This window comes from Anguilla rostrata, chromosome 8 (assembly GCF_018555375.3).
Source record: "Anguilla rostrata isolate EN2019 chromosome 8, ASM1855537v3, whole genome shotgun sequence".
Classification (NCBI taxonomy): Eukaryota; Metazoa; Chordata; class Actinopteri; order Anguilliformes; family Anguillidae; genus Anguilla; species Anguilla rostrata.
In genome coordinates, this window is record NC_057940.1 from 51,611,606 (window position 1) to 51,672,553 (window position 60,948).

Below are 60,948 nucleotides of genomic sequence, written 5' to 3' on the forward strand. Positions count from 1 at the left end.
TGGAGGTGGTGACTGAACTTAGCAACGTTTTCTTAGGCTGCTCTTGTGAACGCAAATGCACGTTCAAGTCTAAACCTTTGATATAAAGCCACGGAAGATGTTAGTGAAGTGATTAATCTTGAAACACAGCCTTAAAACAACTTATTTGAATAATGACACTACTTAGACTGACAACATTTTCCTTGACTGTAATGGAACATTAAGAGGCTAGTGGGCATATTGTACCTCTGGTAATGTCCCAAAACATTGCACTTGTATCTTATTAAGGTCTTAACCGAGCTGACCAGATTTTACCAGAAAGAAAAAGAGCAGTGCTTAATTATTCAGCTTCTAATTAGGATGGAATTTTCTCTCTTCCACACACAAACTGCACGCTGAGGGTGGGCTGCAGCACACATCACTCAAAGATTTATTGCTGGGATGCCCCTCTGCTGAATTTTGAGGGTGTGTCAGTCAGCACCTGGTCAAACCTGGGTGTAGAGTTTCAGTGTGTCAATCAGCCCCTTCTGTAAAGGGCTTTATATCGAGTTACAGGATGAGAGCATGAGTCTCTTAATGTGAATGAGGACACAGGGGCGCAGTGGCTGTGGGTCCAAATGGGTCACTGTGTTGGAGAAGCTGTTCATCAGTAGCGTTTGTCAGAATGACCCATTTTGTGTGAACAGAGTGTTGCAGGGATTGTGAAAGCAAAGGAGTGAGTCAGCGTGACCTTCAAGAACAGGGAGTGTTCAGGTCAGTTAACGGGAACAGACGCCCGTACTGTTAAAGTGTCGACACGCACATGGCGTCAGTGGGCCATAGTACGTACCCTGTCCCCTTTGGCTGGAAGGCCACAATGTTATGAGGTTTCCCGGGGCTAAGAAAGGGGAAGAGAGGGGCAGAGAGAGCAAAAGAGAGAGAGAGGGGGGGAGATGAGGAAGGAGGGAAACAGCTAGATAGCTGTAATTAACGCAGATACACAGAAGCACTGCAAGCAGGTACACATAGTCTACGGAAAACATCACCCAGTTATACATTCCATCACTCCACACTAGGAAAGCTAATAAAGGGCTGGGGGAGGACAGGAGAGAAGGATGGCAAAAGAGAGAAAGGAGAGGAAAAGGAGAGTATAGATCAGAGACAGACAACAAAGAATTAATATAAACAGATATAGCACAACCTTTAGTTTATTTGACACATATCTGCAGCGCAAAGCAGATTGGTGAAGCCTTGCATTCTGGGTAATGATATTATTGCTTTAATTGACATGGGATTATAAAATTAAACATAAAGGGACTGTGCTATGATTTCATCCATTAGGTTAAAACCAAGGTCCATCCATCACAAAAAAATGTGAAAAAATAAAAATAGTACAACAACAATTACATTCTTAAAAAGATCCCCACTAAAGATATTTCATGAGTACCCACTGAAGGGATTTCATGATTTCTTTTTCATGATGTACATGTTTGGTAGAATTGGGAAAACGTGTTTTTCGCAGCAGAGGCTTTTGCAGTTTGCAGAGTTTGTGAGATGGCGTAAGGGGGAGAACCGCAGAGAAAACACCTTAGTGGAGAGTCGGCACCAGCCCACTTCAGCACTGTGAACCTCCCGGGGTCTTTACTGTCAGAGCAGAGGGCTGGACCAATAAAACTCCGCTTACAAGAGACACTGATGAGTGTGAGTCTGTGTGTTGAGTAAGGGAGTTACATCTCATATATCTGCATAACTATAATGACTCTTCAACTTAAGAGTGGCGCTGTCTGAAGAGAGAGAGAGTGAGAGAGAGTGTAAAGAAATGATTCAGAAGGTCAGAAGGGTATGTATAACAGGACAGCATATTGCCTAAAATGTGTAACACAGCATGAATCAAAGTTGACATGGTGTGTGGCATATTATTATTACTGCACCTTGCTGCATGTACAGTCTATATGATTCTGTAACATTTGGAACTGCATGGTTAAGCGTCTACCTACATTAGCAAGCTACTTTTCCCTTATACCACCATACGGTCCCATAGGTCCTCAGGCCATGGGCTGTTGGCCATCCCCATATCTAGACTAAAGAAAAAGGAGATCAAGGTTTTGCCACAGTAGCTCCCAAACTGTGGAACTGCCTCCCTTTAGACTTAAGATCTGTGATCGCTGTGGACACCTTTACACAGTAAAGGTTTCTGTACCGACTGGCTTTCGGTTAAAGTCGATGCTTGGTCTCTGTGGCCCTGTCTGTTTTTATTTTATGCTTCAGTAAAGCACTTTGTGAACTTGCTCTTGAAAGGAGCTATATAAATAAGCTTTTACTCACTCACTGTGAGAAAACTGTGCGGAACAATATTTAACTGTGACAATGAACGGCATATTACTGTCAGGGGTGTGCAGAGAGGTGTCCTGTGTTGTTTATATAATTACTTAAAATGTGCTCCTGCCAAACCTGCTGAATAATTTAAAGCAAAGAGTGCAGCAATAAGTGCACGTTGAACTGGAGGATCAGTGACAATGACTACTCATGACCAATGGTGAATGTTCAATTGTTTAATTAGGTACAGTGGATACAACTGCTTATTTGGTGATAGAAGGTACAACCTGCACATCCTAATCACATCAAGCGCTGCTGTTGTTGTTGGAGACTGATTTTTCGATTATTCTGAAATCAGATATCTTTGTGCCACATAAAAGCAGTTGGGGACTTGACCATTATTATTGCTGTCGTTCTGAATTATCATCTTAAACGTGGCACTAATAGGAAATTAATTCAAAATATCTTACTTCCCAGACCAATGCTCTGTACCAAGCAAACAGCAATCCAATCTCCCACATCAACGAAAAAACAATATAAAGAACAATTGCTAATCAAAGAAAGACATCATGCGAAAGGAAAACAAAAAAACAGACAAGCGAAGAAAAGAAGATTGAACTGACGGGAAGACTTTTGGAGATTAATATCAAAGTGGCAAACCAGAAATCATCCCATCAATATCAACTATTAATTCAAATATATGTATTAAATATAGTATATAAACTTAACTAACAATGCTGCCATCACAATGGCAATTGCACCGTCATAAATTGTTGTCATAAGCAGGTTTGTGTTAAAGCACAGTTAGAAGACAGTGACAAATAATGAAGAAAAAATATGAAGCTAATAATTCATTCTTTCGTTTTAATCATAGAACAATTAGAACATTAAAATGTGTTCTACACCCATATTTATTTATTAATGTATTTATTTGTTTATTTATTAAATGCTTGTGTTTAAAAAAAGGGGGGAGACATACATTTAGCATAAACTTAATCTTAAGCAGATTCCGATCCTTCAAATGTATCAACTGTTTATTTAATTTTTAAAAAATACATATTTTAAGTGTTGTCAATATGGTTCCTGATTTCCAAATTCTGCGAAACTGACAATCTTCTACACAGCCTGCATCATGCCAGAGCGGAATGGCTGGAAAGAAAACTACAGTACCCGGCACGCACAAAATATAAACACGCCTGGCTAGTCGTTCGTTTGTGGCAAGGGAAAAAGAGCGGCCATGTTGAATTGCCAAGAGGAGACACAATAGAAAAAGACGTGCATTTGAAAAGAATTAAATAAATAAAACAATTTAATTTATGGTTAGTTATAAGCTACAACTGAAAAGAAAAATAATTTACCAGGACAAGAGGTAAAGACTGCTTTATCATATAGTTAAACGAAACCATGCAAATCTGTTGTTGAACTTACAAGATGTCCATTGCTAATTAGCTAATGAGCTTGCTAACGTTAACGTTAGCAAGGTAGCAGAGATGGCTAGCTAACGATTACTGACTAGCGTGCCAGCGGCGTATTTATTTATTTTTTATCTGCTCTGGGTAGTTGCACTTAAAAATAGGTAATTGTGACGTTTCTCGCTATGTGCTTGCCTAAGTTAGTAGGCTAACATAAGGTCGTTTTTGTAGCTAAGTAGCGTGTGACGTTAGCTACTGTGCATGATAAAATGTACGTTAGCTAACAGTACATGATAAAATTCATGTTAGCAGGCTAGTGCGAATTATTACGGTTGTGCTTCTTCTCAAATCTGGTGACCCCGTAAGGTCTGCATCTAGCGAACAGTTTGGTAAACTAGCTGCAGCTAACGTCAGCCGTTTAAAATTGTGGCCTTGCTCATTTTAACAGCTACACCCGAAAGCTATTTTGAAGCTAAGTTACCAGGCGCTAACTGCGTGTTGACAGTATTTCATTCTTCACCTTGCAAAATGGACAGCTACTTTGTTAAATATGTTAGCAACACACAAAAGCAAATGGCATGCTATTAGCTAGCTTCGATATGTTCCCCGTAGTAAGGCAACTTTGCTTAACACGACCAACTGAACTAACGTTAGCTAGCTAGCCTGCTTTTGCCAAGTTACTTGGCGAGCTCGGCTTATCAGGTGTTAACGTTAGCAAACGTTAGTATTCGTAACAGGCAAGCTAACAGTTAGCCAACTTATTTGTTTTCAGCGGAAACATTTCCCTTGCTTGACAGGTAAACTGGGTCGCTGTCATTACTAATAGTCGCAACCTTTCCTACGACATTTAGGTTAGTGACCAAGTAAGGTTACATAATAAGCGAAATCAAGCACTTAGTCTACGGTCTTGAGTTAATAATACTTACGCAGCCAAAGCTAAATTGGACTCTTATGGGGAGGGTTGTGATTGCCGAGATCACCACGTGGGCATGGCACAGTTGGGGGGTGTTTGCGAATTTAAAGTGAATGCTGTAAATAAAGCGAAAGCAAGGAGTGTACGAGTTTGAATGTTAAACCACTGCATTATACGCTAGCCTATGAGCACAATTTAGCATCACCACCTTAACCCCAGTTTCAGTATACCACCAGTTAACCACCCCCTTTGCAAAGAGAATCAGGTTAGGTGCTATTGACTTAATCATATTTATAGGCCCTAAAGATGATAACAGTATCAACGTATGATCTTGATCTCTACATTTCCACAACAGTAGAGATTATTAACGTTATTTATATGGTGTTCTAAAGGGATATATGGATAAAACATTAACATCAAAGGATGGAGAGTCCTTATCTTGAGGAGGTCTTGAACAGACTTGAACAGTCTCTCCCCACTGTTGCCTCTTAATATTGAACTGCACCTCTGGATTGGAACTCTTTTAATTTTATTCATTGGCCAGATTTAACATACTGACCCGGAGAATCATTAGATGATATAGATGATGCATTTAGATGATCAAAATCAGTTTTATTCCCATGCGGTGTTTGAACATGTTTCCCTCCTGCTGTCCTGACAGGTTTTTGCAGATTGGAGTTTTGGGCCCATAGAAGTGACCACACGTCGCAGTTCGCTCTCCCACAGGCTCAGAGAGTAGGGGAGACCACCGGATAGGCAGAGATCAAGGAAACAGGAGCAGAAGACACTGTCAAACAAAGACCAGAAGGGCCACATAGACCAGTTTGCTTTCAGACCACCAGTGGTTTATGCCGTACATTTTATTTCAGCGGAAACTTTGAAACAGATGCACAGGTCTAATCTGAAACGGCTGAATATTGGAAGACAGAGATACATTTAATAATTGAACCTGTTGGGGTCAGAAAGCCACTTTACAATAAAGTGACTTTAAAAGAGAAGGGAAAAAAGTGCTCTATTGGTAAAACAAGTATAAAAAGTTTGAGTTTTTGAGTTGAAAAAATATTTCCAGAAACTGTTTCTTCAGTTCATATTGCCTTAGCAGTTCTAATCTAGGACTTACTTTACCACTGTACACGCTCAGATATAATTTTCTATATTGTGTGCGAGTATATAATATATTTATTTATATAAATTGTAATTTCTCTTCTTTTGGAAGAGCTGTTGTGATATTTTTTCACATGTACAGTGCTTCTTTATTTTTAAGAGGTTTGTGCTGTACGGACCAGTTTGTATATATAAGAGTATTATGAAGTTCTAACATAAAAAGAAAAAAATTCAAGAGTACGTTTACATTACAAAAAAGCAATACAATCATAGAAATAAAATTTGTGGGGAAAACCTGTCAAGGGAAATCGAATCTAGCTCTTAGTAGTTAAGAGGTCAGGGAAAAGACTTCTGAGAAATGGCTACCGCAAGAACGGAGAACCTCGCCTCTGTGGTCGTGGGGCTGAACGGGCAAATGAGGGGGCAGCCCAAACCAGCTTCCCCTCAGCCGGGACCCTTCGCACTCGGCTCACAGCCGGGGAAGGCCCCAGGTGCTCCTCCAAAAGATGGTATTGGCGCACAGGATGGCGGTGGCATCAGGTAAGGCCTGTGTGAATAGCTGTTCTCTTTGTGTCCCCGCCCCACCTCCATTACAAACACGTTAGCGGGTTTTCATTAGTGTTGAGGAGTGATCTGTCTCTAGGTGGCCTGCAAGCTCAAACAGATCAGACTGCTTTGCGGTGTTGATCAATGCAAATCAGTCATTGAAAACAAATGGCTGCCCTTCTGTGAATTTGTTCACCAACCTCAGTAACCTATCAATCCTCAATGTGTGTAACATCTTTATTTTGCTCTTCAGCCGGAGTTGTGCGCAGTTTCGTCTGTTTTAAAAAAAGAAAAAGTCCTCTTATGTTTTTTTTCCTGTCTTATTCCGCTTGAAGGTTTGGCGATGACTGGAAGAAGAACCTGCAGCTGCCTCCTAAAGACACTCGAATGAGAACTTCAGTGAGTTTCCACACGTGCAAAGTTACCGATTTGTATTCACATTATCACAGCTCTTAGAGATTCCAAGCTGAGCGTGCTCGCTTTTTTTGTCTGCCAGTGTTTGACTATGCCGCTGTGCTTCAGTCTTTTGCCGAAACAGTCTCCTCTCCTCTGATTAGAATTATGTTTTGCTGTCGGAAATATTTGGTAATTTAGCAAAATTGAGAGTTTATGTCTCTGTGACATACAATTGTGTAAAAGTAATTTTTGGCATGTAGATGTAATGCAAGCGCTGTGTCTTGATTTGTGTTTGAACTTTCTAAAATCTTCCATTATTTCATACCCAAAAACATTTTTTTTTTTTTTTTTTTTTGCGAAAGAGCTTTGTAATTCCAAGCTATGTTCTCTTTTACATTTAGCATTTGGGTGCTAATACTCCCCCCTCCATCTTCTCTCCCCCTCTCTTGTTCCGTCTGTCCCCCCCCCCAGGATGTGACCGCTACGAAGGGTAACGAGTTTGAGGACTACTGCCTGAAGCGGGAGCTCCTGATGGGCATCTTCGAAATGGGCTGGGAGAAGCCCTCCCCCATCCAGGTACCTGCCGCTCGTCCGCGCCCCGGCTCTCGCCGTCGGCGTCCTCGCCCGTCGGCGGCGGCAACGGCCGCTGCGGCTTTTTGCGGATTTTCCCCCCCCGGTGTCTCCGTCCCGTCTAACGGCCTCGCTCTCGGTCCCTCCCCTTACAGGAGGAGAGCATCCCCATCGCGCTGTCCGGCAGGGACATTTTGGCCCGGGCCAAGAACGGCACGGGGAAGAGCGGCGCCTATCTCATCCCCTTACTGGAGAGGATAGACCTGAAGAAGGACTTCATACAGGGTGAGACGCGCGTTCCCGTTTGCGCGGTGACACTGAAGCTCCATTCAGTCATACGTACGCGATGACGCTGAAATTCCGTTTAGTCATACGTGCACATTGACACCGCCGGTGACACAAAAACATCCCCGTGAGCTTAGAACGAATTGGAAAAACAAGCGTTGCCTGCCGGTGACGATGGTTTCCTATAAATAAATCAGCAGTTGCCCCTTCTGAATTGAAAGAAAATATCTGCGGCGTTGGCGGAAGTGGTCAGTGGTTAAAGCGGTAACCCCAGGTGTGAGTTACAGCTAGCACAGGAGATTGAGGCGAACAGAACTGACCTCATTCGGTACTTTACTGAAGCAGGTACTTGGAACCAGTGCATGGATCGTCTACATCAGGGATACTCAAATCTGGTCTTCAAGGCCGTTAGTATTAGTACTGCTGTTTTTTTTCTTTCTTTCTTCTATCTAATAATTGATTGATCGATCAGTGCCACTGATTGGCCAGAGGTTTTAATGGTGCGGCGCGTGGTTCCCTCTCCCTCGGCCAGCGATGGTGATGGTGCCCACTCGGGAGCTGGCCCTGCAGGTCAGCCAGATCAGCATCCAGGTCAGCAAGCATCTGGGCGGGGTCAAGGTCATGGCCACCACCGGGGGCACCAACCTGAGAGACGACATCATGCGGCTGGACGAGACCGGTAACTGCCTCTAGGAGCAGGGGAGGCCTAAATCTATCTATCTGTCACTCATGGTTTATGGCCCTCTCCTGCCCCCCCACAATGAACACTTTTTTTCACTGAGCTTACAGTAACAAGTCTGCTGTTGTAGTAACTGGTTGTAATGACCCAGAGGGGAATATTTTTCATAGTTGTTTTTTTGGTGAATGTGAATGTTTTATGGTTGCTTTTTTTATTCTTCTGTGCTGTGTTGTAGTTGTCTCTGTGTGCTGCACCATCTTGGCCAGGGCTTCCTTTAAAAGGATTTAAAAGAAAAATATTTTTTGGATTCACCAGGATGAACAAAAGGCTGTTCATCCTGGTCATCATTTGGGCGTTGGTCGTCCGTACATATCAGTTTTAATATTGTTGGAATACAACTTATCTTCCAAATTTCATAATCAAAACTAATGAAACGTGTTTGTCTAAGAGTAAGTGTCTTCTCATGTTGTGGACAACCAGAGCTCTAGGAGTAATGTCAACACTTTTCTTGGTGTTGTCCGGAAAGAGTAGCCAGATTAAAAGGTCCTTTTGGCCCAGACTAGTACTACAGTGCCTGACTAGGGAAAAGAGCTGGGACCTGTATCACCAAGCGGGCTTACCAGGTTGTCTGGATAACTGCACCAAGTAAAACCCTCCCAGATCTGGAACATGGACTGAAGTAAAAACAGCTGTTCTGGATTTTACTCAGTGCAGTTATCTGGCTAACTGGGTAATCCTGCTTTGTCAAACAGGCCCTTGAAATCTAAAAAGGAGAGAGTTGATCTCGGAGCCTCACTGTATGTTACAGAAATAATGTTTTACACAACACTGGGTCTGAGAAGTGTCTCCTGTGCAGGGTTTACCAGTCTGTAGCTCTTCTGACTCTTGAGTACTTGGCTTGTTATTGTCCCATGAGGCTGGGTGCTAAATGTTGCCTACCTTGCCTCCAAATGTTTAGAGGCCACTCACTGATAAGAAATGAAAACTGGGACCAACCCCAGCCCGGGCTGCTTCTGTACTGCGGCCTGGAGTCCTTAATGAACTGCACTGTTAAACTGTGTTTCACGTAGCACAATGCAGAGTGTGATTCTGAGCACTGTGCTTGGTTCCCTCTGTTGGGCTGTGCTTTGACCCCCCCCTCCCCCTCCCCGCCCTCTGCTACCTCCCGCAGTGCATGTGGTGATCGCCACCCCAGGCAGAATCCTGGACCTGATAAAGAAGGGCGTGGCCAAAGTGGACAGGGTGCAGATAATGGTGATGGATGAGGTATGGAGATGCGGTTAGCCTGCTCTAATGCACGCACGCTTGCCAGCAAAACCACACTTTCGCAGAAACGGGTCAGGAAATCGGTCAGCTGGTAGGTCAAGCCAAAGCGCATATGGTTGTAGCACTTGCCTAAATTTGGTTACAAACTGTTGTGTGAGTTCAGATGTACCCATATCAGCAGTGCTGAATATAATACTCACAACATGGTGGTAATAGTGCAGTAATGGTGGTAAAACTGTAGTAATGGTGGTAATAGTGCAGTAATGGTGGTAATAGTGTAGTAATGGTGGTGAAACTGCCGTAATGGTGGTAATAGTGCAGTAATGGTGGTAAAACTGCAGTAATGGTGGTAATAGTGCAGTAATGGTGGTAAAACTGCAGTAATAGTGCAGTAATGGTGGTAATAGTGAAGTAATGGTGGTAAAAGTGTAGTAATGGCGATAAAACTGTAGTAATGGCGGTACGAGCGGCTCCTCTGATCTGTCCCTCCTCTCCGCCAGGCCGATAAGCTGCTGTCTCAGGACTTCGTGGTCCTGATCGAGGACATCATCAGCTTCCTGGCCAAGGGCCGGCAGATCCTGCTCTACTCGGCCACCTTCCCCATCAGCGTGCAGAAGTTCATGGTGAGGCGCTGCTCGTTTAGGGGCTTCCGCAGCACTGCTACCAAGGGGCGGTGTTATTTGACTGTTTAAATCCGCACGTTCGCCCCCAAAGTATCCATTTCGATTTCGCTAAGTCACCGGTGACGTATGCACGCAAGTTCATGTTATAAATGAACCCCCTCCTGCAGTTTCTATAGCCTAATGCGCAAATGAATAAAGCACTTTCTCATGGATGTGATTTGCCACAACTCGGCATTTATTAATCACAATAATAGGGAAATGATTGTTTATAGGAAATCCCTGTTTATTTCTTAACACACAAACTATTGAAACTGCTAAAACCTGTAGCCTTAAACAACATAAATTACTTACTCTGTTTAATTTTTTTTACTTCCTTCATCATCCAGTTTTATCAACATCTTCAGAACAGAAAGGAAACATAGCCTGCCATGGGAACATTATTTAGCCTAAATTGTTAGCTGACCAGATCTGTTGAACGAAGTGAAAAAAGAGACTAGCTGACCAGTAGCGTTAGGTGTCCATGGAGCATCACCGGAGGTTATTGGCAAGGAAAACCAGACGATCCAGTTGCTCTGGGTCCAGGGCAGAACGTTTTTTGTTGACAGAGGAAGTAACGTTAGCACAGGAAATGAAACTTAAAAAAAAAAAAGAATTTTTTGAACAGCCCTAGTCTGTTCAGAGGCTCTGAAATGCTCGTAGTTGCTTGATAAGAGTCCTCAGTCTGCTGCAGCCTTTATCTCGCACTACACTGTGTCGCTTCCTTTGTTAATTCTCCTCCTCATCCCCCCACCCAGGCAAAGCACCTCCAGAAGCCCTATGAGATTAACCTGATGGATGAGCTCACGCTGAAGGGCATCACCCAGTACTACGCCTACGTCACCGAGAGGCAGAAAGTGCACTGCCTGAACACGCTCTTCTCCAGGGTGAGAACCTGCACTGAGGCCCATTAGACACCTGCGCTGTGGGGCCCATTAGACACCTGCACTGTGGGGCCCATTAGACACCTGCACTGAGGCCCATTAGACACCTGCACTGAGGCCCATTAGACACCTGCACTGAGGCCCATTGGACACCTGCACTGTGGGGCCCATTACACACCTGCGCTCTGGGGCCCATTAGACACCTGCACTAAGGCCCATTAGACACCTGCACTGTGGGGCCCATTAGACACCTGCACTGAGGCCCATTACGCACCTGTACTGTGGGGCCCATTAGACACCTGCACTGAGGCCCATTAGACAGACTGAGGCCTATTAGACACCTGCACTGTGGGGCCCATTAGACACCTGCACTGAGGCCCATTAGACAGACTGAGGCCTATTAGACACCTGCACTGTGGGGCCCATTAGACAGCCGCACCGAGGCCCATTAGACACACTGAGGCCCATTAGACACCTACACTGAGCTCAGACATGTACTGTAAAATTGTTAGTGTTTAAAGGATTTTTTTGTGACCACTGCTCTCTCTCTCTCTCTCTCTCTTTTATAGCTGCAGATTAACCAGTCCATCATTTTCTGTAACTCCACCCAGAGGGTGGAGCTCCTGGCCAAGAAGATCACTCAGCTGGGCTACTCCTGCTTCTACATCCATGCCAAGATGATGCAGGTGAGACCAGTGTAGAGGGCTTGCAGGACTACCAATCGTCCTGAGTGCCTTCCTTCAGCATTATTAACGCCTGTGTCTGTTAAAAAAATGAAATAATCAAATGCTGGTCACCCAGCTAATAGCCTTTATGTGCTTCCATTGAAATACTGTGAGCAATAATGGGGACAAAAGAGCAACTGGTTATCACTTTTAAAATCTTAAATATTTTATATAATTGAAAATGATAATGTACTCAGGGTGTTCAAATACATTTCCAGTGGATTGCACAAAGAGGTCTAATGATCTGATAACCAGTGAGCTTGTTAATCAATTTGAAGATTCATATACAGAAAATGAGTCGTCGTATTTTCTGTATGATGATAATATCTCTGACTCCCTCTGGTGGTGGCATGGGTGTGGCAGAAACACCCAGCCTAGTCTGTACCCCTCTATCTCCTGTCCTGTACCCCTCTGTCTCTCCTGTCCTGTACCCCTCTGTCTCTCTTGTCCTGTACCCCTCTGTCTCTCCTGTCCTGTACACTTCTGTCTCTCCTGTCCTGTACCCCTCTGTATCTCCTGTCCTGTACCCCTCTGTCTCTCCTGTCCTGTACCCCTCTCTCTCTCCTGTCCTGTACCCCTCTGTCTCTCCTGTCCTGTACCCCTCTGTCTCTCCTGTCCTGTACCCCTCTGTCTCTCCTGTCCTGTACCCCTCTGTCTCTCCTGTCCTGTACCCCTCTGTATCCTGTCCTGTACCCCTCTATATCTCCTGCCCTATACTCCTCTGTGTCTCCTGTCCTGTATCTCCTGTCCTGTACCCCTCTGTCTCTCCTGTCCTATACCCCTCTGTCTCTCCTGTCCTGTACCCCTCTGTCTCTCCTGTCCTGTACCCCTCTGTCTCTCCTGTCCTGTACCCCTCTGTCTCTCCTGTCCTGTACCCCTCTGTCTCTCCTGTCCTGTACCCCTCTGTCTCTCCTGTCCTGTACCCCTCTGTCTCTCTTGTCCTGTACCCCTCTGTCTCTCCTGTCCTGTACCCCTCTGTCTCTCCTGTCCTGTACCCCTCTGTCTCTTTTGTCCTGACTCTGAGCCGGTCTGTGCTTTATCCCCACAGGAGTACAGGAACCGCGTGTTCCATGACTTCAGGAACGGACTCTGTAGGAACCTCGTAAGCACAGGTAGGCCTCCGTCTTCTGGATCAGCTAAACTGCTTTCAGAATTGTTGAATATGTGCGGTTACGTTTCTTTAATTAGAGCTTTACCACTTTTTTGTACAATTTAGTGTCATTAATCCTGATAAATGTTTTACATTGCAGAGCCACTATAAAGGATCTTTGATTGCATGCGCATAATGCAGGCTGATGGCTTGGTGTGTACATGGCTCATTGTGTGGAGCTGGGAGAGAAGCAGGCCTGCTGGTATCTGCTGCGCAGTTAAGTTGTGTGTCCTGTCCCCACACAGATCTGTTCACCAGGGGCATCGACATCCAGGCTGTGAATGTGGTCATCAACTTTGACTTCCCCAAGAATGCAGAGACCTACCTGCACCGCATCGGGAGATCAGGTGAGGGAGGGAGAGTGTGTGTGTGTCTCTGTGTGTATGTGTCTATGTCTGTGTGTGTGTGTGTGTACATGTATGTGTGTGCGTGTGTCTGTGTGTGTGCGCGTGTGTGCACATCTCTCTTCCGAATGTGCTGTTCATGCGTCTCTTCCAGGCCTGCTTTAGCCCTCGTAGGTGCTAAGCTGGCAGGCTGGGTTCCGCTCCTTGTCTGATGCTCTTTCTCCCCCCTCTCAGGGAGGTATGGTCACCTGGGCCTGGCCATCAACCTCATCACCTCTGAGGACCGATTCAACCTGAAGGCCACCGAGGACCAGCTGGTCACCGACATCAAGCCCATCCCCGGCAGCATCGACAAGAGCCTGTACGTGGCCGAGTTCCACACCGCCGACCCCGAGGCGGAGGCCGCGGGGGCGGAGCCTGAGGCTGCGGAGGCGGAGCCTGAGGCCGCGGCGGCGGAGCCTGAGCCTGAGGCCGCGCTGCTTCAGGAGTCCTGACCGGTGAGATGCACAGGCCTGACACCAGCTTTGACCTTTGACCCCCACCCCCCACCCCCATCCCCACCCCCATCCCCACCCCCCCGTGCACGGGAACCCGAGTCTGCACAGCCGGCATGACAAACGCACAGGAGCTGAAATCACTTCAAGCGCAGAGCGTACGCTGCAAATTGACTTCCTTTTACTTTTGTGGAGTGACAGAGACTACGAAACGTCTCCGCTGGAAAGAAATGGGACATTTCGTTTGGACGGACCCGAGAAAGGACGAGATTACCTGCGAGGAACGTGGCGACCGAACCGATCTGGGGAGTGACGGGCGGACTGACAGCCCGAACATGGAGACCATCTTGCCGGCGGGAGCCATTTTGTGATAGGTGTTCCTAACCCCAGCCGTTTGTTTTCCAGGGAAACAGGACGACGCCAGCTTTTTGCACACAGTCCTGCGCTTGCACTCGGACGTCAGGCTCTCTGAGTTGAATCATTTAGTTTTCACTGTGTTTCCTCCTCCAGTCCCTTTCTAATCCGATATTATGTTTGGCTATGGTAAAGTTTCCCCGGTGAATCGGTAGAGCAGTCCCCAGCAGAAGTGTTTTTGCACATACACCCCCCCCGCCGCGCTTGTGTTGTTCTTGCAGCCGATTTCAGCCGTCGGCCATGTTGCCGACCCCACCAGCCGACTCACCTTCTAGACTGTTTCTCATGAAGGGAAAACACGCATGCTTCCACGAGACCAGTTCATGTCACTCTTCCTTTGTGACAGGACCAGAATCAGCATGACGTGTACGTGTGCGAACTCACTACCTTTCAAAATTCCACAGTCCCTCTCCAGTCACACCACTGAGCCCTGAAGCCAGTCCGTTGGCAGACCTGTTGAGCGGAGAGGAGCTTCAGAAGGCTTCAGAAGCCTCCTCCGTCGTCACGGGGACCGGCAGACTGTGCCTATCCTAATTCCCCAAGGCCGCTCTCGCGTTGCGTTGCGTTTGGAGAAGCACGCTAACGCAGCCGCGGGCCAGATGTAACGCAGCCTCGGATTGGCCGGTGTGGTGCGAAGGCAATGCACTGCGCGGTGCTGTGTGAACCTTCTGTTGTCGTGAAAAGTGTGTCCTGCGTGGGCTTTTTTTTGGGAGGGTGGGGGGGGTGGGGGGGGGGGGTTTGGGGCCAGCTCGCTGCTTTGGCGCGCTGCAGCTAAAGGGCACGCGGGCTCAGAGGCGATGTCCCGCCCCACACTGCGGGCCTCAAGGTCATCGTTTGACCTTGAGCCTTTGACCCAAGGCCCCGTCCTCCCGCACCAGCTGTTTCCCAGGCCTGGCCAGTCACGTGACCATCGCGCTACTTCTATCTTTCAGTCTCGCTGGCTGACTCGCAAGTGCCTTAATTACTCCCCAAACGCACATTTTCTCTCACACACACACACACACGCGCACACGCACACAGACGACCAGGGCAGTGATTACGCAAGACCAACGCTAGGCTGCAGCCTTGTTTTAGCCCTCTCTCCATACTACAGTCACTCCTCTCAGTCCCGGGGCATTTTCATCTGGTCTTCCGCGTGTTTTTGGGCGGCAGCTCTCTGTGTTGACTGCGCACGCCCCCGAGCTCTTGGGTAGTTCATTTTAATGTCTGTTGAGCGGTGTGCCGGTCTCCTGCATGGCCGTTTGGTGTGGAATAGAACTTGTTTCTGTCGGAGAGGTGGCATACCTGAGCACCAGCTGTGAACTGTTTTGTTGAAATATTGCAATACTGGGGCCGCTTGGCCCTTTGAGCTCAACATTTCAGGTATTTTCCGGTATTATGCAGTAGACCCAGAGGCGTTTGGCCCTGTTAAAGAGGTCTTGGAATACTTCACTACAGTGTTTTGATATGAAGTCTGTGGACAAGTACACTGTGGAATAAAGTTAGTTAAGTGGGTCTTGCACAGGTCATTGACGCACAGCAGCACACGCCGTGGAATGTATGCAGAGCAGTACACTGGTACAGGGGCAGCGTGAAGGGGAAGTGAGGCACGTGAGTGCGGGACACTGGTGATACAGGACACAAAATGGCCGCAGTTTCACACGCGTGGAGGCACTTAATATGACAGCGCAAGCACATTTCAGCTAAAGCTGGGGGGGGGGGGTTTACTCGTGTTAATTTGCCATACTTTTCACATGTATGTAATAAGAGAGGGTGGGGTCACAAGAACAGCAGGGCAACTTGGATCCACTGACATCCCCCCCTCCCCCCCATTTTCTCTTACTTGCAAAACATAGAAGTTGGATTCCTTTCCAGCATACTTTTTTGGAGTTAGTCTTGTCCTGTGCAAATAGATCTTCCTGCTTTGTCAAACTGGAATGTTATTTCTGTAAGGAATTTGCTGTAATTGTTCTTCAACTGGGCAGAACTGCAAGGCCAAGACATTTAACCATGTGACCATCTGAAGCCCAAAAGTCAAATGGAAGTCGGTTCCACAGATTGTGGGACTTCAGTCTTTCATATTGTAGCTTATTGTGGCCCTTCTGAGCTTCAGTGCTGACAGTATAGGGCCTGGATGTGGGCATGTACAGTATATTTGTGTATTTTTTGTTTTGTTGGAGAAACCAAAACATTTATCATCCTTTTTTTTTTTTTTTTACTGTTCATCTTACTTTCAGTTCTTTCCTTTCTTGTTAAAAGAGATGGGGAGAATTGCAATGTAGTTGTAACTTGAGGAAAAAAGGAGGTTTTTTTTTTTTTTTAAGAAAAATCGTAGCATATCTTCAAAACTGGCAGCTGTGATTTCCCTCTATCAAAGAAATGCATCGCAAATGATTTAAAAAATTTTTAAAAAAGACAAACCGTCAAACTAAGATGTTGCTTTTCTTAAAGGACACTTTTTGTTGAATCTTGTATGTGAAGCTGGCAGGTTGGGAGACGGGTTCAAATTGGGTGTGGTGCAGATTAATCAGGGTTCTTTTTGGTTCTTGCAGGCTGCAGTGTAAAGAAGGCTTCAGTCACATATTTAATACAGATATGCAGAGAAGACAGCAAGCACCTGGCCACTGGCAGCCAGTGCATATGTAGGTCACCAAGTCATTTAAAACCTTTTTCCAACTGACTTGTACTGTAGCCAGTTGAAAAACACCTTTTTATTTTTTGCCAATAGTCTGTTGTTCAATTCCCTGTGCAGTCAATATTAGTTTTAAGTGTTCTTTTTATAGTACAAATGTTGAAATTCAAAGGCCACAAACTGCGTGTCAGTTTTGATCAAGTCTGCCTGCTGTATCTAGAACCATGTTTTTTTTTATGCTTTGGACCAATCCATTGCATTGACATGTGCCCTTTTTTGCTGGTGGGACTAGAGGTGGGTTTCGTTGTGGACTGCTTTAATTATGTGCGCCATGAAAAGGCCTGTCCATCAACATCAACGTAATGACTACCCTGGCCCACCACTGCCTAGCGTTCATCCTTCATGGCTGACACAAAATGGTGCATTTCTCATACTTCTGTGGCTTCTTTTTCCCGTTTTGGGTGAAACCCCAAGATCATATCATTTCACTTGGAATTAAGATTGCTGCACAGGGAATATCTGTGGATTGTTTTTTTTTTTATATTTAAAAAAAATAAATAAAAATGACCAAAAAAGTGTACTGAGTAGGGAGGCCCAGGTGGTGGCGGGAGTGGGTTTAGGTAGATCAGAAACTCTACTGTAAATTGTGTACATATTCAGTTTCATTTTGCTTCTGAATACCTAAGTATTTGGTGGGGGGGAGGGAGGTTGAAGATTTTATGTTATTCAGTGCTAATTTCAGGATTGAGATCGAAGCAAAAACAACCAAAATAGCCTGCTGGCCTGTGTGACATCATCAGTGGCTGTGCATCGGAGGCATTCAGTCATTCTGATTGGTAACTTTGAGTTGAGTGAGTTGAGTGAGTTGAGTGAGTGAGAGTGCATGTCAGCCTGCGTGCATGCACCTTTTCTGCTGAGTGAATTGTCAACATGAATAGTTGCACAAGTAAATGTGAGTGGTGTGTTTGGGGGCTTGCAATGCTTGGGACTTTTGGCTTGCTCTAAAATGAATTTGGGGGGGGAAAACAAACCTTAAAATGCTAGAGGTTCAAAGGGATGGGGGCAGGGCCAGAGGCAAGAAATTCTAAAGCATTGAGATGAATTTAAGGTGAAATATGGTAACTAGAAGTTCACGGTGTTTGTGTCCAGGATGTGCAAAATAAAAATGAATCAAGTGCATGGTGAAAAGTTTTTAACACCAGCAGAAAATCTGTGAACTGATTCAGAACACAAAACCTTATTATGAATATAAACACGTGGTTCAATCGCTCTGCTAATTGTCATTTATTTTAGTGTTTTTTAATTTTATTTTTTATTTTTATCATTTTCCCCTTCTCATTTTAAGCCTCCAGTTTTCAGTGTTTGTAGGAAGTATGTATGTGTATGTCCACATGGCCAATTAAAAAAAAAATTAAATTAGAAACAAAGCTAAAGCTTGAGGGTCTTCAAGTTAAAGGTCACGTTTTTAATCCCTAAAAAGAATGTTCAAATCTAATCTAAGAGTAGCAGAGTCAGTTAGTAAATTCTGGATAACTTGATAAAAGGCCAAGACAAGTTATTTTAATGAAACGTAAGTGTGAGGGCCCAGTGCAAATACACAATGAGTTTTGTGTGCCAGTTTTAAAAAAATTATTTCCTTAGCTTAAAACATTCATTTCGTTTTCCATGTACAAACCATGGGTGGTTGTTTTTTGGGGTTTTTTTTTTTTTCTTTCTCAAATCCCTGCAGCTCTTTGAGACTGACAGATGTAAACTCCTTATACCATGCTTGTGACACCCATCAAGAATGTTTAATTTTGAAACGTGATTTTGCTTGCAATTCCAGAGGGCTCTCTCTGATACCTCTCTAAACCTGGCCTAAACTGTATTTTAAACAAATGCTGAAATGAGATCCATTGGATTAACAAGTTTAATAAAAACATTTTTTAAAAGACACATGACCTCTGGCTCCCCTGAAGTTCTTTTCAACTTGAGTAAATTGTCATCACGTTAACATTAACAGCATTTGCCACATTTGTCTGGTGAAATAAGGGTTAAATTGAAAGTAATATTTGACTAGAGCACCCAGGTTTTACACACAAGGTGGACAGTGTGCGCAGAACTTTTTTTATCGATCACCTTTATAAACAAGCCTTTCCTGTTTTAAGGATTTGCTGTAGAAATGTCAAATGGATATAAATGCAGACCACACAAATATGTCTTGGGATAAGTCTGTTCCAAACTGCTGCTGAAATTTAAAACCTCCATAACTAGCTATTACTCCTGTTTCTCATGTTCCCTCATTAAAACTGTCACAATTTAGTGTAGCAGTATTTTTAGCAGACTTCCTGAATGGTTGCATTACACATGTTTCAACTGTGCAACAGGCATATAGGCTAGCTCATGCAGTAATATATGTATTGCAAGTGTAAAACTGCCAGAATGTATTCAATTCTGATTTTATCAATTTATCGGTGGAATGCAACAACTTGCATCTATTCCAACTGAAAACGAAATTTCTTTTTTCCAAACTTGATGCAGTTGAAATGCCTGACTTTTAGGCATGGTTTTCTTGTAGTATTTTTCTCCTAAAATTCTATTGCAGGGTATTTTGTGTTTTTCTAAACTGTAAATTTCGACATTTAAAATTACCTCTCTGAGAGAACTAATGTATGCTCGCTTCATCAAACGTGTTGATTATGGCACCTGCACACTAAAAATCAATCTGTTGTTACATCTGGAAGACAACAATTAATAGTACAGTAACAAAAAAACGGTATAGCGCCTGGTAACTTGTTTTAATAATCATTTGTAAATTTGGTCTACACAGCGATGATGTATCCCGTGAGGTTTGCAAACAAAGAGAATACGACTTCACGCCAATTTCTTTGGATCTCACGTGCTGACCTTCACTGGTCCTACAGCGCAACCAAGTAAACGTGACGTCATGATCCCTTTTCCAATCAGAAGCCTTTGTGCACCATCAGTCCGCCCTTAAGTGGTGACCGCCTCCAATTAAAATTATGCATGCCAGTGTCCCTTTCATAGGGCGAATCATTTTTGATTTTATTGACGAGGGTGGAGTTTTGGCACAATTCTCACCCAGTGAAGGCAGGACTAAATATATTTACAACCAATTCGATCAGAGGTGTGTCCACATTGAATGCAACCATTCAAATATGCTTGGTCAAACAAACCAATAGTTCGCACGAAGATTGACGTACTATAGACCAACTATCCTTACCAGGAAACGAAACTGGCCCAATCAACTGCTACTTTCAGCTAAGTAGGCGGGACATAGTGGAGTAGGGTCTAGGTTGTCTTGTTAGCTCGGGCTGCCGGGTATTACACCGCTGTCCTCTGACTGGGAGATAAAAACGTGAGTTGATTCAACACGAGGTTTAAATGAAAATTGGTAATAGACAGTAACATTACTTTCGTGCTTAGGGCACTACCCATTTGGAAGGTGGGTGGTTTCTAATAGTTATTTATCGAAGCACGGTGCATGTGATATTTCACGAGCCAATTTTGTAGCTCGCGAAGCACTGCTGCATGCTAGCATTAGCCATATAGCATTCCAAGCAGCATTGCCGTAACGTGCTGTCACACACCAGTAACGTTAACTGGGTTCAACCCTGTCTTGTGTGCTAGTTTAGCTGACAACCGCAATTATTCGTTATTAGCTAGGTAACGAATTATTATATTTATTATATTTAAGTTGTATTGGTTATCTACCGTTGGTGGGGTTGCTAATGTTAGCGTTTACTGATTCGCTTGCTGTTCGCAAGCTAGGTACCATTCATTCATATGTCACAAGCTCGTACTAGCTTGCCAAGAGATGAGACGATTTCTTAATCATTATTGGATATGGAAGCTTGCTAGGCAAATAAATTACAGGCCCTAGTTGTTACGTTGCCCATATTCGACTCGACTTGCGTCTTAGATAGAGGTGCGTTAACGTTAGGTAGTTAGCTTGTATTGATCCAACCATGGTAGGCCAAGGCTCACGTACTGTACATGTTGGGTTTTCAGGGTTGGGCATATCTTCATGCTCTATAGTCTCCTGACAAGTCAAAGTTAGTTATGATAGCTAGATAGAAAATTTGGCGAGTTGGCTTAGTTTGGTGACCTCTAATTTACTGTTGCTGTGACTGGCCAAGTAGCCACATGCAATGTTGACACAACTAAACAGTGTTTTCATACAGTTTTCAAATTCAGTGCCAACAACATTATGCAGCTTTAAACTAGCGTGCTCGTTAGCTACTGTGGCTAATTTGCTTGCTCGCAGGGTACCAGCGAGTTAACTTGTACTCTCGGTTCATATGTCACGATATAAATCTGTCGTTAGCTCTAGCAGGCTTGCCTACTGTAATCTGTGTTGCAGGCAGGCCACTCCTCATGTACCATGTTATGTTACGTACATTTTAGTACTTACGTTCGAAAGTTGCCTAGCAAGCTAGGTATTCTGGTTTGAAAATATTTCGGATATTTTTTCGCAAATCGAATGAGGAGATGGGTAGAAGAGAAGCCTTTTTGAGAAAGTAAGCTTACCAGCAGTGTCAGTACCATCATTAACGGACCTAGGAAAACGAATACGGCATAGGCATAGCTGTGTTCACATCAACTTGTGTCATGTGTTGAGGTCAGGGGTCATTACGTAAAATGAGTAGTAGCGACCCCCCTTCCCCTTGTTTAATTGGAGATAACTGTGTTGCGGTTTTGTGTCTTACTGACTGGATTGCCTCTAATAATCATCTTTTTGAGAAACTGTATCAAAGGTGCTTAATTTCACAAGCTCAGACTTAGCTGCTGAGTAGTATAATATATTTTTCTGCTGTGTTTAACTCTATGTTAACTGTTTTGTACCCTTTCCCATTTAACGATTGTTTGTTTCCCTTTCCCTCTCTATCTCTTCCATCTCCCATTCTCTTTGTGTTCTATGTTCCATCCCTGTGTCTCCACCCGTATCAAGACAGTGCTCTCCCAATATTACCATCAGTACCCATCATCTCACAACGGCCCTCCTCTTTTTCTTCCCCCCTCCCTCTGTCTCTCTTTCTCTCTCTCTCTCATTCTCACAGCATGGGCAGTGTATTGGCTGCCAGCTCTCCCAACCCCCCTCCTGCTGTGGGTGGCAGTACCCCAGGAGGGCCCGGGTTGGTATCCGTACCTCCTGGGTTCACTATGCCCCCAGTCTCTCCCATCTCCCCTTCCTCCCCCTCCGGCAGTCCTCCAGGCCAGCAGGGGGAGACAGAGAGCTCACTACCTAATCCTGGCACTTTTGAAGAGTGCCACCGGAAGTGCAAAGGTGAATGAGTACTTTGTGTGTGTTTAAAATGTTGTTTACTTTTTTGTAACTGTTACAGCTGGTTAATCAAGATGTAATGAGCATCAAGTAAATGGCAAAAACAAAAAACTAATTTTGGTTTTTATGCCTAACTAATAATAATGCTAAGACTGGTGGCTAGTTACAAATCTCTGTGAGATAGCTGGTTAGCTGCCATAATTGCATATTGTGGGCATATTTCTGCAGGTGTGGCTGTGAATTTTGAATGATGGCTAGCTTGGAATGTTAATGATAAAACGGTGATGCCTTCTGGTATTCCCATGATGCATTGTTGTAGCAGTCTGTGTACTGGCCTTGTAACTCAGAGATTGCTGGTTCAGTTCTCATTGGGGCACTGCCATTGTACCTTCAACCTGAATCGTTTCAAATAAATGGATGATGTGTACAATAATGTAAGCTGTGTGTGTTGCTCTGGATAAGAGCGTCTGATAAATACCAAACATAGAAGTGACAAGGTCAGTAGTTTTCAAGGTCACAGCATGAAGGTCACCCTAACCACATGAGGATGGTAGAGCAGTCCTCATATGAAGAACGAGGCAAGACAGGGTAAAGCCTGCGTATTATTTTTTAACTTTTATTTTGTATTTGCAATCTCGGCAAGGGTTTCTTCATACGATCACTCTCTTTCAGCTCGGGTAATTTAATTTCTTGGTGAATGTTTTTGGGTGTTGTTTTATTTTGTCGTAATTACTGGACGGAGGGATGTCGGCAGTCAGTAATGGTTTTCTTTCATATTTGACAGAATGCCAGAGTTTTGTTTTTGTGGTCGGTGGTGCATGTGCCTGTGGGGGGAATAATCACCAGCAGACATTTCTTGTTGCCGCTTTATTCTGGCCTAAAACAATTTTAAAGATTGAGTCATTTCAAATAGTCCACAGCCTGGAGACCCAAAGTCCCAAAATAAACCTCCCTGTTACTGGCAAGGCCCAAGAGTATCCCCAGCTTGTGGCCGTTTTGTCCATGTGTGAAGTGCAGTTTAGGGGTTTGCCGTTTCCTTTTTGGTCGTAAGAGTGACCGTAAAAGCCCCTCCTTAAATCGGCGTGCGCACGGTGCTGGATCCCTCCGTCCAGCGGTTGCACATTGCTGAGGAGGGTTGTGGCAACGCCGCTCCTCTGCTCGGCACAAAATGGCTGCTGAAGCAAAGCAGGCCTACCTGAGTCAGGTAGCCCCATCTGACATTTCCTGGCAAAATCTCATGAACGAAGCAGTAACTGTTGTTTTACGTGCCCTTTTGCATGCCCAAGTTGTGAGGTCGGTTAATCTTTTGGTCTCTGCAATCTCTCAATGTTAGTCCAAATTCTCCAAATCACACAAGATACAGCGTGCTTCTGTTTCTATTTGATATTATATTTATTTTAAATTCATAACACAATAACACAATGTGCAATGAACCATAAGTTTTTTTCTGATTACAGAAATGTAGGTAGTTTCAGAATTTTATGTCACGTGTGTATATATATATTCCATTTCTGTTTACAATTAGCAATCACTCTTACTGGTTTTTTTTTTTCTCCCCAAGTAATCAGCACGTGTATTTGGCCAATCTTTAGCTTCTCTCCAAGGCCAGATTCACGTTCATGTTCCTTTCACCGTTTGGACAAGGCTGGTGCTTGACGTGTTATCTGACCCGTGCGTCGGTGTAAACAAGCAGATTTTTTTGGAGCGGAGACACCTTTGGGGTCTTTTTCTTGCACACTTGGTTACCGTGTGACGTTCTTCGCTTCTGGTCGCTGCAGTCAGTGGAGGCTGATGACAGCACTGCAATGCAGATGTGGGGGCGGCAGTGTAGTATAATGGCTAAGGAGTTGGTCTTGTAACCTAAAGGTCGCAGGTTCAATTTCCCAGTTGGACGCTGTCGTTGTTGTTTAATTGATAACCATAAATTTCCATCACATTAACTGATACCAGTGAACATCTTGTTGATGAGGGTGCTGCATAGGGTGTTAATTTAGTTCTCTCTGTCATCTCCCTCCTTTTTAAAGAGGTCTTCCCTGCGCAGATGGAAGGAGTGAGGCTGGTGGTAAACAAAGGCCTGAGCAATCACTTCCAGGTCAGTAAAGGTCACTGCACTTTTTTGGTCTAGGAGGTAAGGGGGGGGGCTTTCGTGGAGGGGGATAGTGCTTATTCAGCCTACAATCGTCATACACACAAACAGCCCAGCAGGTATTCAGTCGGTTGGCTGAGTGAGTGAGCTGTTCTTGCCTTCTCTGTCTCTATAATTTATTTTTAGTGTAATGAATTGACCGTGATGTTCAAATAAAGGAGCATCAAAAGTAAAAAAAAATGTCTCCGTCTCTACCCTTCAGGTTAATCACACCGTCACCCTCAGCACTCTGGGAGATTCCAGCTACAGGTTTGGGGCCACCTACGTGGGCTCCAAACAGACCGGACCTTCTGAGGTACGCGACCCCGCCCGAACGCCGCGCGCGTTTCGCGTCGCCGGGTCATTCTCAGAAGAGGAGGCCGAGAACGCGTACGGCGGCCCTGCTTAGGCAGGTGTTCGTTAGGTCCGTTGGCGTTAGTGGTCGGGCCTCCTGGTAACCGTCGACAACTGGTAAACTGTGTGGGTCAACGTGAGACTTATGCCCAGGCTGAAGTTCTGGGTATTTGGGTGTTTACTGTGAGTTTTTTTTTTTTAATTATTATAAATGTGCTTTTCTCACTAGTCTTTCCCGGTCATGGTTGGAGACATGGACAACTGTGGCAGCCTGAATGCCCAGGTCATTCACCAGCTCACCAGCAGGGTGCGCTCCAAGCTGGCTTTTCAGGTACAAAAAAAAAAAGAGTATTTTGTGTTTTGTTTCTGTTTTTACAGTTAGTTAGTTAATCATTTATTTCCTACCAGAATATTAAATAAGTTTTAAAAATATTTTTCATATGTAGTGGTAGAATTTTCATTTATTATGTATGAAATGAGATTTGATGTGACCTGACCTGCTTCTTTTCCTATTGCTGAATGGGGTCATTTTATGCTCGACTTTGGAGCCTCGTTCCATGTATTTTCCTGTGACTGGGGCTGCTGTGCTATGCTAGCTAAGCTCAGCTGTGATTGGTTGATACTGAGAGTGTAACTGAATCGTGTGTCGTGTGACTGCCAGACGCAGCAGCAGAAGTTTGTGAACTGGCAGTGCGACGCTGAGTTCCGGGGAGAAGATTTCACTGCCACCGTCACCCTCGGCAACCCGGACGTTCTTGTCGGCTCTGGTAGGCTTGCCCGTTTCCTTGTTCCACGAATGCGGTTGTCTGCATCTTACGACTCTCCAGCTATGTTATATTATGTTGCATTTGTTCATCATATGTATCATTTTCTTTATCTCCTACCATCTCCGGCACCCCAACTATCTCTATCTCTCTGTCACACTCTTTCACTGTCTCTTTCTCTGTCTCTCTCTCACTCTCTCTCTCTGCCTCACTCTCTCTTTCACTCTCTCTCTCTCTCTGCCTCTCTCTCTCTCTCTCTCTCTCAGGTATTGTAGTGGCGCACTACCTCCAGTCCATCACCCCCTCTCTTGCTCTTGGAGGGGAGCTGGTGTACCATCGCAGGCCTGGAGAGGAGGGCACAGTCATGTCTCTGGCCGGCAGGTACACAGGTGAGGCCATCTTTCCAGCTGCAAGTCTCCTTAAGCCTCTAAGCTGTGACATCGCAGTGATGTGATCAGAATGTTCTTAACTGAGCATTCTAATGCTGATATCACAATCACTCCTGGTGACCGAAAGCAATGGAGTTCTAGAACATTGATTTTTGAAGAAAAATAAAACGTTCCAAAAAAGAAACCTACTGGTCTGCTGCCTTGTTGTTAAATCTCAGTTTCAAAAGAGGCATCTGCTGTTTACATCTGTTTCCTCTCTCACATGCTCTCCATTTCCTCCTCCTTTTCCTCCTGCTTTTAGGTAGTAATTACATTGCCACGTTGACCGTTGGTGGAGCGGGGGCGCATGCTTCGTACTACCATAAAGCCAACGACCAGGTACGGCCTCCACCACCCCCCCCCCCCCCCAGAGTAGTGCTCCACCCTTTCCTTCTGTTTCTTTCAGGGCAGTGCTGATTCACAGGGATGTGCTGCCCAGTCACAAACCTGAGGATCGGCCCATCTTTCATGGGAGTGCTGAAGAGTAGGGAGTGTGTTCACCTCTGTCCCAGCTGCACCGCCTGTTTGTGTTATCTCCGTCCTGTCAGTCTGGTGTTGTGAGTGTGCGTATATGTGCGCGCGGGAGTGAGCATGCATGCCCGTGCGTGTGTGCCTGCGTGCGTGCATGTGAGGTGTGAGTGTGTGTACATGAGTGTGCATGTGTGTGCGCGCGTGTGTGTGTACATGCGTGCGTGCGTGTGTGTTTCCGTGTGTGAGTGAATGCGTGAGCACACGTTTGTGCATGTGTGTGTGTGTGTGCATCTCTCAGGATGTACTGTTACCAGAGCGTTAGCGCTGAGCCCTCTCTCCCCTGCTCCACAGCTGCAGGTCGGGGTGGAGTTTGAGGCGAGCACTCGGATGCAGGACACTAGCGTTTCATTTGGCTATCAGCTGGACGTTCCCAAAGCAAATCTGCTCTTCAAAGGTACAGTTACATCTGTCTCGCTACTGGGGGGGAAAAAAAAAACCTTCTCTGACCATTACACACGAGTCATAGAACCGCCCTGGAATCTAGCCCTCCAGGAGCTTCACCTGGCTGAATGTAGCATTTCCAATTCTCATCTGGGATCAGTTGTGAAGAGCAGGCACACTGATCTGGGATTGGTTGTGTAGGGCAGGCACGCTGATCTGGGATTGGTTGTGTAGGGCAGGAACACTGATCTGGGATTGGTTGTGTAGGGCAGGAACACTGATCTGGGATTGGTTGTGTAGGGCAGGAACACTGATCTGGGATTGGTTGTGTAGGGCAGGAACACTGATCTGGGATTGGTTGTGTAGGGCAGGCACACTGATCTGGGATTGGTTGTGTAGGGCAGGAACACTGATCTGGGATTGGTTGTGACGGACCTGTAAGCACACTGAGCAGGGGTGGGTGGGGCTGTTTGTGTAGCTGCTGACTCTCTCTCCGCCCTCCCTCCCGGCCCCCGCAGGCTCCTTGGACAGTAACTGGGTGGTGGGGGCCACTCTGGAGAAGAAGCTGATCCCCCTCCCCCTCTCGCTGGCCCTGGGCGCCTTCCTCAACCACCGCAAGAACAAGTTCCAGTGTGGCTTCGGCATCACCATCGGCTAGAGGAGCAGGCGCGGCCGAGACCGCGAAACACGGACTGACACCCCGGGAAGACCGACGGGAACATCGAGCGACGGAGCGCGACAGACCTCACAGAGACTGGAGCGCGGAGGCCATCTTACCATACTGTTCAGACAGCGGGGAACACTTCCACACAGACACGGTCCTTAGGAAACTATCCAATTGGCTTTTTTTTTTGTTTTTTTGTTTGTTTGTTTTGTTTGTTTTTTTAATTAGTTTTTTTTAAGTTCAGATTTTTTGTACTTGCAGGCTGTCAGTCAGGGCTCATGAAGAATGAAGGAGTTTGTGCTAATGGTTTGGTCTCGGGGTCAAGTGGGTTGGAAATACTGTAGAATGTTTTGAATCTGTATTTTTTTTTTTCTCTCTCCTCGTATTAATTTTCCAAATGGTACATATATGACAATATATATTGCCTGTATATATCTATTAAAAAGAAAAATGACATTTCTTACAAAATCAGAAGATAATTGAGTTGTGTGTTTTCTTTCAGCTCAATAGCAGTAAGTGTGTAAGCTGATTAATGAATTAATTGATCTCTGAATTTTACTGCCAGATTTTGTAAGGGCAAAATAATGTAATAATTAACGTTATTTAAATAACAATACTTCATTTGTTTAGAAGATTGAAGACTTGTTTGTGGAACTAAAACCTATTGCACTTTAGCAATGTGCTGAATGTTCATTTGGGACCTTTATAGCTGCAAAAATAGAATCTAAAATCAAATTTAATATATTTTTAAAAATAATTCATATCAGGTGTGTCCTAATATAATGGGATGTGAAAATCTGGAACCCATATTACATTTTTGTCAGTATATGTTTTTGTGGATTGAAATAGAGACTTGGTTGAGGTTTGGTTTAAAAGCCCAGAACGTTGACTCTGGAACATCGGATATCGTTCGTTCTGAGCTTCCAACAGGAACAGGAAGTATGTGTGAAGACATTTAAGTGTGACTGTTCCTCTGCTGATGAGCGAATCCTCTCCTCGGAGCTGACCGCGTTCTGACTGGTGTCGACCGTCGGCTCAACGGTAATGAACTGAAGAAACCGGAAGCTCTGCACGCGTTCGTGAGGACGAGGGAAGTTAGCAGACGTTTACCTCTTCATTTCTGCATGGTTGATTTACAGGTGGCAGCACGCAACCTGGTTTTCCCTTAAACCGTTTGGATTATTAGTAATGGGTTTTATTAATGTGAAACATTATAGATTTAATAATGGTTAGTTTGCATTTTATTGTTTTAATGTAAATATGGGGCTGTGTATTCACTTTTTGCCTCTTGTTTGCTGTAAAATGGCTCCCTCTGCGGGTTAAATTACGGATAGTTGCTGTGGTAGATCTAGTCTTTGGTCCTTTTCGCCACCTAGTGGTAGAATAGAGGAACTACATGCCACCTTTAGGTCCATCTGTATGACGAGGCCACAGGCAAATTAATCCACACACTTACAAGGGTCAAACTGAAAGTTTCTGCATATTAATTTGATCTGTGCTCCGTAACACATTCGGTCTCTCCTAGTTCTGGAGAATCTTTTGAGCACTCTGGAATGTCAGCCACCATCGCCTTGGAGTCAAACCTGATCCAAGCTAGACAACCTGATGCTTCTCTCCATTAGTGTGTTACTTGGTTGAAGTCTTGATAGCACCCATTGCTTTATGCACCACGTAGACCAAGGCCCTTATAATATATTGTAACTGTAAACGTAAACGTAAACGTGGTAACTCCTTTCTCCCTGTCCCCTTCCTCTGCGATCCAGAAGTCATTCCTGTAGCCTGCAGTCAGTTTTCCTTTATGTCCCAAATCCAGTCTTCCTAGCTTCTCATTTATGTCTGTGGATATTATTCTGTTCGGTCCAGCACAGAACATTTCAGTCACTCTTCTGGTTTGTATTGTGCTCCTAAAACTCAATTTTTCCACTGTGGTGCGTCAGTCGGTCTGATGTATGGATGGATGTACTTTGCCCCCTCGTGCTCGGTTCATCTGCGTTCAGTGGACTCCGCTCCTTCCTGAAGATGCTGAAATGTGCAGGGAGTCAGCCGGGAGGGAGAGGAGGCGGAGTTCAATTGAAACGGTCATTCGGGAAATAAAAAGCTGCAAGAAAATAAAATAACAGTGCATGTAACAGCTGTGTTCTCTGATGTTTACCCACTGGACTGAATTATATACAGAAGTGCAGAGGCAACATGTGGTAAATGAAGCCTGTTCATAAAAGGTATCCTGTTAAAATCCTTTAAATTTTCTAATTATTATTTTTGAAAACCAGTAGCAGCTGCGGTTATATTTGTTTCCGAATATTCATGAATTTCTTGTCAAGGATGCATATTCCAAACCATCTGTCCACAGTGAAGACAGAACTACGTGAAAAAATATGTCTGACTGCAGGATCAGTTGAAAGAATCGGGCACAAGTTGTTTCCTCTCTACGCTATTCGATTAAAATATCAGCTGTCCAGGTGGACCGATGAAGTAAGCGGGAACGTCAATCCTCTCGTAAAAGACAGTGTACCGTACTGACACGCGCCTCATGTGTGGACTCCGATCTCTCTTGCAACATATAGTAACGTTATTGCGATGCTAAAAATCAGTCACCTCATGTGAACTCACACATTCTTTCAGAAGGAGGTCATGCAATTCCTGTAATCTATCACTGATCAATACGTGTGTGTAGTGACGTTGATAGAGTAATCGTACGCATTCGTGTGAACGAGCGCGCTAATATGCATTTTAAAAAACTTAACATCACTGATACAATAAGTACAATTATTTCTGTTTGAAGGACTGAAGTGGCACAGGTGACATTACAGGTTGTTATAAGATTTGGGGAAAACAAAGTGGTTAGCAACAGAAAATAAATTCCCCAAACAAATGCTAAACTCTGACACCACACTAGGTGGTATAAGTAGGTTTGAGGTGTTGAGATGTGGATGAATTTGAATAGAAATAACAGCAAAGCAAACAAACTGATGTCAGTAAGAAATTTATGATTTGTGCTGGGAAGTGGCTATAGAGTTTGACCCAGTGTGACTAATATATTCTCATAAAATCTCATTTTCATATATTCTCAGTAAATCGTATTTTCCTTCTTTTGTAAGAGACGAGGAGGTCTCTGTTGGTTCCCGTGTAAGCAGGGTTCAATAAATCCAGGATCCGTGCACAGCCTGTTAAAGATGAAATTGAGTTTTCAAGGTCCAATTAGTTCCAGTATGTGTTGTCGAGGTGTGGTTGCTATGTGTTGTCAGGGTCCAGTCCAGATGGGTTGAGAGTCTGATGTGGAGCAGGAGTGTCAAGATGGGAAGCAGCCCTGGTGACAGCAGGGCATTCACTGCTGGACTTTGTGTTCTTCACTGCAGCTCTCAGCTCTTCATAGAGTATATAAAGCTCTGCCACACACACACAAACACACACCCTCACACACTTACTCTCACCGGGATTAACAAAGACTCACTCACTCATACAGGTAAGACACTTCCATCATTTGAATTTTCTTGTAGAAACTATTTCAAGTGAAGTTGAATATTTACGGTGAAATGTTGCGGTAGAAGCTGACTGATTATGTGTTAATTATTTTTCTTCTGTTCCAGGATTTGGATCGCAGTCATGAAGGTGTTTGTGGTGCTTGTACTTGCAGTATTCACTGGTGTGTAAACTTCTTTGTTGGCATCAGAATGCTTATTTATATGGTTATAACAGCTCTTAGTTATGTATTTGCTGGGATTTTGACACTTTAGCCTAATCTAACTACAATATTTTACTATATTAACCTAAAATAGTTTATGATATTGGCTTTTTTAAAGATAAGATTTAAGATTCTTAAAATGTGGGAACTTCAAATGTTACGCACAATTTGTTGGTGAAAAACTAGTAAATTGATGCAAAATAAATTATCAGTCATTTCCAAAGGAAAGCTTTCTGTAGCATCAACACTGTGTGTCTCCTAATAGAGGTTTTCATATGTCCATGGATTAGATTTTTTAAAATTATTGCTATAACACACAGGCTGCCATGGCAACATTCTTTCGGCAAGTCAGCCCAAGCCACAGTTGGAGCTGGTGAAAAATGCATTCTGGGACTATGTCGCCAAGGCAACTCACACTGCTGAAGAGACTCTTCAGGCGATCAGACAGTCTGAGCTGGGCCAGGAAGTCAAGTAAGTCAACAAAAAGTGTTTGCAATCAAATGAACGCAAATAAGAATAATTTCATTCACAGAAGTGGAAATTACTATCAAAACGCTGTCCTAACTTCGCTTTCTCTCTGTCCTCGCAGTGCTCAGATCACAGAGAGCGCGGATGCGACCAGCAAATACATTGTCACTCTCCACAGTCAGATGACCCCTCTGGCTCAGAAGTTGCTGACCCAACTCTCCCAGGAGGCCGAGCAGCTGAGGGTACGTCTCGAGAAAGATTTAAGCCTCAAAAAGGTTCAGTTTGAGCCCTACGCCGAGGAGCTGAGAACCAACATTCAGCAGCAGGTGGAGCAGCTGAAGCAGGATGTGGCCCCTTATGTAGAGTCCCTGGAGCCCGAGGCCCTGAAGGCCGCCCTGCTCCAGAAGAGCGAAGAGCTGAAGGGGAGCCTGGAGCAGAGCGTGCAGGAGCTGCAGTCCCAGCTGGACCCCCACACCCAGGAGCTGAAGGAGAAAGTGGAGCAGCACCTGCAGGACTTCCACAAGAGTATGGCTCCCCTGGCCCAGAGCTTCCAGACCCAGCTGGCCCAGAAAACCCAGGAGATCCAGCAGAGTCTGGCCCCCTACGGTGAGGACCTGAGAGAAAAGCTGAACCCCTACGCCCAGGACCTGAAGGCCCAGCTCAATGCCCTCTGGGAGTCCTTCACCAAGAAGAACTAGACAGGCTTCATTCCACATGGCTTTCTCTTTAACTCAGTGAGTTCTTGAACAATTCCTCGGAAGTTACTTCAGGATCTCTGTTCTCACTGAATCTCAATCATATGAAGGACAATGTGTGTCAATGCCAACTAAGATCACAACCAAGCCATTCTGTTGTCCTCTGACCTTTGAAAATGCTATAATATTCAAGCATTCAAGCATTCAAGCAATGTTGATTGAGATGAATACAGAAATATGTATTTCTTTATAGTTTCATGTCCTGTAAGATATGAAAGATGCTTGTTTTTGTTTTTTTTCTTTAATTTATTAAAATAAAGTATTCCATAAAAGAAATAGCATTTTCCTGACTTCAATAATGCACAGAAACATGGAATTATTTTGCTTAAAACTGAAACATTATAGAAAAGACTGTAGAGAAGAACCTTATACTTCAACTATACAGTTCTGTGAAAAAGTTTTTTTTTTTCCTTCCTGATTTCCACCATTACTGCATATTTGTCGCACTGAATGGTTTCAGGTCTTTAGACAAAACATTATATTTGACAAAGGAAACTCAAGAAAACACAAGCCACATTTTTAAAATTTCATTTATTAATGAAAAATGTTATCAAACAACCATATTGCCTAAGTGAAAAAGCAATTGCCCCTTCAAATTTAATAACTGGCTACACCATCTTTAGCAGTAATAACTGCACTAAACACTTTCTATAACTTGAAATCAGTCTTTCATTATTGCCATGGAGGATTATTAGCTCTTCTTTGCAGAACTGCATTTGCTCAGGCAAATTGGTAGGTTTTCAAGCATAAGCTGCTTGTTTCGCTCAATTTTGCTTCTTTTCAGCCATTCAGATGTGGACTTGATTTTGTGTTTCGGATCATTGTCTTGCTGCATAACCCAATAATGCTTCAGCTTCAGCTCATGGACAGATGACTGGACACTCTCCTGCAGAAGTTTCTGATACAGAGCAGAATTCATGGTTCCTTCAAAAACAGCAAATCCTTCAGGTCCCATGGTAGCAAAGCATCCACACAACATCACACTACCACCACCAAGTTTGACTGCTGGTATGATGTTCTTATGGTGAAATGCAGTATTTGCTTTACACCAGACATAATGGGACCTGTGTTGTCCAAATGTTCCACTTTTCTTTTAAAATATATTTTTGGGGGCTTTTCAGTTTTATTGGACAGGACAGTGTAGAGTGAAAGGAAGAACAGGGGAGGAGAGAGGGAGAGACATGCGACAAAGGGTCGCACGGTCAGACTCGAACCGCCGACGTCGCAGCTCGTAATGAGCATGTGGACGGCGAGTGCGCTACAGGCTACGCCACGAGACACCCCCAAATGTTACACTATTGACTCATCTGTCCATAGTACACTATTTCAAAAGGTTTAAGGATCACTCAGATGCTTTTTTGCAAATGTGAGATGAGCATGTGTCTCTTGGCTAGTAGTGGTTTTTATCTTGCTACTCTCACATGAATTCCATTGTTTTCCTAGTCTCTTTTGTGGAGTCATGAATATTGACCTTAGCTAAGGCTAGATGAGCCTGCAGCTTTTTTTGGATGTTCTTCTGGGAGTTTTGTGACTTCCTGGATGAGTTGTTGCTCAGAGAAATTTTGGCAGGCTGGCCACTCCTAGGATGATTCACCACTGTTACAAGTGTTCTCCATTTTGAGATAATGGCTCTCTGTGGTTCAGTGTAACCACAGAGCCTTAGAAATGGCTTTGTAACTTTTTCCAGACTGATATATTTCAACAACAGTTTTCTAATATCTTCTGGAATTTTCTTTGATCGTGGCAAAGCTCGCTTGTAGAAACTTTGTGGTTACTAGTTTACTCTGATGGTAAGCTTCAATATGAGTGAGGTTTAGATTCAAGAGGGCTGGCTTCAGTCAAGCCTGGCTTTGTTGCTGGGGTGACATAGCTCAGGAGGTAGGTGTCTGGCAGTCGGAGGGTTGCTGGTTTTATCCCCCGCCCTGGGCGTGTCGAAGTGTCCCTGAGCAAGACACCTAACCCCTAATTGCTCCTAACGAGCTGATTGGTACCTTGCATGTAGGCCTTTCACTGTTGGTGTGTGTGTGTGTGTGTGTGGCATGAATTGTAAAGCGCTTTGGATAAAAGCGCTGTATAAATGCAGTCCATTTACCATTTATGTTCAATCAGCTGAATCTAATCATCAATTAAATTTGGTTCATCAGTCGACTGCGCAACTAATGAGGCAATTACTTTTTTATATGGGTGTTTTATAACTGTTTTCTTGTTCCACTAACACATAATGTTCTGGAGGCATTTTTAGCATGTGAAAAATACTTATTTTGTTTTAAAGATGCGTAATTAAGCAAGTTTTACTGCATTCTATGAAGTTAAAAATAATTAGACCTCTGGACCTTTTAGTTGTGAACTACCCTTTTACCTTCCCTGTTAATAATTTCACGAAAACCTGTGACTAGTGATGATAAAATCATTTGGTTTGGAAAGAAATACTGTAAAAGGTTTCTGGTATTAAATTCAATATCAAAGTACAAGCAGTATTGCAATCCAATCTCTTTCCTTTCTCCTTCTAGTGAGGATAACATGCCATAATTTTGGAAATACATTTATTTAAATAATTTATGCAGACAAGACATCTTTTGTGTCTAACAATAAATTATTATATAAATAAATACATACTTCAGGACATAATTGAAGTGATAGGATATCAATGGTATCAGTGCTTGAAGATTACAGTATTTTCATGGTTCAGTGGATAACAGAATGACTGTGATCTTAGTTGGGATACACTCTCAGGTCATCATTTCCCTTGGATTCAATGCTACTATGCAATGTTAACTAATTTAAAAGAGAACCAATAAAATATTACCAATAAAATGTAAATGTGGGAAATGTGAACGAAGTAACAACGATTCTGGAGAAGTAGCTTCTCTTCAGCTGTCACAAAGTCACGGAGTTACAGAGAAAGGCATGGGGAATGAAGCAGAGATCCTTCCATGTCTAGTTCTTCTTGGTGAAGGACTCCCAGAGGGCATTGAGCTGGGCCTTCAGGTCCTGGGCGTAGGGGTTCAGCTTCTCTCTCAGGTCCTCACCGTAGGGGGCCAGATTCTGCTGGATCTCCTTGGTTTTCTGGGCCAGCTGGGTCTGGAAGCTCTGGGCCAGGGGAGCCATACTCTTGTGGAAGTCCTGCAGGTGCTGCTCCACTTTCTCCTTCAGCTCCTGGGTGTGGGGGTCCAGCTGGGACTGCAGCTCCTTCACGCTCTGCTCCAGGCTCCCCTTCAGCTCCTCGCTCTTCTGGAGCAGGGCGGCCTTCAGGGCCTCGGGCTCCAGGGACTCTACATAAGGGGCCACATCCTGCTTCAGCTGCTCCACCTGCTGCTGAATGTTGGTCCTCAGCTCCTCAGCATAGGGCTCCAGCTGGACCCTCAGGTTGATCAGGTCTTTCTCCAGACGAACCTTCAGCTGCTCGGCCTCTTGGGAGAGTTGTGTCAGCAAGTCCTGAGCCAGAGGGGTCATCTGACTGTGGAGAGTGACAATGTATTTGCTGGCCGCATCCGCGCTCTCTGTGATCTGAGCACTATGAGGACAGAGAGAAAGAGAAGATGGAACAGGGAGCTCAGAAGTTTGTACGTGTCTGATAAATCAGATACTGTTCTTATTTGATTGTGAACACTTGTTTCTTACTTACTTGACTTCCTGGCCCAGCTCAGACTGTCTGATCACCTGAAGAGTCTCTTCAGCAGTGCGTGTTGCCTTTGCAACATAGTCCCAGAATGCATCTGTCACCAACTCCAGCTGTGGCTTGGGCTGGTCTGCCCAAAGAAGGTTGGCATGGCAACCTGGTGGGACATAGATTGAATTCTGTGTCATTGGTCATGCAGATATGAAAGTCACAAAAGGCAGCAAACGTTTTCTCACTGCTGTTCCAACTCAGAATGATTCATGTACTTTTTCAGCTTTAAACTACTTCAGTTTCAACAAATCTCTTTTTGTATTTGAGAACTCACACAATTACATGCTATTTTAATAATACATTTTTCCTTTATGCCTGTTTTTCACATAGTAGTAGTATTTCAGATAAGGGTACTGCTATTGAATTTTCTGTCTCAAACTGTACTTCTACATGTTATCATGTTAAATAATGACCATCACTGGGAAAGCATTGTTAAAAATTACAAATACAGTGTTATTAGAAATATCAGAATTGATACAATTAACTTACCGGTGAAAACAGTTAGTGCAAGTACCACGAAGACCTTCATGACTGCGTTTCAAAGCCTGGGGGGAAAAAGGTTTTATATTCAAACAACAGCTCTATATGAACACTTTCACATTTCAGTCATATTAGCAGTGCTCAATATGCCAGTGGTATGTATCTTACCTGCGATGTGAGAGTGTCTCTGTGTGCCCTGGTATGAGTGTATGAGGGTGTGTCAGTGTGTGGCAGAGCTTTATATACTCTATGAAGAGCTGAGAGCTGCAGTGAAGAACACAAAGTCCAGCAGTGAATGCCCTGCTGTCACCAGGGCTGCTTCCCTTCCTGACACTCCTGCTCCACATCAGACTCTCAGCCCATCTGGACTGGACCCTGACAACACATAGCAACCACACCCAGACAACACAAAATGAAAGTGACATGTGTAATATCCACGCTCAAGGCCAACATACACACGTACAGCAGGTTTTTAAATATGCTTTTTCTCCCAGTTTGGAATGTCTGGTAGAACTCAGCAGCCACGTTCATTTTGGTAACCTCCCCTATCAACCTGAAAGAGTGCAGACAAGCAGGCACTCTGCTCTGATATCAAACTGCTGCTTCTTTACAGACTGCAGATGTTTTAACAGAAAATTCCGTCCATCCATCCATCCATCCATTATATAAACCTGCTTATTCCTGGTCAGGGTCGTGGGGGTACTGGAGCCTATCCCAGCATGCATTGGGCAAGAGGCAGGAATACACCCTGTACAGGTCATCAATCTATCGCAGGGCAAGCACACCATTCACTCACCATTTTTAACAGATAATTCCTTATTATAATTTCCTTTAAAATGTATGAGAATTGTAGCCAGAAATGTATTAGAAAGAAAAGTTAGCTAGAATGTTGATAAGAGTTAAAACACACAGAAATCCCCCGTATAACCCCCCAGTGATATGGGCACATGTGCAATAAATATATTATTTCTGGTTGTTCTGGATACATATATGCACTTCTTCTTATTCAGCCACTCTTACATGTAGTCCATGTCTTGATCTTTTCACTGTTTACCAAGGTGAAATTTTCAGTTTGGTCACATGATACACCATTTTAAAATGTTAAAACTCATGCTTCTACGTCTATAAACTATTTTACCCTGCCAATGTTTTAGCAACAACAGTTCCTTATTTTGTATGGTGGGGTGGCAGAACAAGCTTTGGGGGCCCTCTCCTTCTTTTCATTCAGGAACCGTACAGACGACACAAATCATGATAAATTTGATACGTTTGTCAAAGAAGGAACCTCCAGCAAGCAAAATCCACAGTCATTTTTAGTCCCAAAAACATACTTACTCAGAGAAACCTCGGTTTAGTTAGAAATTCTCCTGAGGAATTACTGTCGTTCATTTCACCATGCATACATGCCGAAAGTATTGTGTACACAATGATGTTGTTACTTCCGGTTTGTAGAGATCCTCTGGAATGAAACAAGCCCACATATAAGCTTCTCTGGGAAGTAGAGGCCAAGCAGTCCCTCAACATAGCCAGTGGGACTCGCAATTCATGTGTGGTTAAAGGACACATTGTCATATTCTTTAATTAAATGGTATTATAATGTTGGTTCATCCAAGTAGAAATAATAGCACTTTTTTATACATAGCCCCCCATTTCAGGGTGACATAAAGTTTGAGACAAATGGCTTCACAGGTGTTTCTGATTAGTCAGATGAGTTTAATTGCTTCTTTAGTGCAGGTATAGGAGAGCTTTCTAGTCTTGATTCGAGGCTTTTGATTGCCTTTTGAATTTGTTATTGGCTTTTGTCGGTATATGAACCAGAGTTGTGCCAATGAAAGTCAAGGAAGCCATTATAGCGCTGAGAAAGGTGAAGAAACAATCAGAGACATTGGCCAAGCCTTAGGTCTGTCAAAATCAACAGTTTGGAACATCATTTAAAAAAGAGCACTAGTGAGCTTAGTAATCACAAAGAGTGATTGATTACTCAGCGAGAGTCGGGGGGGGGGGGGGGGGGCATTCTTTGAGGTATGAGTATAATTTTCTTTTTGTATAGGACTGACATATATAATTCATGGGGTTATGAATCTCTTCTGTGAGTGTCAGAACTTATTTATATGGCATGCAGTGCAGTCTGCATGCAGGATTCATGATTTAAATTATTTTTTAATTTTAAATTTAATTTTATTTAGCCCTCCCTGTCAGCATCCTGCCACATCATAAGGGGTCGATGCAATCACCAGCTATCATGGCAAAATATGTCTTTATTTTGTAAAGGAGCTGCACAGTGTTCATCTTCTTTGAGGCCGTGTAATGACAAACATTCAGAATCATAAAACAGCCTTCCTGTATTTAAGGTAGCCATAACTGTCTCAACGTTCTCCATATTGTCTGGTAACTGGGACATGTTACTGTGTGTAGGCCAACATGCTCTACTTTCTTCAGAGCATAGGTTAAGATGTTTTTCTTTGTATGTCATACATTGTGTACCATATCTTGAAGTAAAGGAAAAGTACGTCAAACGCATATAGAGATAAGCCCCAGTTTATCAGTGAGGTTCTGTTGGGGATTTCCATGTGGTTTAATGGTCTGTTATCAATATGCTTGTTAACCGTTGCTTCTGATATATTTCTAACTATAATTAATATACAATTTAAAGGTAATTATAATAGAGAATTATCTGTTAAAACGCCTGCCGTCTGAAAAAAGAAGCAGCAGTCTGATGTCAGAGAAGAACATGAGCTTGTCTGCACTCTCCCAGGTTCACAAGGGAGGTTACAGAAATGAACATGGCCGATTAACACAACATTCCGACATTTCAAACATTCCAAATTGGGAGAAAAGGAATTGCAAAAAAGAAAATCTATTGTACGTGTATGTACGTCGGTTTTGAGGGTTGATAGTGTCATTTTCATAGTGCCGTTTTGCCACGATCAAATGTAATTTAGTCCTCTTCCTCTGTGTCATCAAGGTGTGGTTGCCATGTGTTGTCAGGGTCCAGTCCAGGTGGGTTGAGAGTCTGATGTGGAGCAGGTGTGTCAGGAAGGGAAGCAGCCCTGGTGACAGCAGGGCATTCACTGCTGGACTTTGTGTTCTTCACTGCAGCTCTCAGCTCTTCATAGAGTATATAAAGCTCTGCCACACACCCACACACACACACACACACACACTCATATCAAGGCACACAGAGACACACTCTCACATCGCAGGTAAGATACATACCACTGGCATATTGAGCACTGCTAATATGACTGAAATGTGAAAGTGTTCATTTAGAGCTATTGTTTGAATATAAAACCTTTTATCCCCCAAGGCTTTGAAACGCAGTCATGAAGGTGTTCGTGGTACTTGCACTAACTGTTTTCACCGGTAAGTTAATTGTATCAATTCTGATATTTCTAATAACACTGTATTTGTCATTTTTAGCATTGCTTTGCCAGTGATGGTCATTATTTAGCATGATAACATGTTAACAAGTACAGCTTGAGACAGAAAAATTCAATAGCAGTACCCTTATCTGAAATAGTACTGCTATGGGAAAAACAGGCATAAAGGAAAAAGGTATTATTAGAATAGCATGTAATTGTGTGAGTTCTCAAATACAAAAAGAGAATTTGTTGAAACTGAAGTAGTTTAAAGCTGAAAAGTACATGAATCATTCTGAGTTGGAACAGCAGTGAGAAAACGTTTGCTGCCTTTTGTGACTTTCATACCCGCATGACCAATGACACAGAATTCAATCTATGTCCCACCAGGTTGCCATGCCAACCTTCTTTGGGCAGACCAGCCCAAGCCACAGCTGGAGCTGGTGACAGATGCATTCTGGGACTATGTCGCCAAGGCAACACGCACTGCTGAAGAGACCCTCCAGACGATCAGACAGTCTGAGCTGGGCCAGGAAGTCAAGTAAGTAAGAAATAAGTGTACACAATCAAATAACAGAAGTATCGGATTTATCAGACACGTACAAACTTCTGAACTCCCTGTTCTAACCTCTCTTTCTTTCTGTCTTCACAGTGCTCAGATCACAAAGAGCGCGGACGTGGCCAGCAAATATGTGGTTACTCTCCACAGTCAGATGACCCCTCTGGCTCAAGACTTGCTGACCCAACTCTCCCAAGAGGCCGAGCAGCTGAAGGTTCGTCTGGAGAAAGACCTGATCAACCTGAGGGTCCAGCTGGAGCCCTATGCTGAGGAGCTGAGGACCAACATTCAGCAGCAGGTGGAGCAGCTGAAGCAGGATGTGGCCCCTTATGTAGAGTCCCTGGAGCCCGAGGCCCTGAAGGCCGCCCTGCTCCAGAAGAGCGAGGAGCTGAAGGGGAGCCTGGAGCAGAGCGTGAAGGAGCTGCAGTCCCAGCTGGACCCCCACACCCAGGAGCTGAAGGAGAAAGTGGAGCAGCACCTGCAGGACTTCCACAAGAGTATGGCTCCCCTGGCCCAGAGCTTCCAGACCCAGCTGGCCCAGAAAACCCAGGAGATCCAGCAGAGTCTGGCCCCCTATGGTGAGGACCTGAGAGAGAAGCTGGACCCCTACGCCCAGGACCTGAAGGCCCAGCTCACTGCCCTCTGGGAGTCCTTCACCAAGACAAACTAGACATGGAAGGATCTCTGCTTCATTCCTCATGCCTTTCTCTGGCACTTATTCACTGTTTCTCCAGTTGATCCACTTAAGATTATAACCATTTAGTTCTGATTCAATTTGAAATGGACCAGCTTTATGGAAAACTACATTATTCTTCAGTACAGTGCAATTATTTTGCCAAATCCAAAACTTTCTTCTTTGTGCAAGTCATATCAATGATTCCTTATTTATTTGTTTTATTATTTATTGTAAGATTGAATAGGTGTTCATACAAATAAAAAATTACATTTACCCCCAAAAAAATTGCATCCTCTTTATTTCTGAGATTTCCTTTTGGGATGATGTCATAGGTACAGAAGTATAAAAATGGGTCATCTGCATTGTGATATTTGCAATTCTAAAAATCCTTCACTTGTTGATTATAAATGGGCTTTCTTTTTCTTGGTAATATCATGCTTTCTGAGACTAAAACTCATTCTCTCCACTTCTGAAAAGCACTCTAGATGAAATAGCCTCCTAGGTTGTTTTCCTGTTTTAAAAAATGATAGAAATGTAAAATAATTACAGCAAAATAGAAATAAAACAATGTTTTATTTAATGTTTTATTTAAGAGCTGATGACTTTTTTTAAAAGCAGCTTGTGGCTGTGGGTCACTGTAGCAAAGGCAACAGGTTGCCCTAGATTTTTAAATATGCCTATTTTCTCATTTATGGTTCAGACCAGGGCTGATGGAGAATCATATATTTTGTAGCTCTTTTTATTCTCAGCATTTGCCTTGCTTGTGTTTGAAAAAAATAGAAAAAAATAATGGATGTTATCCGGGGCATAAAAGTCATCCAAGAATTAGGTAATATTAGTGTTTTTTCTGTATAATTAGCGAAGGCACTTTTTGAGAGTAATTATAACAAAAAAAATGATTTGCTAAATATTTTGTGGATGGATTACAGACAGATAATTTAAAAGTAAAAACATTACACGTGAGTCTGTTAAAAGTAATATTAATAATGACAATATGTACTACATGTGTGCTACATATTTGCCAATGTAGATAAATATATAGGTCAACATGATTGCAACTAGAGCATGTGACTAAATGGAAGACTGAACTATTTGCTATGTCATCCACTAGATAGTTCTCCATTCTTCATAGACCAATCATTGAATAGCACCATTGTAGCCATGCAATCAGTCTTCTTGATATGACAGGCACCCAAAGGCAAATCAATAGTGTTACAACCTACAGAGAGACAAAATACGAAATCCCACTTTAAATACGGTTTAATGTTTCTACTTTTATGTCAGCAAAAGTGCTGTCCGGCAGATGAAAATATCATACAAAATATACATTACATCTGATAAAAAGGTTTTTAACTTGTGTTTCAACAAGTGTTGTGTAATAATTCTAATTCATTACTTTCACCGTGGAGTTTTCTGTTCAAAGTCAGTGCCTAGCTTGTGTTGTACTTATCATTTGCAATGTACAACGTACCCTCTCTCAAAATAGGTGAGTCATTTGGAAGATAAGATAATCATTCAATCCTAAGTAATTGACATACCTTGAGCTATATCTTATCGGTGATTGATTTTTCTGATGTAAAAACACCCATTTCTGGAGTTAGGCTATAATGGAGAAATTTCAAATTAAATTTTCACCAGACTTGGTGAAAGACCGTATCTTTCTTTTATCCTTTTTTTCATGCAGTTTTGATGAAAGTAGTTAACAAAACAAGTGAACTGAGTGAACTGCCATTTTGCCCGGATATTCTGGTTCAATAACAAGTGGAAGAGGTCGTAACAACAGAAGCATTATATAAGTGTGTATGTTGGGTTGCTCACCCCTGGACTTTGCATTCTTTGTCAAAACTCCCCGACCCGTCTATATAACACCATAACACTTTACGTTTGCACTGGGACACACAGATACTATTACTGAAACAGGTAAGTTATACTCACAATTTAACCAATTCTTGCAACTTCATGAATTTGAATTGAAAAAGTTAATATTTTATTACTTGGTGCCATAGTAAATATTTGATGTAACGTAATAGTACTTTATTCTATCTTGTGTATTGACAATTTTGTACATAATAAAGATTAGTGTTGATGTGTCATATAGAAGGATGGAGGCCAGGATAGTATTAAATGTAAAATTGCGTGGAATATTTTCATTTGGAAACCCTGGCTTAATAATATGTTTACTAAAATGTATTCATGTTGGATTAGACTTGAACAATATCTTTTTTAAACGGAAATGTAATGTGGCTTTTCATGCTTTATAAACGTACTGTTTTATTGGGTTTTCCCTCAATCCCCCACTAATACAGGGTTTGAGCTGCAGTCATGAAGGTGTTTGTGGTACTTGCATTCGCAATATTCACTGGTGAGTAAACCTTTGCTTCTGTTTTAATGACAATTGTTGTGGCAGGACCGGAATGTTTTTTCTTGCAGTGTTTGCAAAGATGCTTCTTTAAATTTTACAATTCTTCATTTAAATTTTTAAGTTTTTGTAGTTACTTATTGAAAAACTACACGGAAGCATCAAGGATTATAAACTGAAAATGAACCATGATATGATCAACAGGATTAAATCCACGGATAAGCAAAAACATGTCCACTTACAGCAGTTTGCCTTACGATGTTTTCAGTGCCATAGATTTTCAACTGCAGTTAGTTTTGCCAGGAGAAACTCAATCACTAGGCATTTAAGCAACAATACATTTTCATATTTCTATATGATAGTGGCATTGGCCTTTCACACAATAACTATACATTTTGAATCAAAAACATAATTTCAGTGAGCGCCCCACACTGTTGCTTTTGTTAAATGTCATCATTAGATACAATGTCTCAAATGATTTTTGACAGTTGGTTTCAGTAAAATTTATTTAGCATGTTTTATTGTTGTGTTGTATATTTGATCTGAGTGTATATTCATGTAAATGTGGATATACTGTAATCATCAGTCAAAGGATTAATCGGTTCATCCTTATTTGGATTAAAAGCAATTTATAACCTGCAGAAGTGGTAACCAACGCTGTTCCTGGAAATCCACCATCCTGCAGGTTTTCATTTCAATCCTAATTTGCTAACTAGCAATCGCAAGAAGATCTCTAGCTGTTGAATGAGGTGTGCTTCATTAGGGTTGGCGTGAAAACCAAAAGGACCGCAGATCTCCAGGAACAGGGTTGGGAACCACTAACGTGCGGTTCCTGGATGGCCATAATGGTTATGTAACTGTGCAGCTCTATCTGTCCAGGGTGCCATGCCGACGCTCTGTTCACGGACCAATCAAAGACGGCGCTGGAGCTGGTGACAAATGCATTCTGGGACTACGTTTCCGAGGCGACGCGGATCGCCGAAGACACTCTGAAGATCATCAGAGAGTCTGAACTGGGCAAGGAAGTCAAGTAAGGCCTCTCCTGCGCTCTCTGCCGTTTCTGGTTCGTGGGGAGCGCGCACGAATACACACTGAAACACTACAGGGCTCTGTGACACACTCTCTCTATTAACCCCTCCCTCTGTCTCCACAGTGCTCAGATCACAGAGGGCTCGGACGGCACCGCCGAATACAGAGAAACTCTGCGCAAGGTTACCCCTCTGACCACGGAGCTGCTGGACAAGATTACCCAGGAGGCCGAGCAGCTGAAGGCTCGTCTGGAGACGGACGTGAGCAAAGTGAGGGTCCAGCTGGAGCCCTACGCCGAGGAGCTGAGGACCAGCATTCAGCAGCAGATGGAGCAGCTGAAGAGGGATATAGACCCCGTCATAGAGTCCCTGGAGCCCGAGGCCCTGAAGGCCACCCTGCTCCAGAAGAGCGAGGAGCTGAAGGGGAGCCTGGAGCAGAGCGTGAAGGTGATGCACTCCCAGCTGGACCCCCACACTGTGGAACTCACTGCTAAAGTGGACAAGCACCTGGAGGAGCTCAGGAGTGGTGTGGTTCCCCTGGTCGAGAGCTTCCAGACCCAGCTGTCCCAGTCATCTCAGAAACTTCAACAGGACCTGGCCGCCTATGGTGAGGAACTACAAACCAAGATGGAGGCCTTCGGTCAGGACCTGAAGGCCCAGGCAACTGCATTCTGGGAGAACCTCACAAAGAACTTCTAGAGCCTAAATAATCTTCCTTAATGTGTTCCCTCCTCTCTGTCCTAGAGAGAGCTGAGCTGTCTTTGTATGTGTCTCATACTTTGCTAACAACACTTTAAATGAAGACACCCTGTTAAGAGCCAGGTGATGAAATGACACCCAACTTCATTGCAAAGTAATGTTCACAATTTAGCAAGAATCCAAGATCAATTTCCTGCCGAAATTGCCATTGTAAATGTATATTGTACATGAGCATTCATTTTTCATAGTGCTGATTCAGGACTGAACTTGGTGAGGAGAGGTTTTTATGTCAAAGGTGGATAGTTGTGAGAATGTCTTACAAAAATTTTATTTCATTGACTAATATTATAAAAAGTAACAGGAAAAGAAATATTTGGGGAAAAATACCTTGAATTCCAATTTACTTTTAGAAAGAATAAAATCGTGACAACATGAAATCTACTTCTCAGCAGTTTCTATTACTTTTTTTTTCTTTCTATTCACTGTGTTCAAACAGGCCCACTTAAATTGTATTCCATAACATATGCAAACACACATGCATCAGCAGAGACCATGTTGCATTCTTGTTTGAATTTCTGGGGGCAGTACTTGCTTCAGGTTAGAATTGTCATAAATTCAAAATGAGCATCAGGCAACTAGAGTTATTTTCCAGACATGCCTTCTTAATATATGACCATTTTTCTCCCAAATTATTAAAAAAATAGAATCTTTTGTGTTGCACCCATTTTAAGAATAATCGTAGTGATATTGATTTGACTTCAGACAGAACTTCTCAAGGACGGATAAATGGTTTACCATCTGTGTCATATTTCACTGCTATTTTATCGCATTTGTCCCAAAAGCATTTAACCATCGTGCAAAATCTGGATACAAAAAAAAGTGTGAATAGTGACATTTCTTTTGCTGTCAAGGTTTTTCCAGCATTTCAACAATTACAACAATGCACGAAAGATGTTCAAAAAATTTTATTGCATAAAATAAAAGCATAAAATTTTAGCACATTCTCCTGTTTGATACTTGCACGACCCAATTCATTTCCACATATGTAACCCTTAGCAGAGGCAAGTTGAGAGTTGTCGGGTAGCTCCTAGAGATGTGGTGGTCTTTTTAAAATGCATTCTTCCGTTCTTGTTCATAAAAGCAAGTTCAAACACATACCTGTGTCAGTTAGCAACACACAGCTTTGTGAGAGAGCAACAGGAATTTGTCGAATTAAATGACGTGACTTTGAAAAAATGACACAACTTTAAATAATTTAGATATTTTGCTGACAAAAAAAGGCTAAGACCATTGATAGTTTTGCCTTTACAACTGTAGTTCCGGAATAAACTAACACATGTGGCTTCTTGCATGGTCAAGTGAGCTCAAGCATCAGCTACTGAAAGCGTCACACTCAAACTAATATTATGTTGTTATTTTTCGATATATTATAATACGTGCTTGTAAAAGCCTTCCTATGATCTCATCTACCTCTGAAACAGGATAGTGCAATGGTCTGAGCCTTGGGCTCTTAATCTGTAAGCTAGTTTAGATTCACAAATAGTACCCTGCGGCTGTACTTTGGAATGTAACGTGTGAAATGTAGGTGTCTCGTTTCTAGCTAAACTTCACATGGCGCATTTAGTTAATTTAACTTATTAATTTAACTTTTTGTTAAAGTTCCTTCCCTTTCCCTCGGTTACTGCAGCAGTGTACAGAAATGTAGATAATTTCTTAAAGTTCAAGCATTATGCACTGCTTAGTGGTTAGTGTTTTTAGCATCACTACTAAAAGCAGATCAAGCGGTATGGGTAATTCCCTTGCAGAAATGTAATGCATTGCAATAGACCTGAATGGCAATATTTTATCAAGATAAAAAAAGCTATTGCAAAACTTCACAATATATGGGTGAATATACAAATTAATGCTGCTCTCAGATACTGCAAAATATAATGAAATTTACTTCTGTGGCATGTGATTTATTTTTCTGAATAATGATAAATTATGTGCCTTAGAGATAAATGTATATGAGTATATTCTGTGAATGGAAGGATTTGCAGGAATGAACATGGGGCGTTTTCACCGTCGTCCAAAGATCCCTGCAAACTATAAAAGAATGCTTTAACATGACCCAGCTGCCTCTGCCTGTGTTCAGTTGTTGAGATCATGATGCAAAACTGATCTTGGCTTGGACTAAAGTCCTAATCAGGAAGTCATCATTATTACGGCCATTTTAACCTTCATATCGTAATATGCAGCTACATCCCACCGGCACTGGCTAATGGTCAGCATGCCTCCGCACTTGGGATCTTACAGTCAAAAGTAAATCGTTAGTTGCCATTTTACGTATTAAATTGGAATGAACCAATTGCACACGCACAATTACAGATCATACAGTAATTAGGCCTATTCCCTTGCATAAACAGGGAATGACAGTGTTCAAATATACATGTGCAACGTGAAAGTGATTCTCTTTCAGTGGTGGTACCATATTCTTTCTCGCATATTATGATCTCCTGGATCTTGAAAAAAAAAAAAATTATAGGCTAGCACACTTTTGAGAGTTGACACAGAGCTGACGTACGGATGATTTGCCTTCTCGTTGTTGGCACTGTACCACTTTTTGCTGTCACTGAGGTACAATGGGACCTTTATGCATCTTTATCCTTCTCCTCAATTCACCCTCCACGGAATTATGAAGCGAAGAGCCCTTAGTATGACATCATCTAACTACATATTTAAAATATTTACTAGTCCGCAGTGACGGTCCTTATAGTTTTAACTGACTTCAACAACAACTTGCAGCAACACGGAGTTGCAATTTTCTTTTTGGTCGTCCTATTCCGCATCCTAGGATATCCCACGCATCAGTTCGCAATTTATTGGATACATGCTCTATATAATATGATTTATTATTTTTAAAAACACACGCACACACACACACAAACACACACAATACGTTCATGAAACATGTTTAGTTTCACCACTGTCACCCAGCCCATACGATCAATTCCTCATCAGTGGAAAACGTAACTTCCAAATCGGTTTACCTGTCTATAACAACGGGTTGTTACTGGACCTAGATGACAAAAAATAAAATATTCTTGAAAGGACGTTAGGACGGCGAATTTAATTGTGATTAGGCCTACCTGTTAATCTCATGCAACGGTGTACCTGTGCTATGATTAATGTGTATTGTCGTCTTGGGGTAATGTGGTTCAATGTGATAATATAATAATAAAATAATAATAAAAGAAAAAACGCAAAATATTTCTGCGCAGAGAACTTCGAAAAGTTAAGCGCTCCACCTTGCCACCTATCAAACGAGGGTTCCACGAAAACACAGACGCAATTTCACACCCCCTCCAAGCGTAGCGCCGCAGTATAAAACATCCCTTACATACAGTCGCCAAGTCATAATTTGCCGAAAACGCAAGCAAGTTTTGGGATTGCAGGTAAGCGACGTGTGGATTAATGCGAACGTTAGCTGTTCTTTTCTTTTTTCCCTTGAATACATTGTTTAATTATGTTACGTTCATCTGCCGGTTCAAGTTTATATTGTTTCAGAACTTTTCAGCACCTTTTATGATAACTTGTGAAGCATAGTTTCTGTAAACCTTAATGCAAGTAATGCTAATTGTTTGTGAATAGGGTATACTACATATTCGGATTTTTCGGTTGTTAATTCTCATGCTACTTTAAATGACTCAAAAGTCGACGCCTCTCAATCGCAATTAACATTCTCAACCTGCAATTATAAAGATATAAAGTACTTTTTATTCATTTATGTATTTATTGTACGGATGGAGTATATTTAACTATTTACCATTGTTTTATATGAAAACATTTACAGGCCTTCCTTAGTTTTATATTATTTGCACTGTACAGAGAAGGTGACAGAGTTCATACTGTTCATATAAAACTGTTCTTTGCCATTAAATTATGCACTTTTGAGCAGAGCTGCCTATGCACATTTTGTGTCTTCCTTTCATCTTACTTAGACGTTTTTTCTTGAGCTACCTCTTTGAAGGGAAACTGAGGAACAAGGAAATCAATTTCAAATAAGACAATAAAAAGATTACTCAAGATCTGATCTGTAGCTAATACTGATAATAGCAGCCACATCAGTGTTCAAACTGAGTGTCTGCAGCATGTATTCTAGGTTACCTCTCATTCATTTTAACTATCTGTGCTTATTCAGTGTAAGATTGAGTTGAGCATCCTGTACAAGACACTGCATGCATGCTTGTGTAACACTGTTTTCATTCCGTTATTATATTTTAAATAATTTTATGGCCCATTGTGCTTTATGCAGGTGTATTTTTTTGTTTTGGACAACCATGAGACTAATAGCATTGATCCTTCTTCTGGCTGTCATTTCAGGTAAATCTCTCATTCCCTTTCCCTCTCCCCCTCCCTCGTTCAGTTGAAATGCTTTCTTGGTGCATGATAAATATATGTAATGCATAAATTGTGCAATGAAAGGGGAGGGATATCAATAATTGCTAAATGAATAGCATTATGAGTAACAATGGTAAAATAAACCCAAAAAAAACAACAGCCATATTTTTTTAGCTGCTGAAAAATCAAGATGTGGCCTTCTTTAATCTAAGACCACACATTCTCACCTCACTTGACTCGTTACCCCCCGTGCTATGACCTACAGCCTCACTGATTGGTTGAGCTCATTACTTGTGTTCCCCACCCACAGGCTGCCAGGCATCTTCGGAGATCCAGGATGACCTCGAGGAAAAGTGGGAAGAGGGCGTGGACAAGCTCTGGGAGTACCTTTATGGGCGCCGAACTACGCCAACAGCAACAGCAACAACAACACCAACACCAACGCCGACACCAACGCCAACACCGACAGAGACACCGACAGAGACACCGACAGAGACACCGACACCAACACCGACACCAGCACCAACACCAACACCGACACCAGCACCAACAGGAACCCCTGGTCCGGTAGAGGAACTCCAGTGAGTTCTCTTTTCTGTAACTTCACATGGAACTTTACTGAAGCACTGGAATGCTTCACATTGTGACTTTACCGAACCACTGAAATGCTTCACATTGTAACTGTACTGAAGCATTGAAATGCTTCACATCATGACTTTACTGAAGCACTGAAATGATTCACATCACGACTTTACTGAAGCACTGAAATGCTTCACATCGCGACTTTACTGAAGCACTGAAATGCTTCACATGGCGACTTTACTGAAGCACTGAAATACTTCACATCGCATCTTTATTGAAGCACTGAAATGCTTCACATCACGACTTCAAAGATGCACAGATGGGATGGATGTGCACACACAGTCTGGTGCTCAATGCTGACTGTGGCCGCCATTCCTCAGGGCAATGCAAAATAGGCATCACACAGGGATGAACAGATTTACTATTCATAATAATAATGATGCATGCATACATACATACGCGTAAGTTTGGGGGAAGACAGGGAGAAATGTCACCCCAAATATTTTCATATGGATTAATTGCTAAACCGGCTAGCACCTTTGTGAGACATGATGTTTGATTCAGCGAGATTAGGTGGTCCAGCAGTGTGTCTCCCCCAAAGTTACAATGAAACCCTTCACCTGCAGTATGTAATAATAATAATAATAATAATAATACACCAGGTGCAAAGCCCTAATTGCTACTGTAGCATTGAGAGACTCTGTTGTCTTAATCCCATCCCAGGGTCTGTTTCCCCTTCTCAGCAAATTCCCATTAACACCGCCATTTTAACTGACCTCCTCTCCTCTCTGGCCAGGAACCTGGTCGAAGACGCCATGGAGGACCTGAACGAGTTGAGGGAGGACCTGGCCAAGAGGCTCGGGCCGCTGGTTCAGGACATGGCCGACAGGGTGCGGGAGGACATCAAGCGGCTCTTCGCCAAGGTCCGCGAGGACCTGGAGGAGGCCACGAACCGCGCCAAGGAGTACGGCGAGGAGGTCAAGAACCTGATGCAGGACGACGGCGAAGGCGTCAGCGACAAGTTCAAGGAGTTCGACCGTCGACTGAGGAAGCGCCTCGCCAAGGACATGGAGGACATGCAGAAGTGAGCGACCGGGGCCTTGGGGGGCGGGTGGGGGTTGGGGAGTATAGGGCAGAGGGGGGAGGGGCCAAAGAGGGAACCGCATGGTTACCGGATGTGGGGGTTGATATGTAAAACGTTAATCATTACTGTTGTAAAACAGGTGATGGATGTAATGCTTTTCTTCTAATATTGCTTTGGCTGGAAAAACTGGTAGAGAATACGCAGTGGAATTTATAATTTTTTTCATTTTTTGATGTTCCTCTCACATGCTCAAATTTCTTGATTTTGACACCGATTCTTATGGTCTGAATACTAATATTTAATGTGAGCCCCTTTCTCCCAATTGGACGATATGGTCCCAGCTTGCAAGAACCATTTGGACTGGTGCATCTGCTGCAGTCTGTTAGTGTTTTACTGCGGCCTGATAATGGCGGGACCCTTTTTCCCGCTCTTTTAACAGCCAATCACCATCTCGACTGCCTTGCTTGTTCAGACCATTGTTGTGCCAGTTTGCAAGAACTCTGGCAACCGAGTGAACATATGCGTTATCTGGCTGGGCCAACAGCGGTGTGTTAAAATCACATGCTAACCCCCGGCCTCTCCCTCTACGAACAGGACCGTGTCCGATTACTTCAAGGACGTGGCGTCGAAGGCCCAGGAGGAGATAGACGAAGCGAAGGACCGCCTCGAGCCCTTCTTCCGCAAGCTGCGCGACCGCGCCAAGGAGAAGCTGGACTCCGTCCTGGAGCAGCTGAAGGAGAAGACCCAGGGCCTCCGCGAGAAGGTGGAGAAGGCGGCCGAGGACACCCGCTCCACGCTGCAGAGGTGGTTCCAGCCCGTGGTCGACTTCTTCAAGTCCCTGGGCTAGGGAGGGAAGGGGCGAGAGGGAAGTCCGGTGGCCTCCCGGGGACGGGGACCAGGCGGGCGCGATTCCCCTCTCGCTGCCGTGAACAGTCGGGTCAGGTCGGCTCGCCCACCCACAAACCCCCAGCCCCGACCCGTTCAGCTTGTAAACTTTTCATTCCCGTCCGGGATCGTTGACTAATGGTCAAAAGATGCCTGTGCTGTTAATTCTGCGACCCTCTAAAGGTGTAAGATCACAAATACGCGATTATACCGTTCGTAACTGAACATTCTAATGCTGATATAAAAATGACCACTGGCAATTGCGTTCTAGAACATGACTGGAAAAAAGAAAACGCTACTCTTCAATGGCTTAAGGTACGAGATGACAAATATGTGATGATTTTCTGATGCTGTTGGTGAACGAAAGCAATGGAGTTCTAGAACACTGACTGAGAAAAAAAAAAAGATTCCAAAAAAACCTACAAAGAGTCGTGCCCTGCGCTCATCCTCTCATCAGCGAGCAAAGGCCGGGAAGGAGGAGGAGAGCGCTGCCGAAGGTGCGGCGCTGTTTGCTCAGTCAGCGCACAGAATGGGAAGGCTGATGAACAAGGAGGGGCAGCGCGAAAATGAGCCGTAGCATTTTGGCTCATCTCCCAGGATGTCTGTCAAGAGAATGCGTTTGGATCCCCAAGGTCACCTAAGTTCAGCACACCAACATTTTTCTTCATTTTCCCGCTCCTTTGCTACGTAAAAAAAAAAAAAAAAAAAAAGCTTCTTAAAATACAACCCACTGCTCTCAAAATGGCCTCTCGGTGGCGGCTGTAAATGGGCATTATTATAATCCGTTCTCGCCTGTCAGACAAGGTTAATATGTACACGAAGATGCGATGCATGGCTTGCGTTATGATCCCGGTACCCTGCCTCTGTGAACGTCCGCTTTTATTGAAATGAGCTACAAGCCTGTGCCGTGCCCAATACCAGATCAGAATTCTTGTGCGCTTTGCTATAGGCTGGGTGCTGAAAGGGTAGATGGCCCATGTTATTCTAACAGTCCTGTTCTGATGAGTGCACCGTACAGCCGCGGGGAAAGATGTACCGCAGGCTCAGGTGTCGGACCGATCGGTCTCCGGTGTGCCGATGACACGGCCAGGTGGCAAAGGTTTCTCTCGTTTGGGTGTCACGCTTACATTCTTAATTGGTGGAGAACAGAAATAAACTCGCGAACACCTGTGGGTGAGCCAATCTCCAACCTGCGGGTTCCACAGCCAAAGCGCAGCCTGCTTTGCAGCCTGCGCACGTACCGTGCAACCTCTCTGCCGCGCAACGGCGTGTTTTGAGGGAGCGGGGCCCGTCCACACAGAAAGCAATATTTGTAGCAGAACCGAGAGGCGGTGTTGTCCAAGTTTTTTCGTAAGTTTTTGCACCTGGTGGCGGGGTGATTTTAACTGCCGGCGGCTGCAGCAGGCTGAGCGTAAACATTCTGCTCTGCTCCAGTCATTCTTTATAAATCAGGAGAAAAGCTCTACCTTTCCCTTCTCTGTTCTGCCAAGGCCTGCATGGACTGTAGGTCCAAACATGCACAGTGCAGTATGTGGAAGATCTTTACCTATCAGCTTATTGGCTTCTGTATTCTCTGGCCTCTCATTAGCATATTCAGATATCACTGAGAAATGATAAGCTTCTCACTCTGGAGAATTTTGTCTTTGCATTTCAATGTATTTTACAGTATATGCAAAAAAAAACAATAATAATAGCCGTCTAACTTGTGAGTTTTTCATTGCTGCTGTCTAGTTTATGTAACTCCCCCCCTCCCCCCCTCCCCAGGCAATAGTTTGGCTGTTTGGCCTTGCGTGCGTGTGTGCATGTGTGCGTGTGTGAGTGTCTGCCTGTCTGTCTGTCTTGAGTGACTATCAGTGCTTATAACCTTATCCACAGCGCCATCTTGGGGTGACAGCAAAAACATTAAAAGAGTTTCGGACACATACCACGTTCCAGGTCTCTGTCCTGCCCTGTCCTCGTCATTCCTGATCATTCTTTTTCAGTTGCTATAAACCTGTGAGTTTCATAATGGCCAGAAGTGCTCAATATTGAAGCAGCCTTGTCATGGAAACTAGAAGTCACACCTTCCATGAAGCAAAATCATCATATTTCATGGAGGATAATTCCAAAATCTGACTCCAGGTTCCAATTCCATGAATGTGTCAGCCTAAATAAAATGTTTGTAAATTAAAAATGGATGCTAAAGTACAGTTATGGGAAATGTATGCTTAGCATAGATCAGCGTATATATAACAAAGCATATAAATTGCTCTAGTTTTAGACATATCCTTTGAAATATTAAAGATATACACAGCATATTTGTTCATACAATAAGACATAATTGTGTAATATGCACACAATAGCAAATGTATTATAAACATTATTAATATAATTCTCTTGCAGTATATTTTGCCATAATTGAGATGTCATCCTGAAATCATGGATTTCCTAGATATTATTTGAATAGCCAGAATGTAAGCCAGATGCCTTGATCACAGATGTTTTCTAGTCATATCTCTGGCCGACACGCAAGCCTGTGCCTGCACACATTCTTTTTTTCTGCAGTGAAAAGTTTGTTTTTTTTTCATCCCCCCAAAAGTTTCTCCTTTGCCTTCTGGCTTCACATGTTGTGAGCTGCTGGTGCATTCCTGTGTTCCCTGCGTGGGCCCCTCATATACATCCTCCAGTCACATGATCTGAGAGCCAATCCCTCTCTCCATACTCCAGTCACATGATCTGAGAGCCAATCCCTCTCTCCGTACTCCAGTCACATGATCTGAGAGCCAATCCCTCTCTCCATACTCCAGTCACATGATCTGAGAGCCAATCCCTCTCTCCATACTCCAGTCACATGATCTGAGAGCCAATCCCTCTCTCCATACTCCAGTCACATGATATGAGAGCCAATCCTGATGAGCTGTTAATTGTATTGAACAGCAATACAATTAACATGTAATTAACAGTTATTATTGATAATAACAATAATGATAACAATGATAATAATAATAACAATAATAATAACTATAATCATCATCCCAATCACCATCATCATCATCTTCATCATCAGCATCATCCTCATCATTCCGATGTTCCTTTCAACCTCACATATTTGATAAGACACAGTCTCTGTGAGTTCTGAACTGTTTTGTTCCTGTGAGCTGTGAGCTGTGAGCTGTAAGCAGGCCTTAGGTGATGCCTGACAGTGTGAAAGATTGTCCTCTCTGGTTACAGAAGAAAGCAGTCAGCTGTAGTCGGGTGAATGCAAGTCTGAAGATTTATTTTTATATAGTTTTACCGGTGGGCTTCTTGCCTGTTTTGAAATGATACTGAATTTTTTTGTCTTTTTTAAAGTTTGCTGTGCTGGCTTCTGCAAGATGCTCCTGTTATTGGTGGAAGACACTGCCTGTTGTTTGTACTATCAGTACAGAATGGGAAAATGTGCTTTGACTGTTCAAAGACAGGAGAAATGGGTGGGGTGTAGAGTACTCTTTGAGTGTTATTTATCCATGTGATCACTGAAGCTATGGGGGTTGTCTTGTGGAACAGCAGCATTGCGCAATGTGAATTTTTATTTATTTGTTTAGACTGAGTATTGCAATTTGAGATTCAGGGCACAAAGACAACAAAGAAAGCCTGGGATTTGATCCTACAGAACTGCATTTCATTTCTATCATATATTCTACTGTATTCTATAACATTCTAGGCACATGTCTAATAACCAGCTCTGGCCAACAGTCAAACAGTACAGCGCTGCAGTTAGAATGCCAAATGCTTGTGTATATTTGCTTCTCTGTCTTCTCTGCAACATCATTTTGATACCTTGCAGGTCAATAATTCATATTTTCCTTGTGAGCAATTAGACGCCACTGTCTCAAAGGGAAATTTTGATATTCTCAGCATAAAACACAACTTGAGAGGCTTTTACTCTTCTGGAATTCGTAAAGAAAAAATGCTTGTTGTGTTCTTCTTTTTAATGGAAATAGGTACATGACCTGTCTTCTGTGTTCCCTTGTTCTGGAAGAAAATGTCACATTGGTTGCTGTCTGAAAAGCACGATGTGAAAAATACTTTATGGTTGTGTCCTGCTAATGTCTTTCCACTGTGTGTCCTGCTATCCGTCTCTCCTCTGTGTGTCCTGCTATCTGTCTCTCCTCTGTGTGTCCTGCTATCTGTCTCTCCTCTGTGTGTCCTGCTATCTGTCTCTCCTCTGTGTGTCCTGCTATCTGTCTCTCCTCTGTGTGTCCTGCTAACTGTCTCTCCTCTGTGTGTCCTGCTATCTGTCTCTCCACTGTGTGTCCATGTCTCTCCCCTGTGTGTCCTGCTGACCGTCTCTTCTCCGTGTGTCCGCGTCTCTCCCCTGTGTGTCCTGCTGACCGCCTCTTCTCTGTGTGTCCGTGTCTCTCCCCTGTGTCTGACAGTGTTAGGAAAGGTAGAGGTGTGATGTAACCGAGGAAGACTCATCAGAGCGGTGATCTTCGGGAGCCCTGTAGCTACAGCCCGGCAGCCCCGTCAGACTGGCGGGAGTTCACCCCCACACATTGGGGCAGTGAGCCAGAGCAGGAAGTCTTTGTGGCAGTCGCGTGCTGATGCGCGTCATCCAGCGTGTACACTGCAGCATCTCGGTGGAGTGTGTGCCATATTTCTGAGTGAATATGAGCGTGTATATTGTTTAGGCTTTGCATTGTTTGTCATGTTGACGTTTCCCCTCCATCCTTACGGCACGTCAGTCCGTACACAACAAAGGCATAATTACAGTCCCAATTAAATTTTAAAAAATTAATCTTGCAGCGACTAAATTAACAACATTCTCTGCAATGATTCATGTGTCAGTGTAGGCTTCCCTTGGGTGACATGTACAGAGCTATAAAATGCTGAGGGTTATTATTGTGGGCCTTCAACACAACACAATTTGCAGAGGAAAAAAAAATACTGTTTGAGTTGAGCTGTTTCCAAATTTCTTCCAGAGGATTTTCGGTTAAAGATCATCCTGTGTTGAAATACAGGTGGCATGATTTTTCATGAATCCTCAACCAGGATTAAACACTACATTTTAATAAGCATGTGAATAAAATGTTGTTTTTTTTGAACGCAGTGACAGTTTTTCTCCTCCTTTGGTAATTGTTTTGTCTCGGTAGCGGAGAATTAACCAAAACTATAAACATTCTTTCAGAGATAGACATGTAAAATCTGCCTCCTAATTTTCCACCTGTTGTGTCTACCACGCTAGGTAAAAGCTCACCTGTTTGTACAGTATCTGACTCCTCTCCTTATTCCTGTGAGCTCCAGTCCCTGCTCCTGCCATTCATGAAAATATGGCTCCAGGCCCTTATATACCTAATCTGCTCTAATCCTTCTGGATCTGCTCTTGTAATGGACTGCATTTATATAGCGCTTTTATCCAAAGCGCTTTACAATTGATGCCTCTCATTCGCCAGAGCAGTTAGGGGTTAGGTGCCTTGCTCAAGGACACTTCGACACGCCCAGGGCGGGGTTTGAACCAGCAACCCTACGACTGCCAGACAGTCGGTCTTACCTCCTGAGCTATGTCGCTATGTCTTGTATTCATGTTGCCACTGTCATATGTGCTCAATGTGTCTCATCACCATAGACCTTATAAGTCATTCTAGAGCAGTGATGTCCAATCTAAAAAAAAAAGGGCCAGTGTGGGTGTGTTTTGTGGTTGTTGTTGTTGTTGTTGTTTAGCTCAGCACTGTGACACCTGATTCAACTGATTAACCAATCATGGTCTTCGTCGAGACCTTGGTCGGTTAAACCAAGTTTCTCAATGCTGCGCTAAGACAAAAGACCAGCCATTTTTCATAAAAGATTGAGTACCCCTGTTCTAGATCATATCATCTGACGTATTCATGAACGATCACCCGCAACTCTGGTCTAAAGTCCTTTTATATAATGGTTTCAGTTAAAAGTCAGTATTTATCTTCAGTTAATGATTAGTCCCCTTGGCTTGATGTGGCACAGTCTTCCAATCAAATCGCCTTGATGGTCAGCAGTTGTCTGTGGGTGAGGTCGCGGGGTTACGATGCCCCGGATTTCTAGAATTTACGGGATTTTCCCAGAAACGGGGAGTGCGAACAGCTGATAAATGAATATAGAATGCTCAATAATGGAGAATAAATGGCTCCTCTGCAAAAGATAAGAACCCCATTTCTGCATGCACCGAACCGATTCCTCTCCGACCGAGTGCCTGCTACCCAATAATAAATGATAATCTGAATTTAAATGGGGCATAAAAGCTAAAACAGGCTGGGGGTTTTAAAACATTTTTCTCTTGGTTTTATTTTTCATCCGGATTACCTCTAAATCAGTTTGTGCAAGCACGTTTTAATATTTCCCTGCTTATTCATTTTATTGCTGCTTTAACTTTAATTTCAATGTACCGCACTCTCTGATTAGCTGGCATCTCAGAGCATGTATTCCCTGTAAGTGCACCTTGAGGGACCCACAGCTCTTTCAAATTTATACCCTTGTCTGTCTATTATTTTAAGACTCATTATGCTGACAGCAATGTGCAACGTGCCGTTTCACTGAATAAATTGGGCACAGCCATCCTTAATCGTTAACGAGAATAAAATAACACTCAGAGCTGGGGGGTGTGGAGGTTTGCCGCGCATCTGTACACATGGGTGAATCAACCGATCAGTCAGTCGGCCCCATTTTGTTTCGCGACACTGACGGCGCTCTGTTCGCACGAAGGAGATCCTCCTGATGGTTTCACGGCGCTCGTTTTATTGAAAACAGCGTGTCCCGTAACAGAGGGAACCCAAAGGAAAAAATCAACGATGAGTAAAAATGGTCCCGGTGTGAAGCGCTGCGGAGTCGTTCGCGAAACAGGGAGGCGGCCCAGCGGCGCGTTGCAGTTTGAACAGCGCTCAGAACCTTCGACTTTGTAAACAACGGTCTTTCACCACGCGACGTTGCCACACCGCTCCGAATGTTGCTAAATCCCCACAAACTGGCCAAGTTTCTTGCTGTGGATGGGCGCGGGTCCAATCAGGACTCGCACGGGGGTCAATAACACGCTCAGTCCCCTCCCTCCCATTCGGCTGGGGATGTACAGTAGGCATGTAACCTTGGCGATAGATAAAAGGGTAAGAAGCATAGCGCAGTCGACAGTAGCTGACCGACTCTCCCTACAGGACTAACCACGACGGAAAGTAGCTACTCCCGTGGCACAGGGATACAGGTAAACGGCCTTCGCTAGAAGCTAATTGGGATGGCAGAATTTCCGGTGTCCATGGACACAGCCCCTTCTGCCTGTGAGGCAGACAGCTTGTGAGAGTGACTGTAGTTCAGTCAATGTACCTTTTATTCAACACCAATATATTGCTCTTAACGTGTGACAATGTGATTCTCTCTCTCTCTCTTTCTTCTGCTTTTTTATTTGTTGTAATTATTATTATTATTATTAAATTTTTTCTGTTTGTTTTTCTTGTGTCTGTGACTTGGTGAATGGCACTATGCATTGTACAATAAAGGTTTATTAAAACTTAAATTCTCTCTCTCTCTCCCCCTCTCTCTCTCTCTCTCTCTCTCTAGCAGACATGTCGAGGAACCTGCTAATAATCTCCCTGGTCTTAGTGTGTCTAGGTAAGATGTTCATAACTGCACATGGTCAGGATTTGTTTTGCTTGTCTAATGGCTGCCAGGGCCGTCGATACTGAGGTGAAAGGTGATGATGATTCTAAGGGCCCACAGCCAAAAACAATTCAATTCGTTTTATTAAAAAAGGGGGTCCAGAGCAATATTATTTCAGGGGGCCCAGAATTCTTGACTATGCCCCAGTGTGCAGCATATCCATTGCTCTCACTCAGTAAATATTCAAAAAAATTATTTCAAAAAAAATTTGTATTTGTCAGTGAATAGTCTCATTCATTTTTTTTTTTTTTTTGCATTATTGCATTTTCTCATGCTTATTAAAGTACTACACATTGTTTTCCTTAACAATAATACTGAATATCAAAAAAGAGATTTTAAACAATTGCAAGAACATTACTGTTCCACCAGTCTCTGGGCACATTACAGCTGACACAACTGTTGTTTATGGGCAATGTTCATCTGCACAATTTTCATTTCAAATGCAAACTTTTGGTATGCGGAGACAACGCAACTTAGCTATGACAGTCTTGCCGACCGTCTCCTCTTGTCCTGTAGCATGGAGGGCAATGTCACAGGAAGAGGACGACACTCATTTTTCCGTGGCTGGTGTTGAAGTCAGTGGCGTACTGAAGATGGCGGAGGACACATACAGGTAAGTGCAGGGGGCGCATGCGTTGCAAGCAGTCTGCACTCACACAACCCGCCGACCCTGGAAGAGAACGCCTCTCGCTTTTACCGCTGGCATCACAACCAGCTGAGAGTGCCAACCGTCAAATCCAGGTCACACGATCCAATGTTTATCTAAAGTAAATAACGTTATTTTCGCAATTACGTTATTCATCCCCTATCACGGAACTAAAACGGAATAGAATCCAACACCGGCCCCTTGGACAGAGTTGCTTAGAGCCACCAAAATCCTAGTGCCGGCTCTGGCCAAATCTGTATCTATCCAATCACAAAAAAACCAAGTCAGTATCTATCCAACCACGAGAGAAACAAAGTCCAAGTTGTACCATGGCAGAGACCAATTCAGTGTCTGTCTGAGAATGAGATGCAGCCCATGCAACACTGAACCCAGCACTGAGAGTGAAAATGCCTCCCCAACAGACCAATACTAATTCCTTTGTAGTGGGGAGATTAAGGATGTTTTTTTTACTGTTTCAGATTTTAAAATTCAACTAATACAGGTGTTCTATCGCAGTTTTTGTTTTCTTTGGCTTTCTTTGTGTATAACATTATTATTTAAAATGCTGTTCTTAAGTAGACTCAGGTCATTCTTTGTCCAAATAAGCAATTCATTTTCTCTCTGCTATTCTATTAAACATTCATTTGTTTTTGTTCTTTTTTTTTCAAATGAGGAATTAGGGTACCCATGCACTCCGCGTATCCTTTAATGGGCTCGTTTTTCACCAAACAGAAAAGCAAGTTT

At 43.4% G+C, this 60,948-nt stretch overlaps 7 protein-coding genes across 9 annotated transcripts; 6 read left to right on the forward strand and 1 right to left on the reverse strand.

Annotated features, from left to right (window-relative positions):
* The first annotated feature begins 3,480 nt into the window (after positions 1-3,480).
* Positions 3,481-18,666, forward strand: LOC135261932 (probable ATP-dependent RNA helicase ddx6). Its single transcript, XM_064348639.1, has 13 exons — positions 3,481-3,643; positions 5,261-6,243; positions 6,585-6,648; positions 7,117-7,221; positions 7,371-7,500; positions 8,033-8,179; positions 9,351-9,445; positions 9,946-10,068; positions 10,863-10,991; positions 11,558-11,674; positions 12,762-12,825; positions 13,109-13,210; positions 13,442-18,666. Exons 2-13 carry the CDS (start codon positions 6,062-6,064, stop codon positions 13,699-13,701), a joined length of 1,518 nt encoding a protein of 505 aa, XP_064204709.1. The 5' UTR covers positions 3,481-3,643; positions 5,261-6,061; the 3' UTR covers positions 13,702-18,666.
* Positions 18,667-19,927: 1,261 nt separating this feature from the next.
* On the forward strand, positions 19,928-27,736 carry LOC135261939 (mitochondrial import receptor subunit TOM40 homolog). Of its 3 annotated transcripts, none has more exons than XM_064348652.1 (10): positions 19,928-20,084; positions 21,787-22,013; positions 24,035-24,102; positions 24,359-24,451; positions 24,719-24,820; positions 25,151-25,256; positions 25,520-25,642; positions 25,944-26,020; positions 26,504-26,606; positions 27,112-27,736. In XM_064348652.1, exons 2-10 carry the CDS (start codon positions 21,788-21,790, stop codon positions 27,249-27,251), a joined length of 1,038 nt encoding a protein of 345 aa, XP_064204722.1. In that variant the 5' UTR covers positions 19,928-20,084; position 21,787; the 3' UTR covers positions 27,252-27,736. The 3 variants fall into 3 exon arrangements, with proteins under 3 accessions (XP_064204722.1, XP_064204721.1, XP_064204723.1); XM_064348651.1 differs by having other exon boundaries at positions 19,940-20,084; positions 21,682-22,013; XM_064348653.1 differs by having other exon boundaries at positions 20,071-20,171.
* Positions 27,737-30,564: 2,828 nt separating this feature from the next.
* LOC135261941 (apolipoprotein A-IV-like) lies at positions 30,565-32,438 on the forward strand. Its single transcript, XM_064348655.1, has 4 exons — positions 30,565-30,720; positions 30,845-30,900; positions 31,260-31,410; positions 31,529-32,438. Exons 2-4 carry the CDS (start codon positions 30,861-30,863, stop codon positions 32,103-32,105), a joined length of 768 nt encoding a protein of 255 aa, XP_064204725.1. The 5' UTR covers positions 30,565-30,720; positions 30,845-30,860; the 3' UTR covers positions 32,106-32,438.
* A 2,250-nt stretch (positions 32,439-34,688) lies between these two features.
* LOC135261942 (apolipoprotein A-IV-like) lies at positions 34,689-36,558 on the reverse strand. The gene is made up of 4 exons (XM_064348656.1): positions 36,481-36,558; positions 36,322-36,377; positions 35,788-35,938; positions 34,689-35,676 (listed from the first exon to the last, which is right to left on the reverse strand). Exons 2-4 carry the CDS (start codon positions 36,359-36,361, stop codon positions 35,100-35,102), a joined length of 768 nt encoding a protein of 255 aa, XP_064204726.1. The 5' UTR covers positions 36,362-36,377; positions 36,481-36,558; the 3' UTR covers positions 34,689-35,099.
* Positions 36,559-39,413: 2,855 nt separating this feature from the next.
* On the forward strand, positions 39,414-41,191 carry LOC135261943 (apolipoprotein A-IV-like). Its single transcript, XM_064348657.1, has 4 exons — positions 39,414-39,515; positions 39,620-39,675; positions 40,062-40,212; positions 40,324-41,191. The coding sequence occupies exons 2-4, from the start codon at positions 39,636-39,638 to the stop codon at positions 40,898-40,900; spliced, it is 768 nt and encodes a 255-aa protein (XP_064204727.1). The 5' UTR covers positions 39,414-39,515; positions 39,620-39,635; the 3' UTR covers positions 40,901-41,191.
* A 1,505-nt stretch (positions 41,192-42,696) lies between these two features.
* Positions 42,697-45,429, forward strand: LOC135261944 (apolipoprotein A-IV-like). The gene is made up of 4 exons (XM_064348658.1): positions 42,697-42,826; positions 43,213-43,268; positions 44,145-44,295; positions 44,419-45,429. Exons 2-4 carry the CDS (start codon positions 43,229-43,231, stop codon positions 44,990-44,992), a joined length of 765 nt encoding a protein of 254 aa, XP_064204728.1. The 5' UTR covers positions 42,697-42,826; positions 43,213-43,228; the 3' UTR covers positions 44,993-45,429.
* Positions 45,430-48,351: 2,922 nt separating this feature from the next.
* LOC135261940 (apolipoprotein Eb-like) lies at positions 48,352-53,845 on the forward strand. The gene is made up of 5 exons (XM_064348654.1): positions 48,352-48,426; positions 49,287-49,354; positions 49,683-49,953; positions 50,751-51,038; positions 51,633-53,845. Exons 2-5 carry the CDS (start codon positions 49,312-49,314, stop codon positions 51,883-51,885), a joined length of 855 nt encoding a protein of 284 aa, XP_064204724.1. The 5' UTR covers positions 48,352-48,426; positions 49,287-49,311; the 3' UTR covers positions 51,886-53,845.
* Positions 53,846-60,948: the final 7,103 nt, after the last annotated feature.

What these genes read in the sequence shown, in the direction of transcription:
- LOC135261942 (XM_064348656.1), bottom strand. Translation starts at nt 36,361, where the DNA reads ATGAAGGTCTTCGTGGTACTTGCACTAACTGTTTTCACCG. An exon ending in TGCACTAACTGTTTTCACCG is followed by an intron (nt 35,939 to 36,321) that starts GTAAGTTAATTG and finishes ATGTCCCACCAG; the next exon opens with GTTGCCATGCCAACCTTCTT. An exon ending in GAGCTGGGCCAGGAAGTCAA is followed by an intron (nt 35,677 to 35,787) that starts GTAAGTAAGAAA and finishes CTGTCCTCATAG; the next exon opens with TGCTCAGATCACAGAGAGCG.
- LOC135261940 (XM_064348654.1), top strand. Translation starts at nt 49,312, where the DNA reads ATGAGACTAATAGCATTGATCCTTCTTCTGGCTGTCATTTCAG. An exon ending in GGTCCGGTAGAGGAACTCCA is followed by an intron (nt 49,954 to 50,750) that starts GTGAGTTCTCTT and finishes CTCTCTGGCCAG; the next exon opens with GAACCTGGTCGAAGACGCCA. An exon ending in GACATGGAGGACATGCAGAA is followed by an intron (nt 51,039 to 51,632) that starts GTGAGCGACCGG and finishes CTCTACGAACAG; the next exon opens with GACCGTGTCCGATTACTTCA.
- LOC135261941 (XM_064348655.1), top strand. Translation starts at nt 30,861, where the DNA reads ATGAAGGTGTTTGTGGTGCTTGTACTTGCAGTATTCACTG. An exon ending in TGTACTTGCAGTATTCACTG is followed by an intron (nt 30,901 to 31,259) that starts GTGTGTAAACTT and finishes TATAACACACAG; the next exon opens with GCTGCCATGGCAACATTCTT. An exon ending in GAGCTGGGCCAGGAAGTCAA is followed by an intron (nt 31,411 to 31,528) that starts GTAAGTCAACAA and finishes CTGTCCTCGCAG; the next exon opens with TGCTCAGATCACAGAGAGCG.
- LOC135261939 (XM_064348652.1), top strand. Translation starts at nt 21,788, where the DNA reads ATGGGCAGTGTATTGGCTGCCAGCTCTCCCAACCCCCCTCCTGCTGTG. An exon ending in GTGCCACCGGAAGTGCAAAG is followed by an intron (nt 22,014 to 24,034) that starts GTGAATGAGTAC and finishes TCCTTTTTAAAG; the next exon opens with AGGTCTTCCCTGCGCAGATG. An exon ending in ACCATAAAGCCAACGACCAG is followed by an intron (nt 26,021 to 26,503) that starts GTACGGCCTCCA and finishes CCTGCTCCACAG; the next exon opens with CTGCAGGTCGGGGTGGAGTT.
- LOC135261932 (XM_064348639.1), top strand. Translation starts at nt 6,062, where the DNA reads ATGGCTACCGCAAGAACGGAGAACCTCGCCTCTGTGGTCGTGGGGCTG. An exon ending in TCAGCGTGCAGAAGTTCATG is followed by an intron (nt 10,069 to 10,862) that starts GTGAGGCGCTGC and finishes CCCCCCACCCAG; the next exon opens with GCAAAGCACCTCCAGAAGCC. An exon ending in TAGGAACCTCGTAAGCACAG is followed by an intron (nt 12,826 to 13,108) that starts GTAGGCCTCCGT and finishes GTCCCCACACAG; the next exon opens with ATCTGTTCACCAGGGGCATC.
- LOC135261943 (XM_064348657.1), top strand. Translation starts at nt 39,636, where the DNA reads ATGAAGGTGTTCGTGGTACTTGCACTAACTGTTTTCACCG. An exon ending in TGCACTAACTGTTTTCACCG is followed by an intron (nt 39,676 to 40,061) that starts GTAAGTTAATTG and finishes ATGTCCCACCAG; the next exon opens with GTTGCCATGCCAACCTTCTT. An exon ending in GAGCTGGGCCAGGAAGTCAA is followed by an intron (nt 40,213 to 40,323) that starts GTAAGTAAGAAA and finishes CTGTCTTCACAG; the next exon opens with TGCTCAGATCACAAAGAGCG.
- LOC135261944 (XM_064348658.1), top strand. Translation starts at nt 43,229, where the DNA reads ATGAAGGTGTTTGTGGTACTTGCATTCGCAATATTCACTG. An exon ending in TGCATTCGCAATATTCACTG is followed by an intron (nt 43,269 to 44,144) that starts GTGAGTAAACCT and finishes CTATCTGTCCAG; the next exon opens with GGTGCCATGCCGACGCTCTG. An exon ending in GAACTGGGCAAGGAAGTCAA is followed by an intron (nt 44,296 to 44,418) that starts GTAAGGCCTCTC and finishes CTGTCTCCACAG; the next exon opens with TGCTCAGATCACAGAGGGCT.